At 43.3% G+C, this 72,089-nt stretch overlaps 1 protein-coding gene across 2 annotated transcripts; it reads right to left on the bottom strand.

The window, feature by feature from the left end:
• Positions 1-17,806: 17,806 nt before the first annotated feature.
• LOC147900278 (uncharacterized) lies at positions 17,807-55,120 on the bottom strand. 2 transcript variants are annotated; one of them, XM_087376831.1, is made up of 16 exons: positions 53,450-55,120; positions 53,189-53,290; positions 52,786-52,899; positions 52,476-52,563; positions 51,320-52,209; positions 50,998-51,174; positions 37,259-37,378; positions 36,482-36,675; positions 30,806-30,958; positions 30,520-30,703; positions 30,308-30,418; positions 19,651-19,866; positions 19,325-19,517; positions 19,010-19,080; positions 18,567-18,686; positions 17,807-18,389 (listed from the first exon to the last, which is right to left on the bottom strand). In XM_087376831.1, the coding sequence occupies exons 1-16, from the start codon at positions 53,777-53,779 to the stop codon at positions 18,261-18,263; spliced, it is 3,192 nt and encodes a 1,063-aa protein (XP_087232957.1). In that variant the 5' UTR covers positions 53,780-55,120; the 3' UTR covers positions 17,807-18,260. The 2 variants fall into 2 exon arrangements, with proteins under 2 accessions (XP_087232957.1, XP_087232958.1); XM_087376832.1 differs by having other exon boundaries at positions 17,807-18,368.
• Positions 55,121-72,089: the final 16,969 nt, after the last annotated feature.

Here is a 72,089-nt window from a genome sequence, read left to right as displayed (position 1 = left end):
CGAGTTCACATCTAGAGATTTGGGCAACATGCTAGATAGCTTTTTCGAGCATGTTTCAAACAAAACTAAACAAAGCGGGTTTCAAAAATTGATAGCTTCTAGGGAGGTGTTGGATAACAAGCAAAATTACTTTTATGAGCGTGTAGGAAGGTGCAATCATGCAGATTTTTTAAAAAGGCACTTTTTGGAGACTCAACTCAAAATCCGCCCAAAAAAGCGATTTGTTGCTTCCTAGCAAGCCAATCCACACCAAATCGCTTTTTGGAGCATGATTTAAAGACAATCCAAGCTCTATGTCAAGAAATTTCACTCACAAATGTGATGTGATGCTTCCTAGCAAGCCATCTCACACAAACTCGCTTTTTGGAGCATCTTGTATAGACTGTTCTAAATAAAGAAAAATGTGAAGTATGTATTGATGATCCAAAATCTCAATCCGTTAAAAAATGCGATTTCATAATGTCGCACGGTTTTGTCTCATATCAAATCGCTTTTTTAAACTTTTTGGACATTTTGAACATTTTGAACAAGGTTTTGCTCAATAGAAAAACAAAGACTTTGCTATGGAGTCGATAAATAGCAGTTGAAACACTTAATTGCACAAGTGTGAGAACATACATACTTGTTGCTTACTGCTCCATAAAACGTGGCATGAGATTATCCATGAAGTGTTGTGGAAAGGTAGCACTATGCCAAATATGTGGATCTTGGAGTTGTAAAATAAGACCTCTACCAATTATAAAAACGTTGTAGTCGGTGGGCCCCAAGAGAGTGGTTGAGAAGGAGGGTTAAGGGAGGAAGGATGAGGTTGAGAGAGCTAACTAGGAGTTCCAGTGTTCAGAATGGGTTGCAGGGTGTTCAGGAGGAGTCCAAGGTTGAGGAGTGGAGAGTGTGTCTCCTTCGTGACTTCAAGGGGTATAGGTTGAGAAGGAGGGTTAAGGGAGTAAGGATGAGGTGAAGGGAGGAGGAGGAGGGGGGATGAGGGGGAGGATGGGAGATTGCAAGGTCAGAGCATGCTATCACATTGAGGGAGCATGGACCCAAGGAGAAAAAGCATATTAATACTAAAGTGAACTAAATACTAAAACCCTTGTCAAGGTACCTTCAAGGTCCGTTCACATATGAAGGGATCCTAAAAAGGATCCCTTCACATGTGAAGGTACCTTTTTGGAGTCCCTTCACATGTGCAAGGACTGAGAGGGACCTTTTGGGTTCCTTCACTCGTGAATATACCTTTTGGGTCCCTTCGTGAAGGTACCTCAAAAAGTGAAGGCCTTTACTCTTCTCTCTCTAGTTTTAGTATTTCTCTCTCTAGATCCTGGTTTTGCAAATATGACCAGATCTTTTCTAGAGAGGATTTTGGCTATCCTTATCCTACTAGATACCTCAAACCATCTTTCAAGCTCATGATATTACAAGAGGACTACTCCACATGCACACCACTACTCCACACACACAACACTAACCTCATCTTTGTTACTCTAGACTATATTTCTGGCCCTTGTTTTCTTTGAGTGAACACTCTCATTAACATTTTCCATTCACTTTATTCCAAATATTTAACTCATTTTATTCGAAATCTTTCACTCAATCACTTTATTCGAAATCTTTCATCTCACATTACAGTCCTAATAAACCTATAACTTCACACTATCAAGTAGAGTGTTCTCCTATCCTCATCATAGTGAAAGCACATCCTCTCTCATTAGCATTTATAATCACTTTATTTCAAATATTTAACTCACTTTATTCAAAATCTTTCACTTCAATCACTTTTAAATTAGAAATCTTTCATCTCACATTATGGTCCTGCACCTATCACTTCACACTATCGAGTACAGCATTCGCCTACCATCATCATAGTGACATCTCTGCCTCTCTCATTAGCATTATCCAATCACTTGATTTCAAATCTTCAACTCGCTTTATTCAAAATCTTTCACTTCAATCACTTTATTCTAAATCTTTGATCTCATATTACAGGTCTACACGTCTTTATATTCCTCTCTCATTCCTTCTTCCACCTCGCCTTGGAGTTTTGCTCTCATTACCATTCTCTTACCCTCATCCTTACTCTTGCATTTTCTATTCCTTCTTCCATGATCATGCCTTGAAGTTCCACCCTTATTACCATTCTCCTATCCTAATTCTTACTTGTGCACTTTCTGTCATTCCTTCTTCCATCTGGCCCTAGCTTTATACTTCCTTTTCATTATTTCTCATACTTTTTGTGTACCCATGGATCTTTTAAAAATCATATCATTCGTGCTGATTTGAATAAGTAGCAAAAAAGATTGGATTGTGGAAAACAAAGCAAACAGAGAGAGGAGAAAGAAAGAACGCGCTCCACTGACACAAGCTGAAAAAGAGGAGTTTTCTCTTCAGAATCACCTAGAGAGGGAGAAGAGAGAAAAAATAAATAGGTGCACTACCAAAATAAATACTTTAATTTCATATAGGAGAGAACTAGTAGACTTTCTACGTGAGGTTATTGTTCATAGCACTCGTCATGGGCGATGTCCTCCGCATGAAGAGCAAGTCATACGAAACCAAGAAAGAGCTATCCAAGAAAAAATTAATAATTTCTTACTTCTCTTCTGTAGTTGTAATTATATTGACCATGAAGAGATGCAACAAGCACAAGACTAGATTATTTCTTGGATATATAGATATATCTAATGCTAATGGTGACTATAATAGGGAGGCTTATTGCAACCATTTGAAGGTCTTTATTAACACCATTCGTAAATATTATGAGAGTTTACAAGTTCTTTTGATGCAACTATCAATGTTATGGTATTCATAGAGGATATGAAGGTCTATGTAAGATGTCACGTTAAATTTTATTATATTATATTATTTGCTTAAAAAACTCTTAAAATTTGATGGCTTTTATGTTTTAATCTATTTTTTCAATAGTGGCTTTTTTTAAAGATTTTGTCAAAAGTACTGATAAAAATGAATTTGGACATTGCACGGTCCAAAATTAATGAAATACATGTTAGCTGTAGACAATCGAATGTGAACATCCTGAATAGAGATGTTGCATGGTCCTCTTCATTATAGGAATCCAAGATCTCTGCAAGGGCCTCATTCCAGACTTCTTCCCATGGAAGCTTAACAAACTTCAGTAATTGATAACGCTTCAAAATCCCCTTGAAGACTTCATTCATTAACACTATGATAGGATGAGGGGTACACCCGTTGAAGGCACCCTGCACCTCTTTTGGCAGACAGTGTGGGCTTCGCATTCCTCCATCATCAAAAGAAAAGTGTAGACTACAATAGACGAAGGTGGAGATGGGAGTGAGGGCAAGAAATCCTGAAAGGAAGACAAAAGCAACCACGAAAATAGGGCACAAGACAAGAGAATAGAAGACAAAGGAAACTGTAATGACAAAGATGATGAATGACCAGAGTTGAGCATAGATAACGAACGGCTAAAGATGGACGTCTTGTCACTTGAGTGGCTGCATGATTCAATAAAACACCCCCTTCTTGGGTATGATACGCCAAATTTAATGCCCTCATAATCCCCAAATTGCTACTTGGCTACATGTAAGTCGCCCCCCCTTCTGTAACTAAATAGCTTGTTGGCATACTTACTGATACACAAGGCTCAACCAAGGAACTCTCTGAGTGACCTGCATCCAAGCCACATGTTACCGAGGAACTTGCTGCTTGATAGGGTTTTAATTTTCTCCCATTGTACAACTTGGAAAACAGTTTTCCTTGCAAATCCTTGAGCTATACCGTCCCATAAGGAAAAACTTCAGTAAAACTATAGGGCCTAGTTTGAAATTTGTTTTGAGGGGTCCCCATTTGGCATTATACAGTAGCACCAACATACCTTTTTCTAAGTGTTTAGGCATAATACACCTATCATGCCATGCTTTCCTTATCCTTACAATTACCTATATGAAAAAGGCGCTCAGATGCGTAGTTCATCCAGGTCGCTTAGTTAATGCAATCGCGCCTCAAATTCACCTTATTCCTATTCAGCTGCCACTCGGACACTGGGAGCAACAACTTTCATGGTTACCATAGCTTCTAAACCAAAAGCCATCCAAAAAGGAGTCAAATTGGTGGTAGTGACTTTAAATGCAATTCTATAAGCCCATAAAGCAACATGGAGCTTGGTATCCCAATCACTCTTATTAGATTACACTATTTCGGTCAAGATTACTTGAGCATTTTATTTGCATATTTAGCTTCTCCATTAACTCAAGCATATAAGAGGTTGTAAATATTGTGTGCATGATCTTGATTTCATCCTTCAGAAACTACATGACTACGTTCAGAAAGTGTGACCCTTGATCACTGACAAGTTGTAATGGGCATCCAGATGATATTTTCAAACACAAATGTAGGTGAGAGCTCCGAGCCGAGCTATCTTGTGTTGAGAGTCAAGCTCAACTTGTGTGGTTGTGTAGTATTTGGAGTAGTGAATAATGGACCATGGTCGGGGACACAGACCTAATTGTGGTTAGTTAGATTCATCTTGTACTAGTTGTAAGTTGATTCTGTTAGCAATGGAATATTGGAGGAGAGTGTAGCTCCCTCCTAGTTGGCTTCCCTATCTCTTGTTTCCAGTTTTGTGTCATGGAATCAGAGCTTGGATTTCCAGAGTGATCGACTTGCATCCACACTGTGGGCATTGCCATTGTTGGTCACCTGGTGCTCACTTGTGCTCCTCATTGCCATTGCTTAATCCTTCAGCCAGCCTTCTTCTTGCACCTTGGCTAAGCTTTGGAGAGTGTCTCCACTTAGTCTTGAATCTTGCTCTCCTCCTGCCTTTGGAGACCTTGTGAACAATCACCGCTTCTACCTGTGAAGCTGTTTTTACTTTTGACACTTCCAAGGGATAGCATTGCTGCTATAGGAGGAAAAAGAATTTTGCCTTTTTTCTTTCTTTGTTCCCAATGCATCCTTTGCTAGTCGCCCCTCTTCTATAACCCGTTGCCTGCCCAAAGCTCTCGTACAACAAGAAATTTGACCATAAACAGTCAGCAACATTGTTGCCATTGTGCTACAGGTCGTCGTTTTTGGAGAAAGGTCTAATCACTTTTTTTTCTCCTGGAAGGATATAGTGATGGCTGTTAGGAGTAGACACTTAATCAAGGATATGATCATGAATGTGTGCGGAGACGGATTGTATTATTGTAGCAGCCTATCAGAGAGATTGCGGCCCAACCTTGGAGGTGCAACAACAGCAGCATAGCACTCCGTGTTTATTTCTTGAAGCTTATAGTAGAGCCTACGAAGCTGAATCAAGGAGAGGGGGTTGTTTTTGCCCTTATTCAAGACAAGAGATGAAGAATTGATGCTGCTACCCTTTAAATCAAAGGAAGAGAAGGTTGATCCTCACTCTATGTGAAACCCAATAAGGGACTGTTATGTCCTTCTCCCATTTATTTTCTCTTTTTGCTGTAAATTGAAGTTGGCATAGCCCACCACAAGTAGAGGTGGTAGATTTATGCCTGGGTGTAGGCAGTTTGTAGGTGCAATAAAAGAAAATCAATTTATAGAGGTTGTGGTCAGTGGATGCTTATTGCCGCCCGCGGGAGCTGTGATTTGTTCATGAATGGTTGGTGCCACAAACAGGAAACTCCCTCATTGCCTACACTTGGTTTTGATTCAAGTGTAAATGCCCAAGGTTGGAAGCACATTGATGCTATAAGTTGAATGCATAATGGTCATGATGATGCCTATTGTTCATCTTGTTATGATGTTGCCTTGAGGTACTTCTACTGATTGGCATTGTGAACTGGATATTGTGGTACCTTTTTTTGGGCACAGTGCTTGTCATTATTGCCTGCATATTGTGGTAGCTTTTTTGAGTACAGTGATTGCCATTGTTGGCTAGTGGTTATCCTGTAGGTTACTATTGTTGCCTGCATTGTCAATGGACTGTTTATGCCAGTATGGCAAATTCTAGTGGCATACATAATATCACCTAGATTGTTGGTGAGAAGTTATATAACAATAACTATCCCATTTGGAAGTTTAGGATGGAAATCTTCATGATTGGAAACGGATATTGAGACTTGGTTACAAGTGATGCCAGAAAAAAATGCAACTGCAAAACACGTTAAGAAAAATAAAGCTTGAATAGAAAAAGAATGAAAAGTCCTTCATTGGTTTTCAATATGTATTTCATATGCAATGGCTATGCAAACCGTGAACTACCAATCACCTAAGGATGCTTGGGATACCTTGACTAGATATTATGGCACAACTACAAGTACTAGAAAGATTTAGCTGAAGCAAAAGTTCAACAATATGTCAAGAGAGAGAAGAAAACCTGATAGTTAAAATAGTGACTGTCCTAAACCAACCCAGTGGTTGAAATTGTAACTGTGTCCTAAACCAACGCAGTGATTGAAATTGTGACTATCCTAAACCAATGCGGTGGTTAAAATTGTTTTGTTTTGCTAGTACCTTATTATATTAAACCAGCCCGAGGGTTGAAATTGTTTTGTTTTCCCATAGGTTGATTAGTTTAATTAGACCGCATTTCTGCAAATACAGTATTTTGTTTTGTTTTCCTTATAGTAGTGCAAAAAGGGAGCCTGCATGTTTGGTCAGCAGAAGGAGAATATAGGAATATGTAATTGAAATTAAAACCATTGCAGATTAGTTGGCATCTATTGATGCTTCGATGGATGATGAGGACATGATTGTAGTGACTCTTCATGGTCTTGGACCCAAATATAAGTCCTTTGATACTTCTATTTTAGTGAGATAGGATATGCCAAATTTTAATGATCTGGTTGCTTTGTTGATTCATGAAGAAGCTAAGCTCTGGATCAAGTGGTTCAAAGAATAGAGATGTTGTATTTTACTGTAGATCATGTAAACTAGTTCTGATTTTGCAGATTAGATGTCTTTTTAACATTGATAAGTCTTTCCTGTGCACATATGAGAGAGAGAGACCCCTATTTTTGGGTTCTTTCTTCTTCCTACGGTCTTCACACCAACATCTACCTATTCTGGCTACTTCTACAAGGTCATATCACGACAATCAAGTGGTGGCAACCAAAAAACAATCATAATGACCGAGGGTCTAAAAATATTTGTGCACTTGAAGATGTTATTAATGATCAAAGAACATATTACACATCTCAAAGAGCACTATTAGTGTGCTAAACTAGTACATAGTTTGACTTCGACATTTGGTATATTGATTTAAGAGCATCTATGCACATAGACCATAGAAAATTTTGGTCATAAACCTCAAAATTTCTCTCAATGATCACAATGAGTTACCGATTTTGAAGGCATTGGAAATATTGCAATTAACTTGATGAATCATAGAGAGTCATTGAGTCGATCTTGTCATGACTTGCTCATTGTCCTTTGAGTTTTAGGTGGCTCTTGTTATGAGTTCTAGTTGGCTCTTGCTATCACCACCTCAATTATCATGAGGGACCCTTGCTTGGCTTTGATAGTCCTTTGGGACTAATACCAATAATCATAAATGGTGTGTTAAAACTGTTACAAAGCTCCAATACCTTGTGCGCAACTATTAGAATGTGGCACACCATTTCTCCTCTGGATTAGGATTTCCTCAAATGCCACTCTCCTTCAACACCATTTCTCCTCTGCATTAGGATTTCCTCAAATGCCACTCTCCTTCAATACCTTCCATAGACTTATTCAAGATTTATTTCCTCATCTTTGTGCTCCTTTTTATTCTTACATAGCACACTTCCTCTTTCCATTGCAATTTCTCTCTATGAAAGCTCATTGATCTATTGTAGATGTAAATGTGACCCACTTAATACCCATGTCCTCATAGTGGTATAATAATGTTCAACGCTTAGTTGATCGATTAAAGCCCCCCTAGAATTTGTAAGGTTTTGTGGAATTTTGAGCTTTTGCTACTCCATATTGTTTGATTGAGTCCTCATGTATTCTTCATTTATTTCTTTTCTATGTTGGAGCATGATGGAGGCACAAGATGATGGGAAAAATATATAGGCATCAAGATACACCCAAATGATCTCATAGATGATGTCAACCAGAAGCCACCAGCTCCTTGATTCTCTCAATCAGATCCTAGAATCTATCAATCACAACCTTCTATCGCCTAATCTAGTCAACCCCCCCCCCCGGCCCCCCCACACACACACGCACACAATGTGGTCACGCATACTAACTCACATGATCACACTCTACAATAGCTATCCTTGACTTTGTAATCCATACAATGATAAATGGCATGAAACATATGTTGTCCCAACATTCTGAACTCTTTAGGAAGGCATCTATCTCACATCTATTCTCACTTTCAAAGATATCCATGGAATTATCTAACTTGTTCTTGAATTTTCATGACATGGCCATGGTTGATTATCCAATACCATGTGCCTGTATGGAAGGTGGTTTTTCTACCTTCCCTCTATCCTTGGGCCAATATTTCCTTTTGATGTCATGAGCTCTCCTTAGTCTTCAATAGTCGTCTTGGACCCCTTACCCTTGCCTTGGGGTCATAGTATCAACCTTAATCTTGAGACATAATCATCCCAATCTTCCTATATTGTTTTCTTCTAAATTCCAATGCATCAAGATGGGATTTTCTGGCATGCTCTCTTTGGATAAACCCTCAACCCAAATCAAGGGAGTTGTGATGGCATCTATCCCAGCAGCTCCCATATACTGTTTCTGCCTTATTTAGGGGATGGACCGTGCCCTTAGCCTTTGGCTCTTGATTGATTCCTATAAGTCATGACCCATTTTGTTCATCTAACAACATTCCAAGAGAATCCTTTTGGCAGTTTTTCCAACTAGGTCACTCATCAACCATTGGATAGTCTCTCTTAAGCTTTCTTACACATCCTCATCATTCTGATATATGCAAGTACTTGATAAAATCCACTAAGAACTACATAGCATCAACAATACTTTGAGCAATAAAAGATCATTCCCCAGCATAGGTATACTTCATGTTCTAAGACCATGATTTTGATGCATGCATGCCTTCATTTACTATGAAAATATCTCACGAATGCTCATTTGGTTATCTTGTATTCCTAGCAGTTGGATGCTTCCTTCCCTTGTTTTAGCTCATGGCTAACTGAGGTGTGTGTCAATCCCGCTAGATTGATGTCGAACAGTTGGAGTTGCCAAGGCTTGGCCCAAAACTCCGGGATTACATTCCCAATTTCAATTGAATGAGCTGGTGAAAGAAAGAGACTTAGAATCAGTAGCATCTTGAACCATAATTTAGTGAGGGATGGAGTGAACTCTTAAAAACCTCTCATTTAGAACCTAGTCTCCAATCTTACATTTCAAGCTCATCACAATACTTAGAGACAATGCTACTTTCATTAACAAACTAGTCTCAACTCCAACACATGAGGACAATGCTTCTTAGGACACTTGGATTAATACTTCCTTTGCATTAAGGCCGAATAGATCAAGCATATATTAGTAACTAAATTTTCTTCAGGTTTGCATAATGTAGTTGACTTGGTGTTTATGTTGCAAAGAGCTCTCAATCATGATTCTCCTTAGGAACTACGTATTTATGCCACTCCTAGGATTCAATAGCTTCAAGTCATTCACAATACTTTCCTAAAAATTTGTCAACCACCATATAGATTCATGATTGCATATGGAGTGTTGAAGTCACATTCTCTACAATACCTTTTTTTTTTTTGGGGGGGGGGGGGGGGCAAAAAAATATTTGTATTATACATATTGTTCGAAAGATACACACTCATGCCAAGTGAACAATTTCAGTAAGACTTTTCAGGATCATGACAAAAAGCCGGGTAGCAACACATCATTCTGTGAACTTTAAGATGTTCTTGCTCATGATCACGAATCTCTGAGAAGACCCAATCTAGATCACGGTCATAGTTCCAAGATGCCTACTCTAACAAGTTGGCAAAGAGATGATCTGCATTAGTGACATTCTGATTGAATTGAAAATCATTTCTGGAAATCCAAATAGACCATAAGGCATGTGCTCGAACAATTGCCCAATGAGAGTGTTTTAACTTTTGTTGCATCTCCAAAAATGAATGGCTTTCCAATTCACTGGCTCTCCTAGTTGCATCTGAACAATTTTCCAGACCCTTCTGGCGGAAGGGCAAGACACGAAGAGATGGAAGATATCTTCTTGTACCCCTGGGCAGCGCATACATTTACCATTCCCTTTCTCAATCCTTAGCCCCCTCAAATTGGTCCAAACCGCTTTGTGCAAGTTAAGCCAGAGTAGTGTAGACATCTTCTCAGGTATTAAGTTTGTCCAAGTGTAGGAGAATCTCCTCTTCCAGCACTGAGAGGAGTCAGGAGTATTCCATCTAGCATTGAGGATAGGAATCATGTCTCCTATGTCCTCAAAAGGAGTAGGAACGAGTAGCAAATGAGTTATGAGAATCCAACTAAACTCTAAGGAGTAATTTAAAACTGACCCCCCCTTCCACTGGATATCCCCATCCCAAAGACATATTCTGTCAGTGACAAAATGAACTTCCTGCTTTGTAAGTCTGAATTCCCTCCTCATTTCAGGCAAAGTCATCCATCTGCAGTGTTCATTGAGCCACAGCTGCCCCCACGATTGCAGACCCTTTTTAGAAAGCTGGCATGCCCTGATGAAATCTTCATCGTGAAGTATAGCATTCCTATGTGTTGAAAAGGATCAGATGGAGTCAAGTCACATAAACTATCCTTTCCTAGAGAACTTCAGTTGGGTCTTAATTGACTCAAGAGCAGCCCATAGGGATTTCCACAAGGGACTTCCTTTGTAGAACAAGGTTCAAAACTAAAAATTGCAGACAAAACTGGGTACCTCTTCCATCCCTTGGCTCTGACAATCCTGACATGTTTAAATTTTTTTGATAAATTTTTTGCCCAGTCAAGATCAGGATTTAGAAGGACTTTTATTATCCAATTTGCTGCAAGTTTAGCTGCAGATTGTTTGATGTCCACTACCTCAAGGCCCCCTTCACTCTTCGGTCTAGAGCAGAAGTTTCATCTGACTTTTGCAATCTTGTTTGAACCTCCCCAAAGGAAGGACGTGCATTTGGAAATAAACTTTTCAAGACCAGCTTGGCTCGGGTGCCAACAGGACAGGTAAAAAATAATGATCGGATAAAGGAAATCGTTGAGCACGATTTGTCTTCCTGCTAGGTTGGACTGAAAGCCTCTCTACTTCTGTAGTTTGGAGCTAAACCTGTTTAGGACCCATTCCCACGGATCCTTCATGGAGACGTCTAAGCCCACGGGGATGCCTAACGATCTGAAATCAATTCCTTTAGGGATCAACTGACATCCCAGGTGTTGTAGGTCCTCTTGCAACTTCCCACTGAGCGTGCAATACCCAGTTTTGCTATGATTGATCTGGGAACTTGTATCTGTACAGAAAATATCCAGACACTCCAAAACTTCGCAAACATCTTGGGGTGAGTTCCTAGGCACGAGATTAGTGTCGTCTGCAAATTGTTGCATAACAAGCTGTATTCCAGACGACATTTCTATACCCTTCAGTGAACCAGCTTGCGTTTTGTCAATGGGTAACCACCCTAGAGCATCCACAGCTATAGCATAAAATAAGGGGCAATGGGACAGCCTTGTTTGATAGATCTTTTCAAAAGGAAGGGTGAGGACATATCACCATTGATACAAACTTTAACTGACACATTTGAGAGTAAGATTTGAACATATGAGATATGGTTTGGGCCCAAACCCATGTCTCTCATGGATTGAATAAGATTTGAACATATGAGATATGGTTTGGGCCCAAACCCATGTCTCTCATGGATTGAATTAAGAAATCCCAATCAAGCCTGTCATAGGCTTTATCAAAATCAACCTTAATAAAACAAATATCCTGACTAGACTCTCTAGCATATTCACTGCCCTCCCAGATGTTGACAATAGCCTCCAGAAGGTGTCTTCCCTTTATGAACCCCTTTTATTCCTACAGGATCCACCTGTCCATCTTGTGTTGGATCCTGACGCCAATGCTTTGGCAAATTCTTAATAACTGCAGCTAAGCATGGTGAGAGGTCTCCAATTTTTTATGACGTCTTTCCTGCCTTCTTTGGGAATAAGCTTGATAATACCACTGTTTACATGCTCAGGAAGAGAGCAACCTACTAGGCTTTCCTGCCGTACCTCAAGGAATCTAGGACCAACCCAATCCCAAAAACTCAATAGGAAGACCCCCGGGGTCTTTCCATCCTTCATAACATGAACAGCTTCCTTGAGTTCCTTCAGAGTAACGGGGGCCTCCAAACTCTGCAGATCAAGTCCAGTGGTAGTGACTCCCTGTCTGGCTGACTGACACCTGTTTCAACCCTGCACCACAGCATCGTTAATCTACATAGTGCTTGCCAATAACTTCCTAAAATGACTGCAAATAAACTCATTGTTTTCAGCATCTGAGTTGCCCCACCTGTTTTCACCAATTTCAAGCATAGGAATTTCCTCAACTGCTCTTTTCCTGCAAATGCTCTTTGGTTGGTCTATCTAGCTTGCTTGCCCACCATCTTCTGGTATGCAATCTAGTTACCGTATACTTGATGTGTTCAAGCCTGACTAGCTCACTCTTGACAAGCCATAGCTCTGAACATCTCCTTGACGCGCCTGTGCCTCCAGGTTATCTAGTCGCTCTTTGACAGCATCCATTCTCTTGCTTCGAATCTTTTCTCTGAGTTTTCTGGCATGTTTTAAAACTTTCCGAGTTTCTAAAACATTCCTTATCCAAAAGTCTGCAGCAGCAGTTGATTCGTCCGTGCCTCTGGGGCATTCTAAAGCTCTTTAAAGGCTTGTGATCAGAAATTGAGAGAGTAGAGAACTCTGTACCTCTAGATTTAGAGGTGCTCTGAAGAAGACTCTGAGAGCCTGGCATCTCTTCTTAAATCTCCTATCTATCTCTATTAGACCATGTTAGGTCTCTTGCAAGGTCCAGATCTACCAATTGTAGAGAATGTTTGAGATCGCCCCATTCCTCTGGAGCTTGAAACCTCTTCAAACAATGCCTTTTCCGAGCCATTTGTTTGTTTTTCTTTCGACCATATTAAAATCCCCTAAGATCACTATATCCTCACAGAAACAGGTTAGGTATTGCCATGTTCTACCTCCATCTTGACAACTCGTGGGGGCATATACCAAGACTATCGTAAACCTGATTCCCTTGAGAAGGCATTTCAAAGCAATCCACCTGTTGTCAGTATCTACAACAACATCTACCTTGCTTTGAGCGTAGTGAGAGAGCATTCCAATGGCGCTCCCTCCTCTGCCTTCTTCATGAGAAGTGACAAACCATGTTCTCCACTTAATACACTTTAGTCTTGCTTCTAGTGAAGCTCCGGTAGTTTTTACCTCTTGTAGAGCAAGAAAGTAGGGAAAAGAGGAATTTCCCTCAGCCATGTGGCTAGAATACCTACCTTGTTGGGGCCAGTGAGACCACAAATGTTCAGGGTAAGGAAAGAAAGAGGTTTACTTACAATGTTTCTTCTACCCCTTTTTAGCACTGGGGTTTGGGCTGCTTGCATGCACAGCTAGACCTTTAGCTGTAGATAATCTCCTCTTGCTATGCGCCATAACACTTGGTTTACCTCCCGTTTACCTTTAACGACAATATCCTTATCAGCTTGAGGAGGTAGAGGAAGATCCTCCTCAGAGTCGTCAAAGTCTTCCGTCAACATACCGTCACTCTTGTTGCTTTCCTCTTCGAAGTCCTTGGACCACTTATCTCCCGGTTCTTGCTTGGGAATGAGTTGAAGGTTTTCTTCAGGAATCGGCTCTGTCAAGGCCTCATAGGCATTCTTCATGGGAATATCAACTATTAGCATCAGCTCAAACTAAGTCCCCTTGTCTGCTTTCATTTTTAGCGGGCTAGCTCGGCGCTCAAGAAACTCGGGCTACTTAGGAACCCATTTCTCTCTCGGAACCTGAGGGAGCTCAATACTCGCTTTGGGCTTGTTTTTCTTCCAAGGGTAGTTTTTTACAATGTGATCCGACAGACCACACAAAAAACAAGAATTGGATAAATTCTTGTATAGAACTTTTTGCTCCCTAATGTATAGAACTTTTTGCTCCCTAATCACACCACCTCTGTGGTTGAGAATTACAATATCTCTGGAAGGTCTTCGGCTATATCTAATTGAGCAGATACCTGAGGATTCCCCCTAGGATTAATAAAGTGTTCACGCTCAATGCTCACCACCTCTCCTAAACTATTGCCTAGCGAAGCGGCTTGATTGCAAAGAGAGAACGTTAAGTCAGGCAGCTCCACCCAGACCAGCAAAATAGTCGATCTAGGATTATCAGGGCTGAAGGAAGGGGACCATCTATCCAGATATAACGGTTGGTTTCGGACTGTCCATAGCCCATGATGAAGAACTCTAGACGCAAAGTTAGCTCTTTCAAAAAGAAATATAAAATAATCTCGTTTGTAAGGAAACGGACATTGGTAACGTTAAGTCCTCTGCGACTCTAGTTGGTGCGAAACCAGTTCTCAAGGAAAGGAGGAGGACGAGGACCATGTAAGAATCCGACTAGTGCATGTGACTCTAGCCATTCAATAGATTCTTCCAGAAGGCCTTCATCTATTTGAGCAAAAAACGGTTTTGCCTGGTCCAGAAGGGGGCCTCTCTCCTGAACGCTGCGCTTAGATTTTGAAACTCTCGCGGAGCTTCAAGTGCTCGTTCTCCATCCTTTGGGCTATCGACCATCTGGAAGTCTGGGTTTCCTCTGTAGGTAGACTTGGGTGGCGATGTGCCATTCTCTTAGGCCGGCTTCGCAGGCTGGGTCTGTGATCCATGTTCCTCCTCTTGTATTCCCGTTTGTGATCCGTATTCCTCCTCTTGTATTCCCGTTTGTCCAGAAGCTGCTAGAAGGTTGTGTCTTTGCCGGAAAGGTACTAAGAAGAAGCCCCCTCTACTCTACTGTAGAGCTCCCTCGTACAAGGCGCCCGATGCTGAAGTTTGTCGAGTGTGGCTAGTAGTCGTCGCTGTTCCGGAGTGGAGAGCACCACGACCTGTTGAGGGCTTGCCCAAACTGTTCCCTCCACGGCCTGAGACGGCAAAAGAGCCTCCTCGTTCGACAGCTCTTCCTTGGGAGTCAGAAGGACCTGTCCAGCTTTCTCTACTTCGCAAGTCTCTGACATGTTGCTGAGGTGGTGCTGGGTTGTCCACTAGCAAGGGAAAGGAAGGAGGATCTGAGAGGTCATGGCCCTTGTGTTCCTTACTGAAGGTAGCGCGAAGAGCAATGAGAGGCGAGGATGATGTCACATCATGCACAAGAAAAGATGGATTCTCTCTGAGTGTCGCATGCGCCGCAGTGGAAGTTGAGTGAGACAAAAAGCTAAGTGGGAGTGCTTCGTGCTCGGGTCTGAGAGGTAGATTGGAAGGGACAAGTCACACATCCCCATCCCCATCACCATCACTGTCCTCCATCCTTTCAAATTTAGTAAATTCTTTATAATATGTCTTATATTTTAGTATTGAAAAACTCTCTTATAGAACAGGGACATTTTTAGGTCAATTCTAATTTAAGTATTTATTAGCTATTCTAACTACCCAAAGCTTATTACCGACTCTCTAATTTCTTACTATTTATCAAGAAGATCTATGGCATGTCCCCTAAAACTATAGCATTAATTCCATCTATGTACCAACCCTCGTCTTTTGTTACATCATAGCTCTATGGGAGTCTATTTAATCCATCTTAGCCATTGTGTAAGGTAGTGAATGTGTTGCAAGCAATGGTGCTTCCCCCTCCACAAGTATCATCCCTACCTTTGCCAACATGATGGAACAAAAAATTTAGTACCTTGATTCCGAACTCCCATATGAGAAACCCCCTTTGTATTGCCTCGTATTCCCTAGAGAATCAAAGTGCCCAAGATTGACACATGTAGAGGACCGTCGTTTGCAATAACATCGTGCATAGTTCCACAAGTGAGACTTTTTGCATTTATTTTGGAAGTTGTGTTGTGCCTTCAAGCATTCCATCACTCTTTTCTCTATGCATGTGTTCCATTTAAAATTGTTTTCAAATTCTAGACCCAAGTATTTTTATGATGAGACCAATTCCAATCCTTTCCCTTCAAAAAAGGTATTTGCTTGTCTCATATCCCAATCATCATGAATTTTGTCATCACAATCCCTATCTGCATTCTCAAGTACTAACAAGGTTGACTCCATGCATCCTAGTGTCTTTGTATCTTTTGCAAATGGGACTACATCATCTACATATAATAGTATTAAGTAGAGAGAAATTAGAAATTTGTAAACCCTCTCCATTGTGGATCTCATTCATTCTTCTAATTCATTAATTAATAAACTAAAGAGGGATGGAGGGGTTTTTCTTTAGCTCCTTTAATTGTTCAAGCCATTTGTCCTTAATAAACCTTCTTTTCTTTCTTTTGATAAATATTCTTTTTATTTTAAGAAAACTACCACTGATTTCCATGCTTCACTGGCCTGTTTGCATTCTTCATTGTACCAATTCTTGCATGGCATTCATTTGCTTTTGTTTTACCTTTTTCGACACATTATGGGCTCTTTTTTGTATGACATCTTCCACTGCATCATTTCCAATTCATGCTTGTATATGTGAGATCCTATAGTTCATCTTCAAATAGGGAGTTGTATTCCAGAGATTTATTCCACAGTGGTCGGATTGCTGGGTCTCGTCTTCAATTTGCCCCATATTTTCAGAGTTTGGCTCTTCATGAGATCTTCGTTTGCCCCTTAAGATGTTGTCTATGTTTTCAGATATTTTGTCTTGTTTCAGTGTCTTGAAACTCCAATGTGAGATGTCCGGACTCTTTCCCACCCTGAAGTCATTTTGCCAGTGGGGTTCAAAGATGTATATGGTGTTATGAAAAAAACACTAGGCGTCTCATCTCTGTTTTCCTTTTCTTTTTCTCCTAGGCCCACAATCCTAAGATTGAGCGCTTTTTGTCTTTGTGTTGATCCACTTTCATTGATGATGCTATCTCTTCAATCTTCAAGTTCATTAGTTCATCCAAGGTTAAGAGAATCTCCTGATTGGCCCATTCCTCATTGTCGTTCAGCTCATTGTCTTCGTCTTGGCATCTTCTGGTGTCTTCCTGAAATTTTTGCTCTAGTGTCTTCAATCTTGCATATCCCATGCTGTTTTTCCCCATACATGTATTTTCTTGCACATTGGTACATTGCATCCTGACATCTCTGAAAACTTTAACTTGCCCTTTATGCCCCCTAAAGTCCATGCTCTCTTGTCAGAGATTCATGATAATATCTTTCTTATGATAATTTCCTCCCTGGTGGTTTTGTAGGTCTTCGCAAAAGTGGAAAATCCTTTTGTTTCCCATACTCAATGGTGTAAACATATTTATGTGTCTTGTCTCACCCTGCAACTTTCAGTCTCTTCGAAAGCTTTCATCCCCTGGAAACAGATCACCCCTGCAAAGTAGCAAACACAAGGGAAGAGCCCTTTGAGCAAAAGGAGGCCAGCAGCAGCACTCAAGCAGAAGTGGTAACTTTGGAAAGAAACTTCTGGAGGGGATCAATAGTGGGCGTGGAGGAGAAAGACAGCCAACTGCAGTCTCGTCTTCCTGCCAGGCTGGAAGACCCTGTGTATCGAGATGATTGACCTCAGAGACAGCCATCAGCCATTGGCAGAAAAAGAAAACAAAGTACGGGGGCATTAAATCCATTTTTGCAGAGAGATTGCAAAGTCATTTTCATTGTGCTCTGACAGAACAAGGTTCTACACCAGTTATAAAAAATAAAAGGGATAAAGATGTCAATGAATTCACCGAGTTAAACTATTAAATTCAAGGAATGACCATCAAAATTCAGCGAGCTTATTACTCTTTTATTTCATTACTCCCAGAAAAATGGGCTGAATAGACCTGAGTATGCAAATTTTGATCATATACAGGCCTCATCATGCCTTTGCACCTCCAGATAAATCATTAGCCTGAATATACTGCTTATTGCTATAGCCCTAGATTGTGGACTATAAACATAGTAGGTGGTGTCCTGGATACCCTTCTCAAACAAATCAATGTATACCCCTGAAAAGAATAACTTGACTTGCTGAAACAGCAACCAAGTTCATAAAGGGCACTTTGTACTGCACTGTGCTTAAAGAATAAATATATTTACATCCTGGAAGTAGATTCAGATTACTCACACATGCCCCAAGCAATGGATTGAAATGACAACATTTCTGGCTATTGCAGTATGTCCCCGTGTGGCATGCCTTTTAATAAGGTTCCTGTGTTTCCCAATAACTTCATTGTGAGATTACATAATCTCTGGGCAGCTTTGCCAAGCCTTTCTTTCACGTGCATCCCAATATTGTCCATTAAAAATCCATGTTGGCTCTGCATCACCATCTGCTAGGTCCTTGACCTGAGATGCTCCAAGAATTCTCTGAATCATGTCAGAATATTATTGCTCAGATGCATTTGCAAAGCAAAATAAATTATCCAACAAGGATTGAAGCATGAACTAGTGCTGGCATAACAAGAACACACTGCCTGTTTCTGTATAAGCAGCATCTTGGGCATAAAGAAACACACTAAATGAAAATGAACTATTGTCACTCACTTGCTGAAACCACATGCACTTCCACTCTTGTCCCTGTTCTTTCCGCTTCTTGCGAGCTTCACGCTGCTTTTCTTCAAGGCGCAGCTTCTCTGGTGTAGCCTTTTCCAGGTCCCCATCCTCCTGATTTGTTGGAATACCCTCCACATGTTAGTTTTGAACTTGAGAACCCTTTAAATTTACAAAAGACCGAAGGTAATGCTTAAAATTTGTGTAGCAAAACTAAGCCTTGTGTCATGCACGAGGTAGTAAAGCATCGACTGCTTAGAATGTACTAACAAGCATATAGCCTGTAAACCATTTCTTCGGAATTCACCAAATGAGCACAAATATAATCAGAAAATTTCTTCAAATCAGCTAAACGGAAAGATTCAAATCCACGTGATAGGCCAAAATAACCACATATAACATGGCCATCAAACAAAGGGATGCTAACATGTACATACCAGGGCACGCTGATCTGGTCTAAATCGTGAGTCGGTAGGGGGTAGCGCATCCCTCATCTTTGGTGTCAGCTCTGTTCAATATACAAGAGGCAAGCAGAATATCAGCACCTATGGCACAATGATTTGAATTTTTTCTTTTGGAACTCTTTGTAGTTTCTAGTAGAGGGTAATCAACAATCAGATCTGAGTTCCCAATTGAACGCTATAATCAAACCTTAAATTTTCTAATAAATCAGCCCACCAATAAAACAGATCCACGAGTTACTTATCATAATGCCTCTAGAAACAAGAGATTATTTCGAGTTAAGTATGCACCATTTAGGCCAATTGTGAAGTAGGAGAAGCAGTACTGTTGCTCATAGTCCTCAGGACGTTCTGGGCATTTCCATAAACATTTTGTATCACCGTATATGTCCTTGCCAATCCAAGATGGATCTGGACTTATTGAAATCTCCTTCATGTAATTCCCATGAATGGAACATTTTGGAGCCCCTTTGCTATCAAAAATCTGCATGCCAGAATCAGGGACACTCAACAGACATTATCTTATATGGGCCAAAATTTGGCATTTTGTAACTTACTGAATGATAATGAACATCCCATAGTGAGAAGTCAATCCGTGTAAACATCAACTCTCATACCTTTCCAGTAAGACGACCCTGCTCCCTACTTGTAGCTTTATGAAAGCGAATACGACTAACATCTCCAGTAGAATGATTTCTGATAACTAATTCACCATAATTATCGATCCATAACTTTCCAACCACAATGTTATGGATGCACGTGGTTATCTTGCTCCATGTGAAGTGATCTCCAAACCTCGGTATGCGCAAATGTACACCACCTGCTGGGAGGACCTGTTGCACACAAAAAATGGGAACTTCAAAATAATCTCAATTGCTATAACTTTGCTCTTTAATGTTCTTGATTGCTCCTTAATGTTCTTTTTCTCAAGATAACTATTGGCTTCTTGCTAGCATCTTGCTAATGTACAAAAAGTTATTAGATGCTCTCTCTCTCTCTCTCTCTCTCTCTCTCTCTCTCTCTCTGCCTCCGGCTTGGGTACAAGAGCCCATTTTAGTGGCCCCACCCTTAGGTTTCATTGTATCTGGTTTCTTTTTAGTCTCATAGACCCTTTGGTCATTCGAAGACATTCATAAACTGTCTTTCTTTCTTTCTTTCTTTCTTTCTCTTTCAAAATGAAGGAAAAAATCCCCAACCAAGATGTTGCGAACCATAAGGAGTAGTTGGTGCCATCCAACCTATCCTCCTGTGTGAGGACTCCAAACTCACCTTGGGTCGTTCTATGCCACCTCTGCATGCTTCTTGATGCATAGAGGTGATTTGGACAGCCATATTTTATCCTAAATATGCAGCTCCTCTCATAGTTTTTTCCATACATGTATGGTATCCATATCTAACGTATGCAAACGTATGAAAAAAATACATATTAAATGGAATTTTATACTTGACCTGAGGGATTTTTTTTCCTGGTCAAATGCCTTTGTTTTGACTTCTCTTATCTCCTGCATTTTTCGTGGAGCCTCTTGCACATGAAGAGCCATGAACTAGTCCGCATCTGGATCCTTTCACACTTGCAGAGCCTTTTGCAGCTACCGACCTAGAGACTAGAATTTTGCACAAGCTTCTAGTGCTGTGCCTCCCCCCTGGATTTTCGTCAATCCCCTGATTTGACCCTGTTGGCATTAGATTGACGATTCTCTAATCTGTTTATGGTTTAAGATATATTTTTGGAATGCTTAAGTAGTTGAAACATGGAACCTGAACTTGTTAATAAAATTTCCTATACCTTATGTTTTGAAAGTATGAAAACTTTAAGGGTCACGTATGGTTCAGCCAGGGGCATTTTTCCATACTTATTCCATGCCGTATGGAAACGTATGGAAAAAACTATGGCTCATCTCATCAAGATGATGGATGCTTATGCATGGCATCTTCACCTACACTGCATGCTCATGATATCTCTTGATTTGGGGACCTCGTAGGTGAGCAACTAAGCTACGGTACAAGGGTAACAAAGGGTCAATCATTGACCTCCAACACCCCCCCTCAATGTCCATACTCCGGACTTTTGCTTTCGTCTAAGCTAAGAAGCTCCAACATATGGTCATAACTCGTGAGTCTGCGAACACTAAGTGCCTTTGTAAAGATATTTAAAGCATTCTCCTTGTTCAAGCAATATAGAAGATTCATCTCTTTGCTGATGATCTATTTCCAAGTAAAATGATACCGTACTTCAACATGCTTTGTTTGAGCATGGAACAGTAGATTCTTTGCAACTCTAATTGTCTTAGTGTAGAAAAGCCAAAGCATTTTGCCTGGCACCCATGTTCTCTAGAATCCACCTAAGCCATATTGCTTTGCAACTCTGATTGTCATTGTAGAAAAGTCTAAGCATCCTGCTTGAAACCCATGTTGTCTAGAATCCACCTGAGCCATATTGCTTATAATGTCACAATGCAAGTAACTCCGTACTTCGCCTACATCTAAGAGAGTACAATTGTAGGTTGCTTCTTGCTCAACCATGAGACATGGATACCGGCCAACATAAAACAACACCCAGATGTAGACCTCCAAGTGTCAAGCCCACAATCTGAGTTACAGAACATCTTAGTATATCCTCTGAGCTGTATCTACCATGCTCCCGGCTTCCTTTGATGTAGCTAAGAACTCATATGGAAGCAAGCTAGTGATTCTCCCTTGGTTCTAAGGAGAAATGACTCAGTAACCCACTTACATAGCTGATATCAGGTTTTGTATTGGAAAGATAAATGAGGTAATCAACCTCTGATACTCATACCATGCCCACCAATGGCGAAAAGCCTTCCTTTGCCATCTTTGTGCTCACCTCCATTGGCACTGCTGCTACTGTCTGCACTCCATTCATTTGATTAATCTCTAGAATCTCTCTGGTGTACTTCTTCTCTAAGATGAAAATGTCATCTTGTCTTGAAGCTCCTAAATCCCAAGAAAGTAATGTAAAATTCCAATGTCCATCATCTCAAGCTCTTTCTTCAAAAGTCCCTGGATCTCCTTATCTTCTTGTGATCACCTATAATGATTAGCTCGTTAACATGCAAAATGTGTATGACTCTCTTACATCCTCCCCAAAAGAGATATAGTTTCGCATCTGAAGGACAGCTTAACAATCACATCCATTTAACGTACTCATCAATGCATATGCACCATGCCCTTCATGCATGTTTAGCCCCTAGAGCGCCTTCAAGAGTTTGCACAAATTACCACTAAAAGCTAAAACCCTAGAGATTGTTCCACATAAACCTCTTCCTTAAGGACACATTTAGAAAGGCTGACTTCACGTCCATCTGAAGTACCAATCAACTCAATCTAGCGAGTGATCTCTGATAACTTAAACCAAATGCTTATGAATTCATAAGTATTCTCCTACAGACCGTTGAGCATTTTGCAATTGATGAATTGCATATATATTTCCAAAGTACCAATAGGCATCTTGATGGTGGTACAAAGACACCCCCTTCGACCATATGCTTCTCATAAAGGGTCCACTGAGATTTTGCTTGTCTTGTAAAATACAAAGTGGCACAAGCTACCTTAATGACTATCAAGAGTATTTGGTTGCTTGAAAGAAAAATCTCCCATGTTTGAAGTCAACCCTTTGAGTGCCTGAGCACCCAGGTTTTCACCCAAAACTCCATTGCGAACATGTGATGTTCAAGGTCAAGAACACGCTCTATATCTCTTCTTGTACGTTGGGTCTTGCCATTGGGTCTTGCCATTTCTTGATCTGCCCCAACTTTAATTAATTCAGGCTCGACTTTTATACAAGGGTGAGGAAGAATCTGAATGTCCTATGATCTGTTTTCATCTTAATTTTACTCCCCTACAGATAGTGGTGCCATTTCTTGAAAGCATGCAAGATAGCCAACATTTCCTAATCATAAACATGGTAATTGAGTGCTTTGGCATCAAACTTCCAGCTTTCAAAGGCTATTGCCCCGTGTTCCTGCCTCAAAACAGCCTCCAATCCTTTGCCACTGGGATCTACCTCCACAGTAAAAGGACGCGAAAAATCAAGGCATGCCAAGACAGGTGCATGAGTGAGAGCGAATTTCAAGTCTTTAAAGCTGCGTTGTGCTTCCTTTGACCAAGAGGTCAGTAAGAGGAGCTTCCCTCTCGGCAAATTTGCGAATAAAGCACCTGTCAAAGGAAGCAAGACCTAAAAATACTCTCAACTGGGTGGGATTTTGTGGCTGTGGCCAATCTTTGATGCATTTCATCTTCGCGGGATCCACCCGAATGCCACGTCTACTCACAAAATGCCCTAGGTACTCAACGTCCTTTACCATAAAAGTGCATTTGCTAGCATTTGCATAAAGCTGATGCATCCTCAAAATTTCCAGCACTTGCTTCACATGCTTAATGTGCTCCTGTCTATTCTTGCTGTAAATGAGGATATCATCAAAGAAAACCAGCACACATCTGAAAAGACGTGGCTGCAACATCTTGTTCATCGACGCCTAAAAGGTGGCTGATGCATTAGTCAATCCAAAAGGCTTCACCTTGAATTCATACAAGCCCCGTTCTGTGCGGAAGGCCTCTGCTCATCTCCTTCTTTCACCCTGATTTGATGGTAACCAGACCTCAAATCTATCTTTGTGAAAAACTGAGCACCCTTGAGTTCATCTAACAGGTCATCTATCCTGGGGATTGGAAACCTGTTCTTGATAGTGGCCTTATTTAGATCCCTGTAATCAATGCACATGCGATACGATCCATCTTTCTTCTTCACCAGAAGCACCAGGAGGCAAAAGGAGACGTGCTATGAGAGATGAAGTCCTTCTCAAGCAATTCTCGCACCTGTATTGCCACTTCCTCATGCTCAACCTTAGAGAGATGGTATGGGGCTTACTGCCAGGCTCTAGGACAATGGCATGATCCCACATCCCTCTTGGGAGGCAATTGGGATGGCATACTAGCAAATACATCAGCAAACTCCGAGAACAACTGCTACATATCACAATCCTCAACATGGGGAATGCTACCCCTTGAGATATTGACACATTCAATGCATAGAGGGCAGGTTATTGGGCCCATGTCCAGTGCCAAGAGATGCCCAGCAAATTCATTATCCTCAAAGAGCTTGGTCCTTGCATCTACTGATCAAATGCTGTCCATTTGCCACATCTACTCTGAGCCCATGATCAATCTCAGTAGCAATCAGTCCCACCTTCTGTAAGGTCTTTGAATTGATGAAACTATGAGTGCTACCGCTGTCCACAAGCATGTGAACAGTCCTGCCATTAATTTTCCCTTTCAATCTAATAGTTTCAGCACTTTTGACACCCATCAAGGCATAAAAAGAGATATCATAATTGTTAACTGCGCATCCCAATAGATCTCCTCCTCGCCCACAGGAGCATTTCCACTTGCATCTTCTCGCGCATGAAAAGGTAGCAACCTGATGCTCCACATGAAAGGCTGTCTGACGGCCTTGCATGCCACAGGTGGGCTTAGTGTCATTGGATTGTATACCATGCATATTATGTTCAGTAGCACCATCCGGATCGAAGGGGAAATCAGCCCCCTTCGTGGCTCCAGTATCTAGAGCCTCCTCCACGTCCTCTGCACCCTCTGAATCATCATGAGTGGCATCCAAGGTCTCAGAAGCATCCATTAAATCCTCATCATCCCGATATCTCAATAATCATGCTAAGTTTTGCAGTACCACTATTACGCATTTTGCAAACTTCCCAATGTCCACTTCTCACCACATTTAAAGCATAAGTCTTCCCGCTTTTCTGTTGTCCATAATAGCCCTAGTGTGTTGTTTAAATTCTGATTTTTCATTTCTAGCACTTGGCTTAGCGCCCGACTTAGCATCAAATGACCTGTATGGCTTAGCATATGGCATCTTGCTGCCTGTAACAGTGGGAAATCTCGGAAATGGTAGTGCTGCTGATTTCCTATCATACCAATCAGTCACCTTAGGCTCCTTCTTAGCCTCATTTGCGTTCCCATATGCACTGCCCGCTGCCATCTTATACTTGCTGGCATATTTGGGCTCAAACACCTCTGCCAATTGGGCTGCGCGCTCAATTGTTTAAGGGTTATGTGCCTTCACATCTGCAACCAGAGAAGGACTCAATCCCTTGATGAAACGCAGCAACTTCCCTTTCTCAGATACGTCATGTACAAACAAGGAAAGTCTCCAAAAGCGCTGCAAGTACTCTCGGATTGTACCAGTCTGCGACAATGTATAGAATTCAGCCAAGTACCAATCCAAGATGAGTGGGGATACGAAGGTAGTAACCATCATTTCTTTGAAACCCCTCCATGTGGCTTGCTTTGGGTAGAAGCGGAAATAATCTTCCAGCTTTGTAAGCCACTCCTCCGGCTCATTAGGTGTGTGAGTGTCCCCTTTGAACTTATGCACTGTGAGTTTGTCCTTGACATCCTTGGCTAAATAATTCCTGTGTGTGTAACCTCCAGAAGTGCGGGCATCATCACGCTTGAGGTTCACATAATCAGAGAAAGCCATCTCAAGTTTGATGGCCTTCGGTAAGTCCTTACATGAACACAAGGAATCTGCCAACATCTCATCAAAGTGGCATGCTGCCCACCACTAACCCCCTGTTGTGTGGTAGCTACTGCCATCTGATGCACTAGCTGCATTTGGCTATATGTGCTCACTGGCGGAGCGATAGGTGCATGCACCCCTAGCTGGGTCTCTCTGCCAAATGCATCTCTCCGAAATGATGGTATGCCAAAGGGCTGAGAAGAGGACTGGCCTCTCTCCCAGGGGTGTGGGCTGCCATATAACCCGAAACCAGCTCCAGGCATACTCGTTGGTGCAATGACACGAGCACTAATCAGATGCATGCCAACAGGTCGGCCCAAAAGAGACGACTCAACCTACATAGATGCAGAAAACTGTGAGCCAAAAGATGGCCTAACATCCTGCAAGAAGTTGCTTTGCGGCATAGAAAATGCATCATCTAAGTCCAAATAATCCCCATGCTGGGGTACAACGGTCCAGAAGACTGATGCTCATAGGCGCAGCGGGCATCTTCCATAAAACCCCGACGTGGAGCAAAAAAAACATCTTGACTGTCTGAGTGATCCCCTTGCTAGGGAGCGGGCTGCTTGCTCTTATCCTGCATAGCCTGGACTAACCTAGGAAGACAGGACTAAGGTTTACAAGGGGAGCGTGGCGACGGAGGCAGCGGCCGGCATGGCGGAGGCGAGGGCGTGGCGACGGCACCAACAGCATTGGAGACACATGGTCTGACAACGTGAACGTGGGCGTGGTGCATGGGTCCGAGTAGTGCCTGATGGGCATGGGCGTGGGTGTGGCTACGATGGGAGTGCTGGAACATTGAAATCAAATGACGATTGCACAGGCGTCACAGAATTGACGAACGGCGACGACTCGACGGAAGGAGGCACATGGCAATGGAGTCACAGGGCGAATGGTCGTCGCCCCGCGAATGAGGGACAGGTAATGAATCACACGTCAATCGTTGGTTAGCGTGAGCAATGATTCATTGCGTGGAGGCCGTGGTATAGCATCTGAGTTTGGTGGCCTTGCTGCTGCTGTTGTCTACCGTTTGTGAGTAGCAACTCGTCGTCAAATCTTTTTAGTGGAAGCTGGTTCAGTTGGCTCGATGACACTCCGCATGTGCATTAGGCACTTGCCCTGTCGTTGGGCTTGCACCTCCTCAAGGCTTGTGTTGGCGATGGTAAAGGGAAAATCAATGGTGCCAGGGTCGGTGCTTTGATACCAATGTAGAAAAAGGGGTAAGGGCAGATTTAGAGGAAGGGAGATAGAATAGCGGAGGGGAGTGAGAGAGAGGAAGAAGGGAGCAGAAGGGGAGGAGAGACACAGAGAGAGAGAGAGAGAGAGAGAGAGAGAGAGAGAGAGAGTAGGCAATAGGTAGCAAGAAGGAGGAGGGGAAGTAGATAGCAAGAAGGAGGAGGGGAAGTAGATAGGATTAGATGTCCTCAAAATTGTCCCTTTTTCCCCTTCATTACAATACGCATCCACACCCAACACTGATTTCTAAGATGAGAAAATAAATAGAGGGGTACACCACGCTATTGCTATGGGAGAGTACACAAATGCAAAGGACAAAAGGGAGGGAGATCCTTGTCAGTTGGCCGCCCAATCAGTTGCCAGTCAGCCTATGAGTTGATTGTTTGTCACATGTACCCCTGCACTTGGGTGCGAGGTGACATCTAACTACATGGACAAGTGCTAATAGATCCCTAATCTAGGTGATTTTGTCATATGCCGTGGCCCCATTGTGAGCCCTAGTCCAGGGACAGTCAAGAACAAGCTACGTAGGTCAATCTTTTAAGCCTTAGATCAGACCATATTCACAGATACCCACTGGAGAACTCTCTAGTTTAGTATGTTCCATCTTAGGGTTTAGTTAGGTAGCCTATGGTAGAAGCCCAGAAGAGCCCCAAGGACTGGCCTACGGAAGAAGGTAGGAGCAGCCAATAAGGAGCCGTAGAAGGGCCTCTTGAGGAAACTCCAAGCAAAGGGAAAAGGGCTAGGGAAGGGGACCTAATATAGGTTGTCCCTTTACCCCTCTTTAGGGCTGGAATTTATGGCCAACCAGCCAGCCAATCAGTCAATTGGCTGATCGGCTGATTTGGGCTGGTTAGGTCTAGAGCGCTACTTTTACTGGAGCATTGGAGAAAATACAGCTCTACTTTACTAGCCAAAAATGCAAAAGAATGTACACAGTTATGTGTAGAGATGTCAAATCTGCAAAAAAGTTAGTGTCCCATCAGAAGACAGTAGGTTTGCTTAGCCCTTACTAATCCCAGAAGGTCCGTTTCAATTGATTGCCATGGATTTCGTGGGACCCCTTCCGGCATCTGCAAGTACGCGAAACACTAAGTGTCTAACCCTTGTTTATCGCTTTAGCAAATTCTGTATGCTTATTCCTTGCAAGCAAACAGCTAGCACAGAAGACATAGCCCGCTTATTTATCAAGTATTGGTATCCGATTGGAGGATTACCACGGACCATTACCATAGACGGGGATTCCAAATTCACCTCGCATCTTTGGAGGGCCATGTTTGAAAACTCCAGCACCAAGCTTCAGATGTCCAGCACATTCCATCCGCAAACAGATGGGAAACCAGAGGTATATAATCAATTTGCATTTGATGTACTAAAATCTTATTGTCATGATGCGCAATCAAAGTGGGATCAGTATCTTCCGCTCGTACAGGCCATACTGAATAATACATAATCAGCGAGCATTGGTCGTACACCGTATGAAATAGGTTTCTGCAACAGATTTCTTCACTGCTCACCAGGATGGCCACTCCAAACCATCTAAGGCTGACTCATCCTCGCCGCCTCTCTCTATCTTAGCATGCAAGAAGCCTCCTCATCCCACCCTGTAGAAACTACGGTGGAAGGACCCAAGAGACTCCCAAAAGAAACGAATCCTAAGAGGCACCCTTGTCCATGAGAACTTCCCCGACCAGCAGTGTGATGTCCAAGGACTGCGTAACCCCTCCCACCACCAAGCGGTGATCTCAATGCGTCAATCTCCACCATCTAGAGGCATGATCCTCAATAGTGGGGATCCCTTGCTTGATAAGGGAGACTCCAAGAAAATCCATCTGTAGGACTACTGCCACTGGCCTCCTATGCGAGGGGTGTTCCCAAGAAGCCCCCGCTCGGGGAGGAGCTTCCAGGGTTCCACGTGACACCTCGTACCACTAGCTTGCTTAGGAGGGATCTGCTCTGCATCTCTGGATCAATGATGCCCAATCTGCCTCGTGCCTGTGGCATGATCACTATCTGTCATGCTACTCTAGCTCTGGTGTTACACGTGCCATCAGATCCTACCCACAGAAAGTTACGCACCAAGTGTCTGAACTGTCCCATACACCCCCGGTGGAAGCACCGGCAAGAGGCAATGTAGCTAGCTGTGGCAAGGAGGACTTGGTTGACTGCCAACAATCTACTTGGTAGGGAGAGTTTGGCCGAGCTCCAATACGATAGCTTGCACCAAATGCTCTCTAGAACTGGGACAATTTGTTGCTCTGCCGAGATACCAATGCCAACCTGGCAGTCCATATACCTCGTTGTCTACCCTCACAGGATTCATCAAAAGCCAAAATCAGCCCCCCAGTCTTGGACCTCTTGGACATCCTCTGTTCCCGTAAAGAAGCCAATAGATTTAGTCCAGTAATCCTAGCCCCGGAAGCCTCACAATAGATAGTCAAGGCTCCTCTGACCATCTTGAAGCTCCTTGTTGAACCCTCAACAATACTGCCTTGTATCATCTGCAAAATCTAAGTCAAGCAGTTGCTCCTCCTGTCGAATCAGGAGCCTCATCCCTATGAGGCCTAGCGCTCAGAGCGCAAAAAATAGCCTAGCGCCTCTGCTACCAAAGGAGGGAAGTCAATATAACCCGGATTGCCTTGGATATCCACATCAATAAGGGTTTCTTCTTGTTGAGGATCATGTAATAGTTGTATACATAAATTGTGTTTCATTATTTCAGCTCTTTTTTTATTGAGTACTGCATGCTCTTCAAAGGGTACTTCTACTTTATCATGACTTTCTTTTTACGTGTGCCCGAATCATTTGCACTGAATGACTCCTACTTTGCAAATTTGAAAAAATGGAATGAGCCATCCTTTTACGCACACTGAATGCCTTGTAAGCAAAATAGACGCTCGTGGATTATGTAAGCTCCTATTCGATGCTTGTGGACATTACAAGGAATTATAGTTGATTGTAAGATTATTATTGGAAGTTTATGACTAGAGCTGATAGCCCAAAGAGGTGCTCCTTTATGAAGGGGTCCTCTACATTCAAACTAAAACTGCTTGTGCAATGAGCACATACCATAAATCTTTAATCCCAAAGTAAAAAAGCAATATTCATGAACTCCCAATACCCTTTCCCCAAGTCCCTTTATTTAAGAGCAAAGCTACTTCTCAGGCTTAAGTACTTTTTGCTCATACATGGTGCTTATCAACAATGTTAATTTTTCAAACACGATCTCAGTCACAAAAGTACTCTCTCCATACTATAATCTGGCCATTCAACCCATTGTCTTCCAACTAATGGTGTCTCCATGGAGAGGAATGGCCACAGATACTGCATATGGAGTGATGCATGTGCCTTTTTCACTTATAGATGTGAAAAAAAAAAAAACTGCTGTTTAGCATTCACAGAAACATATGTCTGAACTCATAGAAGAACTTGTTTGAAAAAGTATAAAAACATGTGTATTCATTTGTAATTACGAGCATCACCTCAACACTCTTCCCCCAAAACTTATTCTTCACCTCCACTTCTCCATATATGGAATAATCCCCAGCTGTGCTCTCACAGTGAAAGGCCAGGACAGGTGGATGATGGCTCACCTGCATAGTTTCACTCAATCACGACAAGGTACCGAATGAAGGGAAAAACTTTTAAAAAAACATAAGTGATTATTTAAATCCATATTTGATGACATACACACCTGCTCTGCAATAAAACGGGATTTACCATCCAGTGCCTGCCATTCATATGTTTCTCCTAGCAATGGATTAAAAGGTTTGGCATCTCTACGAGGGGTGCCATGATAGGTTGCACATGCAAATACAGAGACCCAAGCCAGTCGCTCTATCGAATCATCAAGCTTTGAGGCTTTTTCAAGTAAGTACCTGCCAAGAAACAGAGAATTTAATCAGCAGAACGAGTTTCCACCACTAGCTATCAAAGAACATCAGTCAAAACTCCAAAAGTGATATAGACCATATTCTCACCCATATTGCAGTTCTTCTGCACATCGTTGAAGAACAGAAAGAGGCTCATTTATAGTAGCAGGCATAGTTATATGGTTGAGATCTTTTCCGATAGCATTCTTCAGGACTGTCCACAAGCTGAACCCTCTTGATAAAGGCTTTGGAGCAGGTAGCCTGCAAGAGAGACCAACACCATAAATTCACTGCTTATGGATTAACTCCAGTGATTCTTTCTTTTAGTTTTTAGGCTTCTCCTTTTCGCTGTAGCCATCAGATATCAAGGAGTAATATACTTTATTCAGCTATTTCATATAATCTAGCAGGCTTCGCCTTTTGGGAATAACCATAGCAATGCAAGACCTGACATTCTTTGTTTAAGTGACTTTAAACTGGGAAGGAACTGCAAATCAAAATGTTTGAGAAAGGTCCGTCATGAGTTTTATTCATTCGATTCCAAACTTTTGTCCCAATGAGAAACCTGAATACTAATGAAGCACAATTCTGCTTTTAAATTCCAAAGATGACGAATTCTGAGTTGCTCTTACAGCCCTAAACTAAACACTTTTAAATAATCGAGACTGTATCTATGACACAAGGCTCTATATGCTCACAATGTCCTCCGTTCCTCACCCTATCTATGTTTGCGCTGTTTCTGCTTCTCCCTCCCTACCTCGGAGGCTCTTCCTTCCATTCCAGGCTTCTTGCTTCTCCTCTTCCTCCTCCTTTGCTGGCACAGAGTCATCCATACCCAGCTCGATGCTTCTAGTCTGTGGCAGTTGCTACGCTTTCTTGACAATCCTGCTATAGCACCTGCCCAAATGCCACTCGGCCAATCGACTGCCACATCAGCAGGAGGCTCAGCAGCAGCAGCAAGTCAGTGTAGGGGGATGTTGGTTGGTCAGCTTGCAGCACCCTGGTCAGTATTTTAGGGCCCAAAGGTGGCCTAAAAAAGCAGCCCCCTTGGTCCCTCATTTCTTGTACCTTCTTCAGGCCTTCTTGCCTTCAGAGCAGCAGTAGCCACGCTTCCCCGCAGCAGACCAGCAGGGTGCCTTAGCCTCTCCAGGGATCTAGCGAGGAGCCACCTCCTCTATCTAGCTTAGTCTTTTCCAGTTTCGCAGTTGAGGGTTTCAGCCCCTCCATACAGTTGTATTCAGCCCTTTGAAGTTTGGGCATTCATACCTTTCAGTTAAATTTCCCCTTCGAACCTTGCAATATATGCTTGGTGGCCTGGCTGCATCTGTCTCTACGAGTAGGCAGGTGGAACAACCTACAGCACGCTTGCCAAATCTCGCCTCTATGTTGACAATGGCATCTCCTACCATTGGTGTTCCTCTCCCACTCCCTTGTATCAGGCACGTTGAACGGCCAAGCAAAGTTTGAAGGCCAACCAGCCTACTGCAAGCCCGTGCATTACAGGGCATCACATGGTCCTACCTTTTACACTGCCTCTCGTACATCTCCTCCAGCATTGATAGGACAGTATAAATTGCCTTGCATGACATGGCAATGTATTCTTCTTCTTAATGCCCCCTAAGCTGGCCATTATATTTCTCCAATTTGAAGTAGAATATAATAGTCTTCCTTGCCACAAGAGTTGCAGTTTGGGGGTCTTGTTCTAGTTTTGTAATAATCTAGCACTTAGTCCTCCAGCTGAAGTTTACCTCTTGCCTTGCAAGCTCCTCTTTATTCTTTTGCTGGGTCTACCAATGTAGGCTAATTGCTCTGTCCATAACTAGCTAGAATATACCAGAATATAATAGTCTTCCTTGCCACAAGAGTTGCAGTTTGGGGGTCTTGTTCTAGTTTTGTAATAATCTAGCACTTAGTCCTCCAGCTGAAGTTTACCTCTTGCCTTGGAAGCTCCTCTTTATTCTTTTGCTGGGTCTACCAATGTAGGCTAATTGCTCTGTCCATAACTAGCTAGCTCTCTCTTTAATGCCACAGTAGGCTACTGCATCTTGTAATGCCTGTTTTACCAGGTTGTATGTCCTTGCTTTATGATAAAACTATTATCTTTTTAGAACACATGACTACAAGTTGTAATGGTATCTATATGTGAACCTACATTCTTATTAAATCTAAACAATTTGTCACAGACCACCTAAGAAAATGTGCACTTCTAAATTCTACAATCATGATCCTTTATATATATGAGGTTATTCCCATTTTAACACTTCTAATGTGCACTTTTAACATTTTAAGGTATTACATTGATTGCAAGGCATGAGGAGGAGGGTGAGACTCTAGATTCTTGGTGACACCATCATGGAGCCGACAATATATTCCCTGGAAACCAGGGAACATGGCCAGCCGAATCCTTGTCCTCCACAGTAAATCCGTGATACCAAGGACTAGAAGATGCACCAAATGTGGGCCCAAGAGAATAGGGCTCCTCTCCACGAGAGCCAGAGCAATATCTGGGCAGCCAAGCTGGAGGAGGAAAACACCACGTCCACAAATAGTGACCTCCTGGAAGTGGTTGCTATCTAGTGCCAAGCTGGCCAGGATCCAGTCCCTAATCTGTCGCCTCGAGGGAGTGAGGCCGAGTATCCTGCCTACCATTGCCCTGTCCTGTAAAAGATTCACTGCCTGTTGTACATGTTGCTTGTCCGCCGGTGAAAAAAGAACTTTGACAGCTGGGGGAGTCGAGGGTGCTGCCATAGAACCCCTCTGGCCAGACCAAAGGTCGCCACCCAAAAGTCCCAATCACCAGAAATGAGCAATAAACTACACCTCCCTCTAGAAAAGGCGGGAAACTAGGAGGAGGAAGGGGAAGAAAGAGAGGGAAAGGAAAGCGCCCGCGAGGGGAAAGTCCATCAAGAACTCATCACAGCGAAGGAGGAAGCTCTATCTGAATCTTGAGAGATAAGTGCAGGCTTGAACGAGATTCAGTAGGGGAAGTCGTGTTGTAAGGAGAAACAGCCCCGGAGTTCTTCCACAAGCAAGCTCTCAATTTTGGAAAAGACAATGGGATGCACAATGGGAAGCTGCCAAGAGAAAGAGCGAGCCACCAATCATCTTTGAAGCGCCATACGAACTCAGGGTTGTCTTCATCGATTCATGATCTTGAGGGGACAGGCTGGACCTTCGAATGAGAGGCTTTGCTGGCTGGTCACTCTTTGCTAGCCCCTGGTACAAGAGTTGGCTTATGTCCAGTGCGGGGAGTGCCTCGTGCTCGATGAAGGACTTTTGCTGGAAATCGCCTAGTGCACAAAGGAAGTCCCTGGCTGATGATCCATGAAGGGATGGCAGCCTTCTTGCACAGGAGTAGCGCCTAGCTACTAGCAGGTGACCGTGGGCTAGAGCTCGCCTTGAATGGTAGGCTGTACGACGACCATAGCCCGTAAGGTGGGTTGTGGTGGCTAAAATTATAGGGGGGTCACGGGATCAGCGCAACCCCATCGTGAGGTCCTGGTGTACGCACGGCTGACTAGCAAGCAGGGCGAGGCGCGGGGGGGGGGGGGGGGGGAACTCGCAGGTAGAGGGTCTGATATCTTTGTTTAGATCAATCAATTAATGAGTTATTAGTATCTTGACTTAGAATCTCCCTCTCTCGTCTCAAAGAGAACAGAACACTCGTCTAAACAAGGGAGGGGCTCAGGTCATTGTTGTCGCCAAAGCTCTCTCAGCCCCTTTTTTTCACTCAGGCCTCTCTAGTCAGAAGCAGCACAAGAGGCGAGTGAAGGGACTCCGGTGGGCTGAAACCCCCCAGCCCATCTCGGGGGCTAACTTGTAGGAGAGGGGTCTTTCTGATTTGCACAAGCCAACACGGAGACTCCCAAGGTACACAAGCCCAAGGCTTTCATCCCCGCCACCCCCGTGAGGCCCTTGAAGCCCCTGTACTCATTTGTTGTAGGTTTTACCCCAACTCCCATCCCATATGCGAAAACCTATCACACAATGAAGACCCCTGATCCACAAGAGCGCATATATCACCTAGAACTTGAAGTCTGCGAACTCAAACTTCAGCTTGCGGCTTTGGAAAGGAAGGTCCACGATATGGAGGGGAATGGAAAGCAAGAGGTCATCAAGGAGGTGCTGCACCAAGTGTAATACATCTCCCCCAACACCAGAGTTAGTTTCTAAGGTGCAGGAAATGGTTAGTACGCACTTGAGATCTATGAAACAAGAGATGATAGCAGACGTAAACAGTAAAGTGAACAAAGCTGATCTATACAGGGAAGTGAAAGAGCAGCAAAACAGAGAATCCAACAAGCAGATCTTACGTGTGGAGGGGCTACCAAAAGGTTGCCTTGACACAAAGGAATTCACAGCAGATAAGATCGATTGCCTAAAAGAGAAGATACCACAAGTGCAATGGGATCCAGATGCTATCTTGAATATTGAGCCGAAGTGAACACAAATACAGATCACTCTCAGTGATAAGGCAGCCAGGACCAAGATTCTCCGACAAACACACAAGCTGAAAGACATGAAGATATGGATATCTGAGGAACTCACTCCGACAGAGCTCAAGCAAAGAACCATTGAACTTGTAAAGGTGAAAGAAGCTAGAAAGCAGGAAAGTGGGTAGTCTACCGAGATGGGATTGCACTAATTAGAGATTACCATTTTTGATACAGTACTAGGACTTAGACGAGAACTAAATAATCTCAAGCTGAGTTGCCATGTGCACTCCTCGAATCTCTGAGTCTCATAGATGTAGTAGTGACGCTTTTTTTTGTAGTACGTTGTCTCGTAGTCCCATGAGGGCTTCTAAAGATGTTAATCTCTCTCTCTCTCTCTCTCTCTCTCTCTCTAGGGGGACTCCCAAAAGATTGGTTCAAAGAGGACACACATAGTGAAATATTGACAAAGATCAAAGCAGGCTTGCCCAACATTGAATGGAAGGATGATGATGAGCAAGATGACGACGACTCCAAAAGTGATGGTACATGTCCCCTCCCTATGGAATTTCTAGCATGCATGTCCCCTTTCTGTGGAAGCCAATCCATTTCTTTCTGTCCTGTGGCCCACCCACTCTAAACTTTCACTCTGTTTGTCTTTATATCTTGAAGCTCACCTGCCAATCTATGCTCAAGCATTTAATCATCTTTATGGACATAGATCACAAACTTCTACATCCCAAAACGCCCCAACTAAACTATCATTGTCTCAGCCATGAGAATGGAATAATGTCATATCTCTTTAACACTCAGTACAACTTTGTAAGCTCTTTGAATATTTTCTGTTTCATCCCACATATCTGCTGGAATACTAACTCTTAAAACCTCTAGCCCCTATAATATAACTAGAGGAGAACATTCAACCAGTAGCATTTTAGTACCCAACTCCATATGTAACTCCTCAATTTGGTGCGTCAATCCCAAGATGTATATTGCCTTTCTCCACTCAGGTTCTCCTGGTATAAAACCATTAACTGCTATATTTGTCTTCACATACATAATTTTGCTTTCCCCTTCAAAAGTTTCATTGACCCCACAGTCGCAATCTTTTCAAAGAAAATGCTTGCTCACAATACCTTCCTTTTCCTTTCTTTGTTGCTAAATTCAATAAGACAAGAGAAAGACTTTCTAATGTTCTTTAGCCCCAATGCACCTGTTAAGTCTATATCTATATGGAGAGAGCCTTTAAATTCAATGTTGCAAATGACCCCTGTTAAAAAGTACTTTCAATAAGAAGACTCAAGTGCTTGAACAAATGTTAACATCATAAGAAATGGCACGGAAGCTCAACCTAGTCCTAGGAGGATGCTCATACTCCTCTCCTTCAACTTCAGATAAGTTATCTGCATCAACTGACAAGTCACCTTCCTCTGGAGGCTCCTGGGTACTTTCGGCTCTTTCAGCAAGAATTTCTAGCTCCTCTGGTGATGTTGCTTTGGCAATAAACTCATGCTGGTTCAATACTTCTAAAGCCTCATAATAGTCCTTCGAGATATGAAGATTTTACATGCAAAAATAGACAACAGTTCAGTGATTTGGACAAAGTTTTGAGCCAATAAAGTCTGCATAAAAAATTGATACTTACGATCACAGAATTAGGGTGCAAGTAGGGTTTTCCTAAATCATCCAAGAACATGCCCACACCCAACGTGTCAATGCCAACCAATACATTGTAAACTTATGAAGGACATGCAAGATTACAAACTATCAACAACTCCCTTATGTATAGAAGGCTGGATATTATAACTCCACTGACTTCATCATTCACAATGTTGGTGTAGATTATTGTATACAGATACATAAATGCATGCATATCCCTGAATTCATAAATGAGCTTGTATCTGTTAAAAGCCCTTTGTACTAGGCTTATAGCAAGGCCCCAGAGATCAATCGCAGACTCAAGTCGATGTGTTTGTGCTTCAATGTTACATTCATTCACACATTGATAGCAACTAATCAATGATCGAACAGGTCACTGCTCAGCATGACCTTATCACGGCCCAAGCAATGCCATAACAATAGCAGAGCCAATCCAGTGCTTCTAGAGTTTAGATAGTTAGAGCCACACCTCATTTGTAACTTCAGAATGAACTACAGAAATTTCATCATCAGTATTTTCATCATCACCATCCTCTCCATCAATATCCTGCTCTCTTTCTGTTGCAGTGGCTGTGCAGTTGTTATCTCTCTGCAGCCAGACAGAAGAAAAAAATGTATGCCAAATACAAATCAATTCAAGATCCTGTAGGAAATTGAGAATGGAAAAGAATGTAATTAATAAACACCATATAACAGTCACAATTTTTTTTGTTTTATAGACAATTATTGCATTGACTTGTGGTTTGGAATGAGCCATTATGACAGTTTAAATTGGTAAGTTTTTGGATCCTCTGGAGAATCTACTGCTGGCGGTGCAGCAGCCTAAACACACTGCCTGTGTCCATGAAACATGGGCTTGCTCTAAAGTGCAGATTGCACGAGGATGAATGTCCCTTATCATATTAACAAATTCAACATTGAGAGAAAAGGAATCTCATCAGAGAAACATACTTGTGTGTCCAAAGCTGAATCCAAGATTGTAGCATTAACAAATACTTAAATTCTGCAAATTGCTTCTTTGTGTCTATGCGTTGGAGTTCTGATCCTTGATCCACTTCTAATTCAACTACAAGGGTGACCTCCTATTCCCGCAATAATAGCTTATCATGTCTGAAAGCCCAGACACAAGCACTACACTAGCTTTCACCCTCAACAAAAGTCAAACTCTTCAAGGAAAAATGTTTTGATCAAGTAAGATTCTAACACATCTTAAGGCTCATGCTGATACCAATGTTAAGGCCTTGAATACTAACCTTGAGTAAAAAATCTGCTGACCTATAGAATGAAATCCACAACAAAGCCTTTAGGGTTGGCCTAGCAAGCTCACCAACTAGGCATAGGTTCCAAACCCTAAGCCACCCCCAAGCTTGAGGTCTAGACATGTGTCTTATACCACACGCCCCTATTAGATATAACTATTTTGGTGGTCCATCTGAACACATATCTAAATATTTACAAGTCATTTTTGTAGTTCTAAAATGTTCTAGAAAGTTCTAGAAGTTCCCGGAATATTCTAGAAGCTTCCAAAAAGTTTCTAGAACTTTACAAAGATATCTAGATACTTTGTATGTAGTCTAGGAGTGGCGCGTGTGCGCGGGGGGTCGGGGGTCGGGATGGTGCGGGTGCCCGAGGCGCTGAGGGTGCGACGGGGATCAGGACCGACACAGGAGATTGGGGGGCCGAGGGGAACGAGGGGGGTCAGGACAGGGTTCGGATGCGCAAGGCATCAGGATGACGGCGGTGCTTGGGGGCACGATGGGGTTCGTGAGGACACACCAACTCGAGGGGTCGGGCACGCGACAAGGTCTCGACCTGATGTGGGAGCCCGAGGCGCCAACGCTGGCGGGGGCGCGGCGGGGGTCGAGGGCGACGCAGCTACACAATGGGGGTCGGGCTTTTGTAGAACATAGATCTATCTATGAAAATATCTTGTAACATAAATAAGGGAGATGTCACATCAAGTAATAACTCAGACTTGTACATGTACGCGTGCCTCTACCATTGTACCTTAGTTTGCTGCAATACAATCTTCATTCTTGTACCTCCCTTCCATCTCCTTTCCATCTCCCTCTCCTACCTTGCTTCTTACGGTTCCTTCCTTTCTCTACCTACTCCTTCAACCCTAATATTGGTATCAGAGCCTTATCATGTCCGCCATAGCTTAGTTCATTACTGGACTTCATCAAACTTCCTGCTCTTCACCCTACACCATGCAACTGCAGTGCTATAACCAGCTACATCCGCTCATCACCATCTGTTGGCTGCCCTGTTGTGCTAGATACCTTGCATGCATGTCAGTCGCTAGCAAATTGCCGTCAATAGAGGTGTTATTGTACCTATCGCACCTACTTGCTGCCACTTCGTGCAGCCCACCAGTAGCCCGAGACCAACACACGCAACTCCACTAGCACCAGACTAGCCACTCACCTGGTCGTCATTTACTGCATATACATGTGTATCTTCTCCCGGTTTGTTTTTCAACATATGGGCGCAAACAGCAAGGGGTTTGTTATCAATGCAGTTTTTCGAAGGTTGATCCTTCCAAAGGAGCTTGTTATACTAAGAAGTATGCTATTAAGGAAGTCTTTCGAGGGAGTTTGCCACTTAAGGAGTCTGCCTCCAAGGGAGTTCTATCTCTACTAAGGTACCCCTTCCATATTTTCTGGAACAATCTGAGTCTTTGAATTTCATCAACAAGGAGGATAAACTAGAAGGGCCAAATTATTCCATTTAGAGTTTTTCGGTTTAAAATATCGTTGTAGCTAAAAGACTTTGGGATATTGTTAAGGGCCGTGATCGTGCCCCTAATCTTCTTCAAGACCCCTCTGCTAGAGAGCATCTGGAATATTTCCAGTGGAAAGCTAGAGATGCTCAAGCCATGGCCATTATCTCCTTGACCATTAAAAGGACAATTATCCCTCATATTTGGTCCTGTAAGACAGCCAGGTGATGGAAATATCATAGCCAAAGAGCGTGTTGATGTGATGTTTGGTGTGTAGTACTAGGAGATCTAGTACTAGTGTGAGTCATGTGTGAGTGCCACATGTCACTAAGGGACTTATCCCATATGCACTTGGTGCAAGTGTGTGAGCGTGTAGCCTATAAGGCTTTACTTCACTTGTCTCATTTAGTGATGATGAATGAATGAAAGCCTTCATGGATTCTACATTTGCGTACCACTTCTTCACTCCCTAGCCTCTCTCTCTCTCTCTCTCACTCACACCATGTTTCTAACATGGTATCAGAGCCAGGTTAATCTGCCATAGCAGTCCTGCCATGTCATCTCTGCCCTAATTCTTTACAAGCTCCTCCCTCTTGTAGCCGCCTCAGTTTTCCCTCATTCTACCTCCTCCTTTCAGCCTTCTCTACCCATTTAGGTCTTCTACCTCAGCCGCCTCATTTTGCCTCTTTCTCCATATCCTACTGTACTCTTTTCCGCCTCTCCTTGCAACCCTTTTGTGTTCATTTCTACAGCCAGCCGCCTCCATTTCTTGCTGGTCGGTACCCTGCAGCCACGTGCGCTTGCACATGAACTGATTTGAAGCCTTTCCATCACCGATTTTAGGGTTTCCACGCTGCTACAGCAGAACCGACCACTTGTGGGCATTTGTTGCAGACTTCGAGGCTTTTGGAGGCTGTTTCGACCTAGTTTGGAGCTGCACTTGCATTTTTGGGTCATCTTAGGGTTGTTGTAGAACAGCCTCTTCCAAAAGCAGCATCACGGACTATGTGGCTGAGATAAATCATAAGTCAAATTATGGAAGACTTAGCCACCATAAATTACAATGTGGAAGATGACAATTTGGTGTCAATCATCTTGAATTGTTTAGGCCCTCAATATAAATCATTGGATACTTCTATTTCTGTGCATGGCCCTATGCCTGATTTTGAGGAGCTAGTTGCATTATTCATGATGGAAGAGGTGAAGCTTGGGGGCTCAAAGCCTCCACAGATAGTGGAAGAGACAATTTATTTTATCATCGGGGTGGAAGAGGTAATTTTAGAGGGCAAGTGGACCCCCAAGAGGCCGTGGAAAAGCCTCATATGCCCACCAAAACACTATGGATAAAAATGAGTTTCCTCAAAGAGGACGTGGTTAGATGTCAAGAGGAAGGGGAAGAGCAACACCCCGTGGTAGAGGAATGGCTCATACTTCACCCTTCCGAGGTCATGTTATCTCAATTGGAGTATAACACTTAGGACTTAGTTAAGCTGCCACATACCAAAAGGGCCATTGGTACTAAATGGATATTTAATATTAAGGCTAAAGCTGATGGAAATATTGACAAATACAAGGCCTGTTTAGTTGCAAAGGGATTCGCACAACAGAAAGGCATTGACTATAATGAGACCTTTGCTCCCACTTCATGGATGACTTGATAGCAAAAGTGAGAGGGGGAGAGAGAGAGGAGTGCACATGATATAGCTACCTGTACACACTGTTTTGACAATGAACATGAAGATATACATGTGAATCCCTTAGGGTTAGGGTTAGGGTTAGGGTTTGCCCCTATGCCCTATGTGGATAGTGCAATTTACACTATCTTTAACACTCCCTCTTAAATTACACTGGATAAGTAGAGGGTGCATGTACAAGACCTGTTTGTGGATTTCGTTTGGTGCATATGCTGGCATCCAAAACTAAAAAGAAATCAGAGTAGTATGTACATATGTGAGCATAGTGACTATGTAGCAGAAGCATGTACAATGAGTACAACTTATGTGGTCATGTACATATCGTGGATTTCCCCCTCTTAAGTTGTGGGTCATCCTTCGCCTTTGGGAATAAAACCCAAAATATAGGTTGAAAGAAAGAGGAAGGAAATATGCAAAAAGTCAAGTCCACCTGGATCGAAGACTGGTCGATCGAATGATGATTGTGTGAAACATAGCAATTGGAAGCCACTGTTGATGTGGTAGCACAAAGAGACTGATGACATGGCTGCAAAGTCCACATGGCAAATAAGTGGGTGTGTCTTAAGAATTTGCATCCAGCTTGATATATAGATAATGAGATACAATCAAGAATCAATAGGATGCTTGCAATGGAGTATGTAGTAACCCGAGTGTGTAGTCCATTAGATATAATGTTAAACCAATAGGAAAGTGAAGAGGAGATTGTGGAGTTTGAGATGCGTTACACTATCAAAATCAAACTAGACATAGAGACAGTTGGAATTGCTGGTAAAATCAAGGTTTGGTCATATCATATTTGGAGCTAGTGTAGCATGCCTTGACGGAACAAGGGCTTTCACTCTCTCTGACGAAAATCTCTCACAGAGGATGCCTCGCAAGGAGGGCTTGACACTCATGAAGGGAGTAGGAGCACCATCGGCTCTAATACCATGATGATAGTGGAAGTGAGAGAGGGAGAGCGAGAGGAGTGCACACGATATAGCTACCTGTACACTAGGTGTATTGACAATGAACATGAAGATATGCATGTGAATCCCTTAGGGTTAGGGTTAGGGTTTGCCCCTATGCCCTATGTGGATAGTGCAATTTACACTATCTTTAACATGACTATTATTCCATATGTGGCTGCCTTAGCCGCTCATAATGTCTGGGGAGATCTCACTGAGAAGGTTTATGTCAAATAGCCACCCGGATTTGAAGTTCCAGGTAAGGAACATTTGGTATGTCGTCTCCAGAAGGCATTATATGGTCTCAAGCAAGCTCCCCGTGCTTCGTATTATAATATCCATTAGTACTTTATGTCAAAGGGATTTCCAAATAGCCATACTGAATCCACACTCAAACACAAGGACTCAACCATCATTGTAGTTCTTTATGTGGATGACATTCTCATCACGATTCATAGGTAATGACCAAAAGATCAATGCTGATTTTAGCACGATCTCCAACATACTTTTGAAATCTCTGATCTTGGACAGCTCCATTACTATCTTCGTATTCAGTTCATTCAAACGGATGGAGGTCTATATCTTGTTCAAGCTAAGCATATTCAAAATATTCTCAACAAGTTTATATGGATAATGTCAAGCCGTTGGCCACTCCTCTTGAAGTTAATTCTAGGCTTTCCCATTGGTTCACTACTTTATCTATGTCACACTTGTCCTCACATTCTGCATGTTGTCTCAATCTGTAGCAGGTTCATGCAAACTCCGGGAACACATTATTGGAAGGCCGTCGAGAGAATATTCCGCTATCTCAAATGGCACCATCAACTATGGACTCTTCTATCCGCAGGGTAGTCCCCCTTGAGTTACGTGCCTACAGTGATTCTGATTGGGCAGGACATGTTGATACACATTAGTCTACTAGTGGCAATTGTTTCTTTCTTGGCCACTACTGCATTTCTTGGCTAAGTAAGAAACAACCCACCATTGCCACTTCTACATGTGAAACAGAATACAAGGCCATTTTTACAACTACTATGGAGGCAATCTGGCTTTGCCAACTATTGCAAGATCTCCATCTATCTGCATCAGCACCTACTACAATATATAGTGATAATCAGAGTGCCATCGCCATTGGAAAGAATCATGTCTTCCATGATCGAACCAAGCATATTGAAATTCATTATCACTCTGTTCGAGAATGAGTACAAGCACAGGATATACATCTACAATATTGCTCTACTTATGACAATGTTGCAGATATCTTTACTAAGGCACTCTCCCGGGAACATTTTCAAATCCTTTGTTCAGCATTGGGATTACTTCCTCATTCCCCATGTAACACATCAAGGGGGGAAAATATTTAGATGATGTGTCACATGTAAACCCAAAGGGGGGAATGTTAGATATAACTATTTGGGTGTTCCATGTGAACACTTATCTAAATATTTAGAAGTCATTGTAGAATGTTCTAGAAGCTCTAGAAGTTCACGGAATATTCTAGAAGCTTGCAGAAAGTTTCCAGAAACTTCAAAGAGATATTTTCAATGTAATATCTAGATACTTTGTATGTAGAATCTACTAGCACTTGTAAAGATGATTTGTAGCATATAGATCTATCTAAATCTATCTATGAAAATATCTTGTAACATCTCTCCCTATAAATAAGGGAGATGTCACATCAGATCTAATAACTCAAACTTGTACATGTGCTTGGAAGTCGTGCTTCTGCCATTGTACCTTAGTTTGCTGCAATATAATCTTCATTCTTGTACCTCCCTTCCATCTCCTTCTCTTACCTTGCTTCTTACACTTTCTTCCTTTCTCGACTTCCTTCTCCTTCAACCCTATCAACCCCTTCCACCAGCCTACTGTTCCTTGGGCCAACAGTCCTATGGTATATCGGAACTCCTCCTCCCAAGACACCCATGAACTAAAGCCCCTGCTTGTATTTATAAGCCTAGCTCTAGGTATTCTTAGCATCCAGCCCCTATTCCAGACGTAATCCCTTTAAAAACCTGCTCACATAAACCAAATCTGCCCCGAGCGGCTTTCCTAGGCCTGCAGGAACCAAACTCTTCTGAAAGCATGCCTGCCAAACATTGACAAGAGAACGCTTCCATGTCCACAGTTTAAAGCTTGATGTTCAAAGTTTCCATCCTGCTGCTCATTGCTGAACTAAATTGCAGTTGCTATTTTCAATTGATTTTAATGTGTTCTCTCGATATACTTAAAGGCAAGAATCTGAGGTGAAACAAAAGCTGAAAACTACAGAAAATCTACCAAACTAGTACAGAAGTATTGTCTCATACATCACCTCTAAGTCCTTCAATCTGACATCTCTTTGGGGCAGAGGGTTTTGTGCTTTTGCTCTCAAGAAGGTGGACATGCCTTCTTCATGCAGCAGCATTACGGGCATGGCCCTACAGATCTTAGCACCATGGAGAGGATTTGTTCTTAGTTCCCATTCCAGCTCAGCACCCACTACCTTCTTCACAAGTGGGCTCGGTTTGGTAGGCAGTTTCCAACATAAGTTTATGGCAGATTAGTGGACACACATCCATAGTTGTTTATACACTGGCTTCCACATTTGGTCTGATCTCATTTTTACTATCCAGAGTCAGTAGGATAGATGTACTAGGACCTTTGCAGCTGCTCAAGAGAATGATAGCATTCGACCTCAGATTGTTCCTTGTCTTTCTATTTTACTCCACTTAAGATGATGTGGCATTATAGACCACCCTGTGTTTGTTTATTCATATTGTAGAGGCCAGGGTTAGAGTTCTCACTCTCCCACCTCTGTTATAATTTGTTTTGCATGGAATAAATTACTTATTATGCTCATGCTTGCATTTTCTTAAAAATGCAAAGAAACCTGAGCTATCAGCATATGACATGCAACTCTAGATTATAGACAGCTAAAACTGGTCTGGCAAATAATAGCCAAATTGCAGTCCATAGGAGGGGGAGAGAGAGAGAGAGAGAGAGAGAAAGTCTATTAACGTCCACTGGAGACCAAAAGGTCTATGGGAGGCATAACCTCTACTCAGACGTGCCTGCATCGCCGATCTCATCGTGAAGATAGGTCCTAAAAACAGAACCAAATATGTGTATGATTAAACGATCTCAACTGGTGCCCCGTCAAAAGTAAACTACTCTTTGTGCGCAACTGCTCTCGAGGTGTTGAAAATCATAACCTTGGTTTTACCCAGCTTGACCTTCAAGTCATGAGACTCGTAAAAAGTCAGTAGTGCATCTAGATGTCTCTGGAGCCCCTCAGTGGATGAGGATAGGAGCACCACATCATCAGCGTACAAAAGGATCTAGATCAAATAACCGGCAAGAGAGCAACCATCACCTCCTAGTGTCCTCATAAAAGACTCAAGCTCGTCTATGTAGAGGTCAAACAAGGTCAATGAGGGTGGACCACCTTGTTTGACCCCAATGGTGCTCAGGATCTCATCTGTCCATCCTCCCCCCATTTGAACCCTGCCAAAAACCCTCTCATAAAGTGCCATGACAAGCCTGGCCCATGCCCAGCTCTTGTAACTGCCTGATGAGGTGTGCTTGAGACACTGTATCGAAGGCTTTGCAGAAATCCACAAAGCGGCAATATACCCTCCGTCCCCGTTCCTGGCCCCTCTATGACACTCCTAAGTGATAGGATATGATCCATGGTCTCGTGGTCACATCGAAATCATGCATGTCCATCTTCTCTAAGTCCCTGCATCTCTGCATAGCGACGGACCTCCATATCTAGCACCGAAGCATATATCTTGGACATGACATGCCCGATCATAATGGTCCTGTAGTTGCTTGCATCCATGGAATCCCCTGCCTTGTGCATAGGTGTGATAGTGTTGAGGGTCCAAGTGCGTGGGAAGCCGAGACTGCCTCATTAAATAGCTTTGCAAGGATAGGGGCAAGGATATTAATCCCATATGCAACAAACTCGGTGCATAATCCCTCACGAACCTTCGCTCAACCATTATGAAGCTTCATGACCGCATCTTTGATGCCTTCCTTAGTGAAGAGAGTGCAATAGGTAGGTCGAGGTGTGTGCGAGAGATCAGGTGTGGACTGGTCAGGGATATCATAAAGTGTGCAGGCGTAGTTGTGCCAAACTTGAGTGTCTGTGAGTGGTGACGGGGACTATCGTTCATCGCTAGAAGGCTTTGGAATTATTACTGAAAAGAATGTTCAGTAATTCATCCTCGTTTTGGCGGACAAAGTTTCGTTTCTTTTGGCGAACTAGATGGCAACACCCGCATAACGTGTCTAGTTCACATGGACCCTAAAGGCGGTGGACGGTTAGAAAGTGTGGCATACGGGAAGGCATGAAGGGCAGCTTCGTGCAGTGATCGGCTAATCAACGCATCCCTGTCCTCTAGGAGGGGTATATGGTCAATATAGGTGAGTAGAGTGTAGAGCCGTATAGAGTATATGGGTGAGAGGCCGTGGTCAACGTGTATGTCATGATATGTAGTGTAGGTGGGTGGTGTGGTGAGTGGTAGAGCAAGGCAGGAAGTGGTGATATTGAAGAAGAGATATGTGTGATCAGCCCCAAGTGGTGGTGGTGAATGTTAGAAATGACCCAATAGAGGGTACGCATAGCGGAAAACTGATAGTAATGCCCAGGAGCTCACACAGTGTGGTGTAGGTGTGGAATCACAAACTTCTTAGTGTGCATCACATAGATGTACAGACTCATCAATAGACAATGAACCAGCTAGATATAGAAGACACCAAAACTTATATATTTCCGTCCAAAACTATGGACACAATACAAAAGAGATAGATCCAGAGTCCCACCAATGGTGTGGTCCTCTGATCTAACCACAAGGTCCTTCTCCTATTTGCCGGCTATCTCTAGACTCGAGTCCGGTGTCTTCTTCTCCACCTTACTGCTTGTGAATCAGCCTAGGTGGGCAGCCCCTGCCAAGCTTTGACTGCAGCACACATGTCCCCTTGGTCCTCCTGAATGTAGGCTCCAAGATAACTGTTCCACTGCTCCAACCTGCTTGTGAATGGCTGCTCCAGAAGATGATGATCTCAGCACCTTGCTGCCCTAGAAGACAGCCAAGGTCCAGCCTCTTCCTGGCTAAGTCTGCAGCACTTGTTGCACTCTCTCACCTCCTGTAGATAGGCCTAGAGAGTAGGCTCCCTGCTGCTCCTTTCTGTCCTGGAACTGCTGGCTATGCTGCATAATGAATGAGGCCAAGAGCCTCTCCTTATAGAGGCCCTAAGGCCTGCTGAGAAAACCGACCAGTCTGTCCCAATCTGGGCCGACTGGACAGACCAGGTTGGCTGGCCCAGCCGACCTGGTTGGCTCAGCCCAACCAGCCCCAATAGGGCCCTTTACTGGCCCCACAAAATCGCCCTCCTGGGCTCTCTTTTCCAGGGCTTGCTGGCCCACGATTCTATACAGGGGCTGAGCCCTTGGTCAGCCCTAGATAGGGCCTGGTTGGCTGGCTTTGCCCAGCCCAACCAGCCCTCCATATGGGCTGCCATGTGCTGCCCCATCCCCTGCCATGTCAGCGCCTGTTCTCCCTGCTGGTTCTGCCCTCTGCCAGGCTCTCTCCAGCCACGTATGCAGTGCCGTACTGTTCCGTACATTGCTGATGTCATCACGCCTTTTACCTGGGACACCCCGCCAACCATGAATGCTCCAGATCCACACATCCAGGTAATCTCTCTTTGGGCACATCCTGCCCTAGGTCTCCCTCCCCTACGCTCTCCTCATTTGGGGGCTTACAGATGGGGAGGTGACCTTTCCAACACCCCCTCTCACCGACACATCTCGGCCCAATGCCAACACGTCGATGAAGATGCTCCAGTAACTCCTTGGTCGTAGTCCTCTGGAACCTTTCGGTCTCAAAATATTTTCCTGGCTTTTCATCCAGTGGCTCCTGCTCCACTAGGTCCGGTTCCGCTTCCGTACACCATCCTGGTACACAAATCCATCTCTGGTAGCACCTCCTGGCACCACCATCTTCCGTCACATTCCTGCCTTCGAACTCGAGCAATCCAGCCGTCACGATCTTCCAGTTGTCCCCCTCATAATGAGTGGAACAACCTGGAGTCTTCCAAGGACCATGCTCTGAGGATCTGTTTCAACCCGTCCTTCCTTTGGCAAGGTCTGCAACAAAAGTACATCTCCAGATAACCTGGACCGCAAACTTTAAACGCACCTGACTGAACCTGAGTTACCCTCCTTCTCGCAAGGGCACAATCCTCCAATCGTGAAAGTCGATTCCCAAGAGCTTCTCAATCAGGGTCGTCCTTCAGCAAGGTCCCTGCCTTCAGGCACCCACACCTGTGAGCCTCCTACTTGGGCTCTGATACCATGTTAGAAATGACCCAACAGAGGGTACGCACAACGGAAGATGGATAGTAATGCCCAGGAGCTCACACAGTGTGGTGTAGGTGTGGAATCACAAACTTCTTTCCTTAATGTGCATCACATAGATGTGCAGACTCATCAATAGACAATGAACCAGCTAGATATAGAAGACACCAAAACTTATATATTTCCGTCCAAAACTATGGACACAATACAAAAGAGATAGATCCAGAGTCCCACCAATGGTGTGGTCCTCTGATCTAACCACAAGGTCCTTCTCCTATCTGCCAGCTATCTCTAGACTCGAGTCGGGTGTGTTCTTCTCCACCTTACTGCCTGTGAATCAGCCTAGGTGGGCAGCCCCTGCCAAGCTTTGTCTGCAGCACACAGGTCCCCTTGGTCCTCTTGAATGTAGGCTCCAAGATAACTGTTCCACTGCTCCAACCTGCTTGTGAATGGATGCTCCAGAAGATGATGATCTCAGCACCTTGCTGCCCTAGAAGACAGCCAAGGTCCAGCCTCTTCCTGGCTAAGTCTGCAGCACTTGTTGCACTCTCTCACCTCCTGTAGATAGGCCTAGAGAGTAGGCTCCCTGCTGCTCCTTTCTGCCCTGGAACTGCTGGCTATGCTGGATAATGAATGAGGCCAAGAGCCTCTCCTTATATAGGCCCTAAGGCCTGCTGAGAAAACCGACCAGTCTGTCCCAATCTGGGCCGACTGGACAGACCAGGTTGGCTGGCCCAACCGACCTGGTTGGCTCAGCCCAACCAGCCCCAATAGGGCCCTTTACTGGCCCCACAAAATCGCCCTCTTGGGCTCCCTTTTCCAGGGCTTGCTGGCCCATGATTCTATGCAGGGGCTGAGCCCTTGGCCAGCCCTAGATAGGGCCTGGTTTGCTGGCTTTGCCCAGCCCAACCAGCCCTCCATATGGGCTGCCATGTGCTGCCCCATCCCCTGCCATGTCAGCGCCTGTTCTCCCTGCTGGTTCTGCCCTCTGCCAGGCTCTCTCCAGCCACGTATGCAGCGCCGTACTGTTCCGTACATTGCTGATGTCATCACGCCTTTTACCTGGGACACCCCACCAAGCATGAATGCTCCAGATCTGTCGCAGATCCACACATCCAGGTAATCTCTCTTTGGGCACATCCTGCCCTAGGTCTCCCTCCCCCACGCTCTCCTCATTTGGGGGCTTACAGATGGGGAGGTGACCTCTCCAACAGTGAAATGGAGAAGTCTGTGATGTGTGATGTGAAGGCAGGGGATCCCAAGATATAATCAACTATGCTAGACCCCCCTCCATGCGAAAAGCAAGTAAAGCCGCTGGAGGAGGGCCATCGCTCAAGACCATTATAGATAACGAGATCGTGTGCCATACCTAGATCCAATAGTGCATGTCCCTAAGAAGTGATAGGGGCCCGTCTATCAGCAGACACTCGTGACATGTCAGCATCAGCAAGATCTATGTCGAAACAGCATCCTCTCAAAAATGCAGTAGTGGCACCTAGCGTGCTCCTGTCACAGAGAGAGAGAGAGAGAGAGAGAGAGATGCACCAAAGAGTGCACTCAAACAGAGAATCCACATGTGCACAGTAGTATATTGACAAATGCATCCACGGGCTATATAATGAAACATGTGCAATTGTGGGAGGAATGCTTATAAATACATGCAAGGTGAGAGGAACTTGTTAGATTGCACAGTGGGAGATAGCGTGAGAGATTGCAAACAAAACGTCTAGAGAGAGAGAACAGTGTTTAGAGAGAGAATATTACTGCGCAGCAAACTGCAATTGATCGCAAGGACAAGTGCTGGAAAAAACTCTGCTCTTTACTACTGTGAAAAACCAAACTGGAAGATCAACTCCAAGGCTGAAATCTGCACCTCAGAAGACTCCAAACCACAAGCGTGCCTGTGAACTGTACAGACAGTGGCTGAACTGCACCACCAAATGTTAAAATACAAGAGCACATTGGCTCTATTTATAGGGGGAAGGAGGCTGCTGAACTGGTCAACCTGACCTGACTGGGTCTGGTTGGCTGGACTGCTTAACCCGACCGTATCTGGTAGGGTTAACCAATCCTGGTCAAGTCAGCTGACCCAACCCTGGTTGGGAGGTTGGCTTGGCCTGACTGGCCCCAACCCAGCTGGCAAAAGCCAGCCTAAACATCCTATTTTGCCCTGGAACTAACCGCAACTAACATCGTATTTTACAGGAAGAACCTACTTAACCCTCATTCCCTACAGTACAGACAAGACATGCCTAAGTTAAAGAACTGAGGTCCGTGAGCCTCTGATGAGAGTCTAGCCAGCCTTTATGCAAAATGAAGGCAGAGTCACATCAAGAAGGCCTTGTTGCCATGCAAATGACTGGCTGACTGGCAGTTAGGTTAGAATGTAACATATGAAATAAAATGCATAATACAAGTGTTCAAATAATATCCATAGACATGTTGAGAGAGTTTTTTAAACAAAGATTCCAGTACGTTAAGGGCATCCAAAATGCTTACTTTATTAGCAATAACAGCGGAAGAACTGTACTGCCCATTAGAATTCACCGATCTTTCCCTTATGTCCAACAGCTCTCTACTGTCCTGCTGTAGTTGCGGCAATCTAGCCAAAGATTGCTGCAAAACAGCATTTTCAGCCTCCAACTCAATTACTCTATAAATTTCTTCCTTCAACATCTGAAATACAAAGGATCAACGTTAGGACAACTGTCGGAATATAAATCTCTGTTTTGAAAGGAGTTAAACCTTGTCAGCAGTAAAAAAGGCTGTAAATGCCTACTTCGTTAAATTTTTTTTAAGGAGACAAGGTGATTTTGCTTACCTCAGCAAATGCATCCTGCATGGAGTTCCAAGCTGCATGAAGCGGTCCCTGGATAGGGTGGACAGTAGATGGAATAGAACCCATTTCACCTTGTGAGATTCCTTTCAAGAAACTAGAGCTCCGATCCCCCTGATTAATCGAGTTCTGAGCACCAGTTCTTCCTAAGCCATTCATATTTCCATGAGCCGTCTTCTTATCAAGGAGGTGATCAGTAACTTCTGAGGGAAACCTGTCTACATTGTGAGACAGCTGTAGTTCACCTTGTTGGCATTTTATTTTCCCATCCATGTCCTTGTTAGCTGGAGATAGCCTCTTTGGATAACTTGAACTCCAGATTTCAGTATCAGAGGAATGTCCCTTTTCAAAAGGACTTGTTCCATTTATGTCTCTACGTCGCCGTCGGAATAACTCTCTGCCTATGCAACTCCCTTGTTCATGCAGAAAATCATAGTCTGGACTGCTGAAAGTATCCTCGATGGAAGATTGTTGGTACTTGGACTTCTGACCATGCATCGTGTTTATCCTCTTCTCTGTGCAGGAACCAGGTATTGGCTCTGAGAGTGAGGAAACTAGAGTCACTTGATTGTCAGATTCGGCATTCTTCCTCTTGATAGGTATTGTTGCATTGCTTTGAGAGGGGAAGCTCCCTTCAGATTTCACTACAGGAAACCCTGTCCCATCCAAGTTTTGCGAGGATGATCCTGAATCTGTAGGGGGCGAGCAACTTGGCTGTAAAGCTTCCCTCACCCCCACTACAGGACTTTCTTCAACTCGATGGACTGGATTTATAACTGATGCCAATCTGCTGGTACAGACCGGCTTTGTAAATCCCAGGGCTCCAGATATAACAGAAAGGGACTGCTGTAAAGTTTGGAGCTGCTGCAAAAATGCTGTGAGGGAAACCTCAGCATTAATAGTTGATTCTGTGCTCAAGGCGACTAACTCACAATGACCTTATCTCCAGTAATGAAGGAAAACAACAGTAACCCTGATTCTTGCTTATTGTTCAGTAACTTGATAGAAACAGGGTCTGTATCGTGCGATTTGATAATACATACAGAAAGCATACGTATAATAACTCCGGAGACATAAATATAAACATTGTTCCAACACATCTATCCTGGAAGATTAACACAAATTTGCTATCCACTCTTACCCTGTCGCATAGGCTCAAGTTCCTGTATGCGTTCAGCAAGCCTACGATTAAGCTCTCTCTCCTGTTCTTTCCACTCTTCCACTAGATGCTGCAAAGTTGAACTCAATTTAGAGCCCCAGAAACCTTTCCCGTTTATGGTAAAGAGCATACAAAGGTACACACAATTAGATGGCACCATGCAACAAGTGTCGTCTTTTAAATAACAATAACAAAAGATGGCACCATGCACCAAGTGCCATCTTTTAAATAACAAACGAGCACAATAAGTCTATTGTAGGCAGGGCTTGTCACGTCTACAACACTGACTTACTGATGGCATGGATTGCTGCAATGACAGGGATGCTCCGGGTTTTGCCCCCACGGCAGCTTTTTGCAAAGATTTCTCATAAGTGCGAATAGATTTGTTAATGGTGTCCAACCATCCCTGCAGTGTGGAATTACAAGAACGAAAACTACTCTTGGTTAGAACAGAAAAACTGTGTAATGTCTCCGAAAGGTATCTCGTTGATCTTCAAGACGCACTTTACGCGCTCCGCTTTTGCATTAAAAACCTACGCAATATTTTACACGCGCCTCTGATCGTACAATATGGGAGGGTAAGAGCCTGATCTAATCATTACTTGTCCAAGAAAACAGATGACATGTACTCTAGTCAACGTACAAACATCTGAGGACTGGGTTTTTTGAACACGAAGAACCGAACTGACGGATACCTGTCTATTCTCTTTATTGAGAGTTCTTAGGTAATAGACTCGGGAGCCTTTTCTGATCTTCAATTGCCTCTCCTTCCCTGGAGTTGGCGCTACGTCTGCCCCCTAAAGAACAGAAAAGCATGATCATAACACAGTTCGCGAAACATTTGTTTCTGATACGGAACATTCAAATTTCAATCCTTGTTCGGTGATAGATCACAATTGGATTAAGCCCATGTCTGTAGAAGCAGAGCAAGTAAGGAAACAAGGTCAGATTTATACGAGCAAGCTAATGCAACCAGGTCGCCCAAGTTGGTCAGAATTCTTGTAGTAAAGGAGAAGACCGGGCGGATGAGCCACAAACCAGCGACGCCGCCAACGCTTAAACCGGCCTGCCCATACAAGTACCCATCCTGCTGGAGGTTGGCCTCCATCAGAGGTCCCCATTTTATCACTGGACTTACGTCTATGCCACCGCCGTAGATCGTATATCCGTCTGTTAGACTGAACGAGTGCCTGGTCTGAGACGGAGGACGGGTACTTGGGGGCACGTCCATTCCGGGGCCTTCTTCGGGGAGACTGCTGTGATTGCTGCTGCCCAATCCCAGACATTGCGGTCGGAAATATTGGGCGCAGCGAGTCGAGAGGAGGACCTTAAAGCGCGCTGGTCTGTGTGTGTGGGCGTATGTGGGTGTTTCGGAGGCTAGCCAATAGGCGCTTGGACGGCAGCATCTCAGAATGACGAGGAAATAAATCCTCGAGCAAAAGATTGGAGTGATGCCAATGTGGAAGGGGGCACTCAAGCGAAATTCCTACAGAAGAAAGTGAGAGCAAGCCGTGCGGGAGAGCGCAACAAATTGGAGTCAGTACACCATGAGAGAAGGCAGAAAGAGAGAGCAAGGAAGGGGAATTGTGGAGACAGCGTGTACGAGGGTGGACTATTCGGGGGGGGCGAGGAAGAAACCGCGACGGAGGGCCGGTCGGAGTCAAGAGGAGGACGGGGACAGCGAGGCTGGATATTCAAAGGGCGGGGCGGGTCAAAGACGAAAGGCAGGCTGCAAGAGGGGGGGTGGACGTGTCATAAGTGAGGATGGGAAGGGACGAAGGCTGGGGGATCCAAATCGGTGGCGGGAAAGGGAGACGGAGAGGCGGAAGGGGAGGTTGGAGTGGGGAGGTTCAAAATGTTGCTGGCGATGGAGGATGATGAGAAGTCGACGGTTGAGAGATTGGAGCAAATGATCGATGAGAATTGTGGAGGATTGTGGAGGGGAGGGGAGAGGGGGAGGAGACTGCAATGGCGAGCGAGAAAATTGAAATTGAGGCAATGGAGAGGAGTGAGAAGGAAGGTGTAATTGCTGGTGGCTATGGCGATGGGAAGCTTGGAGTGATAGACGGATCGATCGGGCGGTTGCAAAGATAGACGATAGACGGACGGAAAGGAGACGATGATGAGCGAGGTATGTGGCTATGGCGGGGATGGATTGAAGAAGCTGAAAAGCTCGAGAGCTTACCAGGCTATGGAGATGAAGAAGCTCTTGGACGATATCTGGCTATGGCGGAAGGATTTGCTTTGCTGCAGAAACCGTTGCAAAAAAAAAGAGCAAAAGAGATGATGCATCTGGTTCGCCATCGCCAGAAACACTGAGCTTGGCAGGGAAGAACGGAAGTACTGACGGAAACTGCCTGGCTTGCCAGAAAAAGATAAACGAACATTCGGATCTAAAAAGGCTCTTGTTCCTTCGTCAGAGATTTCGATCGATCGTATCTGCCGGACCTCCTCAACATTCCGTCATCCCAGCTCACCTGCTTCATCGGCTTCTGCTACTATCGCCTTCGCCGCTTGTACCGCCATCGCCAAATCTTGCCTTTTCCGTCCTCCTCCGTTTGAATCCTACCGGTGACAATCTCTCACCTCATCCTTCAGCCTCATTAGCTGAAGATCTATCTCACACAAACTCATCCTTCTATGCTTCAAAATCTTTCCGTCAAACCACCGATCCCACACGTTTCGTCGGCCGACTCCGTTCCGGCTCCGGCAACACCACTGGTTCGCTCTCCCGGCGCATGATCACCAGCAGCACGCAGCACCGTTTCCTCGAATTCCTTGACCACACCCCCGGCAGGTCATTTCGAAGAAGAATTGCCGACGTTCTCTCTCGGATTCTCGCAATCACTCAGCTGACCTCTCTGATCGTCCCGCCGCAATGAGAATTGTGTGAAGTTTCCCGGACAGGCTGTTGGATGTCCTCCCCGGCGACAATAAGTGCGTCTTCCACGATCCCTGGCAATGACTTCCGGACGAGAACGATTTTCTCTGAAAGCTTAAGCAACCCCGCACAGAATTGTGTAATTGATTGATATTGCCAAGGAACGATGTCGGATGAAACTCCTCCGGCAATGAACTCTAAACACGAAGCATTTCTCTGAAACCCCTACGGTTTCTCACAAAGCCTAATTCCGGCGATCGAAGAATCTTCTGTTGCGCTATCTTCCCGCAACGTTGCCGTGTTCTAACGATGACTTGTGCTATGACGAACGGATTATGAAATGAAAAAACGCGGAACTACACTCCGTTTCTGTCAATGCAATTTCATACCGTTCCTGTCGATGCGATATCATGCAAGAAAAGCGAAAGTTCCGTCGGCGGAGGTCCCGAAGCTGGCTCCCCGCATTCCAATGGGGGAAAAAAATTTCGAGGAACTCCTGCGTGCAACTTCGCAGCAGCGATAAATTATACTCTGCATTTGTACCTGGGAAGCATCACACGCAATCTGCTGCGTTTGGAGCTGTTGCTGCTGCTGCAACTCCCGATGATCATCATCGTCAAGGCCGTCTCGGAAATCCAAAACGCACGCTACCAGAAGGACTCAAATCCCGAGAGGATTCAACAATTGCCATTTTTGCCAGCCATTGGCAGTGCACCAAACGCCATCGCCATAGCCCCCTGCACACATCGATACTGTGTACTGTATCAGAACACCCGATCAGCCAATCGCCATAGCCATAGCTCCATGCTCTGTATCAGATCATTCTACTCACCTTTCCAACTTCGAAATCAGAAGACATTTCCTCAGCAGCTTCTCGAAATCAAAGATGCTGTGTGTACACCACATCAGCCAATCGCCATAGCTATAGCTCCATGCTCTGTATCAGATCACTCTACGCAATTCTGCCGCTAACTTCGAATTCAGAAAAGAAAACATTTCCTGATCATGTTCTCGAAATCAAAGATGCTGTGTGTATCAGAAACACCAATGATCGCCATAGCCATAGCTCCAGTGTTCACAGAAAACATTTTTCTCTCAACAAATCACAAAACTTGGGGTTTCAAATTTTGAAGGTTTTTCTTGAGAATTTGCAAAGTTTTTAGCTAAAATATAACTAAACTACCTGAAATTTTGTAGATTTTACAAAATTGAAAAAATAAATTTTTCGGGTGAAAATAAAAATGTTGTAGGTTCATTGTATATAGTTTGCAGGGCTGAACACTGCATAGCTCCATGCTCTGTACCAGATCACTCTGCCACTCGAAAATCACCAATCCTTTGCAATTTCGAAATCACAAGACATTTCATGATCATCTTCCTGAAATCAAAGATGTTGTGTGTATCAGAACACCACCAGATCAGCCAATCGCCATAGCCATAGCTCCATGCTCTGTATCAGATCACTCTCCGCAATTCTACCACTCGAAATCACCAAACTTCGAAATCAGAAAACATCTCTTGATCATTTCTCGAAATTTGTTTTGATCATTTCTCGAAATCAAAACTCCTCTCCCTCCTTATCATCTTCTCGAGATCAGCAATCCGTTTCACATAGATAATCCCTCACCCCTTGCACATGCAGCAAAAGTTGGGGCAAGGATCGCTAACGGATGCAAACAGGTCGGCAAGATGGGATAGCAATAAAGAACGTTGCTTCTCGGATTTCAATTTGAACATATGCTTTTGATTCTGATAAGGTCTGACAAACTTTAGGTTGTCCTGATTTCGAACACATCCAATAGGAAACTCATCATCTTCTAGAAATCAATTTTGAAATTTTGGCTAAGTCTTAACCCATGGCTCTGAGACCTTCCATCTCCTCCTTTCATTCCATTAACCTTCCATCTCCTCCTTCCTCCCAAAGGTAACCTTCCATCTCCTCCTCTGAGACCTTCCATCTTCTCCTTCCTCCCGAAGGTGACCTTCCATCTCCTACATTCCATTGACCTTCTATCTCCTCCTTGCCCCTAAAGCTGCCTCTTGTCTTTCCACCTCCTCCCCAAAGCCTGCCTCTTGTCTTTCCACCTCCTCCCCCCTCCAAGCCTCAATCCAAGAGCTCCTTCTTTGTGACACGTGGCAAGCTCATCTCCTCCAAGCTGCCACGTATCCTCTCTTTTTTTTTGGGATGTCCATGGTTAATAGGTTAAAGATTTGTGTGCATGTTGTTAAGAAATAAAGGGTTGAAATGAACGGCAAGAACACCTTCAAAATAGCGGTAGGAGATGATTCAAATAATTACTTTCATACCTTAATCAATTATTTTCTATCTCAATGCTCGGCATTACAGTTAGGTAGTGTTACGGATGGTTTTGCCTTTGTTTTTTCATACTTATCATGCATTCCCTTTGTACTTCCCCTAGTGTTTCTTTATTTTCCCAATGAAACCAATATACGTATGTAGCCTTTTCTTCAAACAACAAGGAAAACGAGGGAGGTTGACCTTTCAAGGTGGTTGTAAGTAGATTATATACCAAGGGCATCAATCATAATTTTCAATAAGCCAAGACGCCCATGTGCCTATATTTATTCTGTGTCCATCACGAAATGATAATAGCTATACATTTCTTCACTTTACAGGTGGAACATAAGTCATACATTGATTGCGTGTAAATAACTAGACACGATCAAGAAACAAAGGCTTGTCACCAAGTATCCTATTCTTACCTTTATTGAACTTGAACATGAAACACATTTTCTCCACTTAAATAATTATCAACCTTCTACCTTTTGTATCTTGAAAACGCATGTTTTGATTTCAAGTATATGTAGTGTGAAACATAGCATAAGGTGTAAAATAATGCTAGAGCATTAGTAGTTTTCATAGTTGACAAACTCATTTGTCTTGTTCAATGATTGACAAAAATCTAACCTCAAAATGTACCCTTGAAGATGCCTAGTGAGCTCCTGAATGGTTGTTGCTACCCACTCGTTGCCATGTGCATGCATCAAATCAAAAAGTTATTTTCAATGTAGGGACTTTATAAGTGCCACCAAATCACTTTCAAAAGTCCTATCATCTCAAACTACTGAGTCTACGAAACTTTTCTTGCTACGTGCATTTTCACAAACTTTATGCCTGGTTATAGATCCATTGGCTCTCCATAAATTCTTATAATGCTTTTAAAGTGTATGAAACTTCATTTTTATCCCTTGGATGTAATTTGTTGTCTACATCATTCCCAACATCTAGAAACTCCTTCTCTACTTTTTCAAGCCATTGCTTCAAGCTTCATTGTCTTGAGATGTTATGACTTCTTGAGTTTGCAACTTAGTCTTGGACTCATGGCAATGTTGGGCATCATATTATGACTTTGCAACTTGGTCTCACCCTCATGGGAAAGTTAGGTGTCATACCTAAAAAGAAAGTTAGGCGTGATATTTGTCCTTGAATGTAATAAAACATGTGATTATGGAAATGAATATATGTCACCACCATGTTGATAATATAGCAAAACTTCCTTCTCTACCTTCTATAGCAAAATTATCTTGAGTCACGGTTTAAGCTTAGTCATCACATGTGGCATTATAACAATTTTGTTTTTCCTTTATATGAAACAAGGTGATCAAGTAATTGAATCTTATTTGCCACCTCATTTATAGCATTGATTTGTTATAATATCAAACATTGGTAGATATTGACTCAGGGGGGTGACTCATAAATATGTAAGTGTAGCACGATCTCCTTTTTACACATTTTTCACTTATAGAAGGGTGTCATATTAAGGGGGTACTCATAGATTGAATAGAAAATGGTGTATTATATTCATTAGAAATTTACATATAAAGGGTTTTAAAAATAGGCCTTAAACATCCATGATATATAGGGTCATCTGCATTATTTTTGGTTCTATTGTGAACTCACCATTGCAAAAACTCCAAGAGCCACATGTGCCCCACTTGTGTGACACTTGTGGATTGTTTGTGCTTGCATTTCTCTCACAAGGAGTGGCTTGGAATAGGAGACTCCATAGACATTCTTTAAATATCCCCATGACACCTGAGTCACAGAAGAAGACTACACAATGAGCCAAGTCCACCCGAACAAATGAGCAAACCAGAGTGCCTAGAGTCCCTGATAGGTTCCTCCTATGCTACTGTGCCTAACCCTCCTCTTTCTATTTCCAAACCATTGACTTTGCCAGGGGAAGTTTTGCCAACATCCCTATTCATCCCTATGGGTATTTTGTGGGCTATCCCTGGTTGTGAGGATTTTCGGGCCAGGTATCAGACCTTGGATGCAGCCTTGTCAAAACCTATACGTAGCACTCGCCCTGCTCGAGTTTTGTATCAATCGCCAACCTACATCATTCCAATGGAAAATCTACCAATTGAGTTATGACTATACCTTTACCACCAAGTTGCACACGAATTTGACATACAAGTAAATACCAATGCATGTAATCGAATGGCAAGATAAAAGTTTGAGGGACAATGCATTTTGGATAGCATCAAAGGCTTGCCTCCCCCTTCGTAGCAAATTTGCCAGAGTACTTTGGTCCAGTACTCTAACTTGTAGAGAAGCTATTAGAGATCGACACAATGGAGAACACTGGCATGTGTGGAAGCACTCTCAACAAATATGCCATTCACCAATCTCCAAGTGGTATGATCCACCAATGCAACATAAGTGCTATGAATGCAAAAGAAGGGATTGAAGAGGAGAGGGGAAGAGGAAAAGGGGAATGGGAGTTAAGAGGCAAGGGAAGGTGAAGGGGGATGAGTGGCATTTGCAAGAGGCAAGAGCATGGAAGAAGACAAGACACAACTCATGAAGAAAAGGAGAGATTGTATTCCACCAAAACTTGCAATCAATAATTGAAGACCAAAGACAAAATTTTGGCCTTTTATACATGTCACATTTTGAAGTGAGGGCCAACCTACGCTCCTAATCTCTCTATTCTATTGTTCCTAGTTTTAGAATCTTCTTGGGCTCATATGGCTCCAAGGCAACTCCTAGCAAAATACTTAGATGCATAATTACATAGGAAGGCACAAAATGTGGTGGTGTCAACCAAGGTGGTTAACATGCCCCCCTTCCTAAAGTTGATCCATCCTTGGATCAAGTGCGGGCAAGCCATCCAAAAGATTGTGTGGCTAGGTAGTGGTGGCCAAGTAGCCTTTGCAAGATGTGGCAAAATGGATGATGTGGCTCCAAAAAATGTGTATTGTGCATGTCCTAAGTCCTCAAAGGTCTAGATATAATGCATGTGAAGATTTTGAACCAAAAGGTATATGCATATCATTTGGCAATAAGTCAGACCCGTGTCAAGATAAAAAACCAGTTCATGACGTATGTTGAGTTCATGACCTAGCCTTGTGGGATCATTGGTGGAACCTATGTGTGCATGTGGAAGTAGTGGTTTGTGAAGCTAAGGAACGTGTGGAGGTGGAAGAAGGGGGAGGGGTAGAATGGATAGATTGAGTGTGAATACTTAAATAAGTTTTAAGCAATGAAGCGAGAGGGCAATCAGGGTTGGGTAGGGAGGTGGAGGGGGATTGATGGGGTTGGGGTGTTCATTTGAATTAAAAATAGGTATGGAGGTATTGGATTCCTCTTTGCTTAGATTTGTGGGGTAGGTCACATGCTCAGTTTCAAATCAACTGAAAACTTCCTCGAGCATGCCCTCCAACACTTTATTATACAAAATGAGGATACCGGAGGCATGAATTGTGAAGATAGTGGGAGAGAGGGAAGGAGTCTCACTTGTGGCTTTCTCACATGCACAATGGGGGAATACACACAAAGGTGGAGGCTGAAAACAGTTTTCCTCTTCTTAGTTGTGTAAGCCAAAAGAACTCTAGTACAAAGAAATAGAAGAACCCTATATGTGGGTCTCAAACCAAACTCAACTAACTAGGGTGGCATACTAACTGAGCCACGAACTAGTGTAGATAAGGATAGCTGTCATCCAGCTATTATTCGTGGGCGGTGTACCAACCACATCTCCAGCTAACAAGTCGGTGACATAAATGCACAATAGTCACCCTGGCATATCGCGAGTGGAGCTCGATATCTCAACACTCCCCCTCGAGCTCAATCCCAAATCCTGCACACCAAGCAGGTCTCTGAACTTGCGCAGCTTCTCTGCGCCCAATGCTTTCGTGAATATGTCAGCTACCTGATTCTCTGTGCTGACATAAACTAGATCAATAAGACCTAGTAAAACCTTCTCCCGCACATAGTGATAATGCACCTCAATGTGCTTTGTTCTAGCATGAAAGACTGGGTTCTTTGCCAAATGTATACTACTCATGTTGTCACAATAAATGACAACCGGCCCATCTGTAGACTGATGCATATCATAAAGTAGCTTATGCAACCAAGCTACCTCACATGCAGCCATTGCTGCACCCCTGTACTCAGCCTCTGTGCTCGACAAGGCAACTGTAGGCTGTTTCTTGCTGCTCCAAGTGACTGCAGCACTCCCAAAAGAGAACACATATCCACTGGTAGATCGTCTATCTGAAATGCTACCAGCCCAATCAGCATCAGTGTATCCATGCAACTGTATCTGAATCCCAGCCTCATAAAATAGTCCATACTGCAATGTGGACTTTACATACCTGAGTATGCGTCTAGCCGCATCCAAATGCGGTTTCCTTGGAGCCTGCATAAACTGACTTACCAACCCAACAGCATAGCTCAAATCTAGCGTGGTAATAGTCATGTAAATCAAACTTCCTACTATGCGTCTGTACATAGTAGGGTCCTCCAGAAGCTCACCTGCATCTACGCTCAGCTTCACATTCTGCTCCAAAGCAACTGAAATAGGCTTACAGCCTGTCATCCCATATTTGGACAGCATGTCCAATCCATACTGCCTCTGTAAGAGCTGTATCCCACTTGGTGATCTAATCACCTCAATGCCCAAGAAATAACGCAGCTCTCCCAAATCCTTCATCTCCAACTTCTGCCTCAATAGCATTTTCACATGAAGGATATCTTCATCACTATCACCTGTGATGATCAAATCATCAACATAAATGACCAGCAGCATAATCCCTTTCTCTGTTTTTCTCACATAGAGTGAGAAATCTGCCTTGGAAATCTGAAAGCCAATAGTGACAAGATACTGTCCTATCTTGTCAGACCATGCTCTAGGTGCTTGCTTCAAGCCATACAAGGCTTTCTTCAACCTGCAAACAAACTCGGGATGAATAGCATGAACATAACCTGCTGGCTGCTCCATAAAGACCTCTTCTTGCAAATCACCAATGCAAAAAGGCATTCTTTACATCCATCCGATGTAAAGACCATCCCTTTGATGCAGCCATAGCAATTGCTGCTCTTACGGTTGCCATCCTTGCAACCGGGCTGAAAGTTTCTTCATAATCAATGCCATATGTCTGTGCATACCCCTTGACAACTAATCTTGCCTTGTATCTATTCACAGAACCATCTGCATTGTGCTTGATCTTATAAACCCACTTACAGCCAATTGCATTCTTGCCTTTAGGCAAAGGCACCAATTCCCATGTAGCATTAGCATCCAAGGCATCCATTTCTTCATCCATGGCTTTCTCCCATTTTTCATTTCCCATGGCTTGCTCAAAAGAAGTGGGTTCTGGTTCCTGTATCACTTTGACCATATAGGCATAGTGAATGGCTGTAAATCCATCATATTTTAGCCTATCCATAGGATACCTGACCCTAGTAGACCTGCGCAAAATAGGCTCACTTCCAGGTGCTCTCAAAACATCCCTGGTCTTCCTTACTCCAGGTGTAACAACAGAAGGGATACCCAACTCATCATCAATGCTCTGTTCTGAGCCACTGGATTCAGCATCCACACAAGAGTGACCTGCATTCACATCAAACATGGGCTGATCTACCTTCTCTTTTCCTTTTCGTGATACCTGCGTACCACTCTCTACATTGCTTTGAGGAGATTCTCCTGATCTCAATCTACCTGTCCATGGCGAAGTATGTGAACCACTGCTAGACGACACTGTAGGTCCACTGATATTTTGTGATTGCTGCTGTGCATTCTGTGCAGCATTACCATTTTGTGCATCTACATCAATCATCACATTTACTGGTTTATACCAGCTGCTCATCTCATCAAAAACAACATCTCTGCTCACTGTGAACTTACGTGTAGAAGGGTTATAGCATCTATACCCTTTCTGCTGCAGAGAATAACCAATAAAGATGCACTTCTCAGCTTTTGGATCCAACTTGGACCTCAACTCATCTGGCACATGGACATAGGCAATGCAACCAAAAATCTTCAAATGAGAAATATCTGGTTTCCTACCATCTCCTCTGGCGTCATGCCATGTATTGCTGCAGTGGGAGTCCTGTTCATTATATAGACTGCTGTTGCAACTGCTTCAGCCCAATAATAATCTGGTAGATCTTTTTCATTTAGCATAGCCCGAGATACCTCTCCAATATGCCTGTTTTTTCTTTTTGCAATTCCATTTTGCTGTGGGGTATGACTGCATGAATATTGCTGCTTTATACCATGCTCCTGCAAGAACCTTGCAAACTCATTTGAGAGGTACTCTCCCCCTCCATCTGACCTTAGGCATTTTATTTGCAGGCCTGTTTCTTTTTCAACCATAGCTTTGAAAGCTTTGAAGTGCCCAAACACTTCACTTTTCTTTTTCATAAAATACACCCACAGTTTTGTGCTGAAGTCATCAATAAATGTGACAAAATAGTGACAGCCTCCAATAGATGCAGCTTTTGTAGTCCACACATCAGAGTGGATTAATTCCAATGGCTTTTTACTCTCTTGAACATGCCTAGGAAAAGGTTTCCTTGCCTGTTTCCCAAATTGACAGGCTTCAAAAACCTTGTGCATTTCTGCAACCTTGAATTTAGGCAATCCTGCAACAATATTTTGGGCTTGCATTGATTTAAGTCGCTATATATTAACATGACCAATGCGTTTGTGCCAGATATCAATATCTGCAACTACACCGGTCCCATGTGCAAACATTGCTGCACTCAATTCAGGCATGTCTGCATCCAACGTAAACATCCTGCCCTTCTTCTTTCCTTTTGCTATCAAGCGACCATTATTTTTCATATCCTCAACAAAGCATCCATGAGGATTAAATCTAACCTGCAAGCCCTGCTCAACCATCTGACCAACAGAAACCAGGTTCTTGGTGATGTTCGGGACATGAAATACATCAGAAAAGTATTTCTTTTTCCCATCCTACATAGACAAAGGAATTTTGCCAATCTGCACAATAGGATGTGCAGTATCATTACCAGTCTCCACAAATCCTGGCTTTTCCATTTTCCTTGCATCTTGCATCCATTCTGCATGACCTGTCATGTGGTTTGACGCACCTGAGTCAACATACCACACATCATTTTGTTCTTCTGCACTTGTCACAGAATTGGTCATATGTTGCACCATAAATAGATGCTCATTTCTGTCATCACCTTGCCTGCTAGAAGATGCATAATTGCCTTGCTGCAATTTTCCATTCATAATGTCATTCTGCTTTTTGTAGCAGTCCTTAGCCATATGACCCATTTTGCCACAATAGTAGCATTCAACATTGCTGTTTGCATTTTGGCTTCTCTGCCATCCACCACGGCGTCTTTGGCTCCCCCTGCCTCTAGAGTTACCACATCCTCCTGCATAGGACTGGTTTTCTTGCATTTGCTGCATATTTTGATTTCTACCACGGCCTGTAGATCGGCCTCCTCTACCTCTGCCTCTACCTCTGCCAGCATTTGAGTAGAAGACAGTTTCTTTTGAAGTTCCTGCTGAAGAAGATGCACCACCATTTCTCTGCTCTTCAGAAATTAGAAGAGCAATCAGCTCCTCAAAATCAGGAAATTTTTCACGGACGGCAATGGATGTTCGGAACTGTGCATAATCCTTTCCTAGATCATTCAAGGTCACAGAAACCAAATCATCATCATCCACTGGCGACCCAATGGAAGCAAGTGCATCTGCAATTTTCTTCACTTTCATGTGGTAGTCATTTATGCTCAAATTTTCTCTCTGCACATTGTGCAACTCCTGTTTGAGTTGCATTTTCCTGGCTTGCGTATTTGTGCTATACATTTTTGCCAAAGTATCCCATGCCTCCTTTGGCGTATTTGCATCCTGAATATGCACAATCATGGAGTCCAAAATACTGATAGACAGCCAGTACATAACTTTCCTGGCTCTCTCATGCCATCCTTTGAATGCCTACATTTCCTGTTGACTGGGAACATTAGGAAGAATAGGTTCTTCTTCATTTCCTGTAATGAATTGCCAATAGCCTTTTCCCATCAAGAAATTCGTCATTCTAAACTTCCATGCCTGGAAGTTGTTCTTGTCAAGCTTTTCAGTGACAATCTGTGAAAGAGAATCAGATGCCATTACAGAACACTGCAAAATATTCAGTCACTGCAAAAAACACAGCTTTTTGCCTCACACGGGCAGATCTGCAAAACTGACGAAAGTGGTATTTCACCACACAGTCACTTCCTAGTGACGATTTTGCATCAACAGGCAACATGCATGAATCTGCAACTCCCAATATCTCTGCACATAGGCATACAATGCAATTTCTGTGGCACCTTTCCACCGACTAGCCGCGCAGTGGTCGCAGTGGTCGCACAACAAAAAACAGGGCCTTTTTCTGAGTGCCTGCGAAGAACTTCCACCTTCAAAACGGGCCCCAAAACGGGCCCCACAGCATATACTGCGCTCTCACCACACCGCGAAGGGCGTCTCAATCTGAAACAGTGCACTCCTGCACTTCTGGCTGTGCTACCTGCAGAGATTTGCTCCCAAACTCGAAATAGGAAAGCAACACTGGTCCTCTTACCAGGACACCACGAACTTGGCTTGCTTTCTTGAGCTCCTTACCACGAACAAGGCTCTGATACCATGTGAAGATAGTGGGAGAGAGGGAAGGAGTCTCACTTGTGGCTTTCTCACATGCACAATGGGGGAATACACACAAAGGTGGAGGCTGAAAACAGTTTTCCTCTTCTTAGTTGTGTAAGCCAAAAGAACTCTAGTACAAAGAAATAGAAGAACCCTATATGTGGGTCTCTAACCAAACTCAACTAACTAGGGTGGCATACTAACTGAGCCACGAACTAGTGTAGATAAGGATAGTTGTCATCCAGCTATTATTCGTGGGCGGTGTACCAACCGCATCTCCAGCTAACAAGTCGGTGACATAAATGCACAACGGTCACCCTGGCATATCGCGAGTGGAGCTCGATATCTCAACATGAATTGGGTAGCATACTTTTGGATGAGCTAATTCATTGTCCACTTAGCTTCCATGCTTTCGCATTCTCAAAATCACCCTAGGCTTGTGGCCATAGAATGTGGTCTACATGTCCACATTGGCAGGTTAGCTAGTTTTACTAGCTTCTCTGGTAGGAAAAATTGAAGACCCTTGGATTATGTGACACTAGCTCCTAAAATTGAGGATAATTGGGTGTAAGGAGAGGAGCTTGATGGCAGCATCATTTTTGAACTAGAGGTCTCCACTAAAAAAGGCCATGGGTATAGCTAGCATGGTGGCGAAGAACATCCAAAATAGAGCTAGGGGGGAGGGTGTTAGTAAGGTCTAGATGATACTGAGTTGGGGTATTCTAAGAACATTTATGTGAAACTGGAGGGTGTCTTCTATCATGCGTGGTTCTAGATCATGAGTGCGTATGTCGAATGACGCCCAGAAGACCCACTCATACTCCTCTTCTTGTTGTCTTTCAATCTTTGGCTCATCTTGAGGCTGATAACAGGCCTCCTTGACCTGATGTTGTAATTGTAGTCAGCATCGCTCATGTTGTGCATGTACATGTTGGAACTAGATGGGAGGCAAGGTAGTCTATGCTAAGACATGAAAGACTAGTCTAGATAGCAAACATAATGGAAATGGAAATGGAAATGAAATGCTAGAAAGAAATGAACGACCAAAGGAAAGTACTTACATAACGAAAAGAGGCTTGAGGCTTGATTGATTTGACAAGTGAAAGTACAATGCCTTTATAGGATAGACACACACACACTAAGTACCAAATGTATATGGGATAACTCCCAATATAACACGTGGCACTCCTAGACAACTAGTACTATAAAACTTAGACTAGGACCCACCAAAACCGACTCGACTTGACTCCATTTCCTAACACCCCGAAAGGTGAGTGACTACTCGAATGGAACCAAAAATAGAACATGACAATGGAAACAGTCCACAACTCGTGGTCTAGAACTCAACATGGCTCCCATGCTAACTCAGAGGCTAGTGAGCATGGTATAGACTCAGAGGCTCACTTGGCATGGCTCAGAGGTTCATCATGCATGGATGCATGACCAACTTAGAGGTCTAGGAGACCAATGCACCAATATCTTGGAACTCGCATGCCAGTCCTGATAAATAGACCTATCAAAGCGAATACATGTCTCCCACAGTACATCCCCCTCTTGGCTCCAGGGACTAATGAGATACATGGAGCCACACACCATAGAAAACCCATACATCATTTTAGGAGGACTATCCAAGGCAAATAACCTTTATTGACTCAACACACATGATTTATTGCACTCATTTTTGGGAAACACCCCAAGGGCAGAGTACCCAAATACAACATGCTTAGAAAAAAAAAGGATCATCATCTTCATCGTCCTTTGGAGGGAGAGAGGTATTGGATTTGAGCAGTGAGAGCATGAACTTGTGTCGAAGCGTCATCATATTCATCGTCACTAGTGGTGGCTACAACCCAACTGGCATGGTCCTAACTCCTTAGTTTGCTATTTGGCCTAGCTTCTGGTAGCATTTGTCCTCCACATGACCAATCTTGTTACAATAGGTAATAGATTTGAGATTCTTTGTTCTAATGATCTTTTTTGAGAAGAAGAGTCACCATATCATCAAAGGTATTCGTAGCAAGCCTAAGTACTTCAAGAGTGTGCTCAAAACTAGTGACTCCTTCCATACTCTTCATGAGGATAGCCATTTTGTCCTCATTGTCAAGGGGACACTTCAAGCTGGAAAGTTGTTGAACAAGAGATTTCATCTTTACTAAATTTGCACTCAAGGTATCACTATCCTCCATTTTCAACTTATAAAATTGCAACTTCAAGAAAACCTTGGAGTTTGTGATTTTCTTGCCAAAAAGATTCTTGAGACGCGCCCCAATTGCCTTGGCCATCAATTTGAAGTCGATATGCTGAATCAAAGTATCATCGAGGCAAGGTCTGATAATAGCAATAGCTTTTGAGTTGTGTTGCTTCCATATCTTGAGTTGTTGAGGATCCATTGTTGTAGTGTAGTCCTGATTATCCTCAATGACATACCATACATTTTCTTTCATGAGGAGTAGCTACACCTTAGTTTGCCAAGTAGGGAATCATGCCTCCATGAACTTCTCCATGAGCAATGAGGTTGAAGAGAGAGAACTCATTGTGTACCTCAGGAAATGGTGAGCTAAAATGGCAAAGGGAAAAAAAATGGACAGAAAGAGGGCAGTTTGATGTAGAATGGTAAACAGGTGCAGGTAGCTTGTTGCTATAAATGGCGAGCAGGTAGAGCAGAAATGCCGGGCATAAAAATCAAGCATAAATGGCTCAAAAAATGGCGGACAGAGATGCAACAGAAATGACAAGGTAAATTAGAGTAGAAAGCAGGCAGGATGTTGGGCAAAATGGCGACTAGGAAGAGAATGACAGGCATAAAAATGGCATCAGTTGAAGTGGATAAAAATCGGGGCTGTAGTTGAAATGTCTAATGTTTGTTGAGGTCGACCTTGAATAATCCATTGTTGGAGAAGCCACAATGTCATTGGAGAAGCTCATTGTTGGAGAAGCCAATTATCGGGGAAGATGGAGCCACACTCTTTCAAGATCTTCATCCACAATGTTGTTGGTGCAATGGGTTGAAGGGGAAGGGAGCTCTATCTTGGAGGAAAGGATAGCTTCCATTTGCAAAGCTCCATGGATCCGTTAGCATGTATTTGATATTTTAAGTGCACTTGTTCACACTATTCATTACATGCACCAACACAATGTCCTACATAATGATTTGCATGCAAAAGACATTATGCTACACTTCTCTGAGTCATCCGAGGAAGTGTATCTGGGCATTTATGATTGGGGAAAGATGACACCGATAAGCACTAGCAAGCACTATCCAGCATTACCCAGTGACAAACCCAACATTGTGCGGAGTTCCATTGCAAGATTTGCCACATTGCTCCAGAGTGCCTATGCACCAACCCCCCACCTTTCGACATTGCATAAGATGTGTGAGCTATGTCTCATCACATCTTGAATATCATAGAAATTTGTGCACCATCGACCAATACTAGACCCACAGAAGCTCTAATTGGGCATCTACGATGATTTTCGGTTCAGGGAAAGTCAACACAACCGAATAGGGAAAGGGCTAGACACATGGCTCTGATACCATATGTTGGAACTAGACGGGAGGCAAGGTAGTCTAGGCTAAGACATGAAATACTAGCCTAGATAGCAAACATAATGGAAATGGAAATGGAAATGGAAATGAAATGCTAGATAGAAATAAACAACCAAAGGAAAGTACTTACATAGCCAAATGAGGCTTGAGGCTTGAGGCTTGATTGATTTGACAAGTGAAAGTACAATGCCTTTATAGGATAGGCACATTGCCACACACAAAGTACCAAATGTATATGGGATAACTCCTAATATGACATGTGGCACTCTTAGACACCTAATACTATAAAACTCACACTAGGACTCACCAAAACTGACTTAGCTTGACTCCATTTCATAACAGTAGATCAGCATACAGGACTATGGTCTCTTGTTGTTGTTTTGCTCAGTGGCATGGACGTCTAAGTATCAAAGTTTTCTTCGATCTCCATGCAACATCTTTCAAGCCCATTTGCACAAGCTGCCACTAGCTCACCTTCAAAGAGAGTGAGTTGCTACTTGAGCACAATGGCAGCCATTGGCTTGTGCCCTTGCTTTTAGTCCTTCACTAATGGCTTGGAGAGCCTTTTTGCTCTCGTTCTATAATTCTTGTGCCATCATTAGCCTTGAGTTTGGTGAGAGCAAAGTTGGTAGAAGTGGCCAATAGAGTTTTGGGTGTTGCTTGTACATATTCAAAGCAATATGTGTGCTATGCACCAAGAAATTCATGAAGCGATCTTACATGATGTTGAACTTCTCGGGGGACTTGTCTTGGAGCTCTCAGTACTCATTTGGAGAGCTATAGCTAGAAGAAGAACAACGTCCCAAGGCTTCTGTTATATCAATCCAATCAAGTCTAATTGGAGCATATTGTTTTTCATGGGTGATTTTCCTTTGATGCTTGTAAGCAAGGCCTCCATTTTTGTGTTATGTCCTAGGGCTTCCCTTGAGATGGGGACGAGCATTTTCTGAGCGAAATCTTCCGAGCGTCCGAGCGAAGGAAAAAAAAAGCTTCCAACTATGCATAAATATGGCAAAAATCGATCAGAAGAAAACATAGTTTCACTTAGAAATATGCAAAGTATTATAGCAATGCCTATTTTATACAAAAATCTTTAGGTGAATCTGTAGGAATGGTGAGAGCATAATGGGATGGCTTTTGAAGAAACCCACATGTAGAGTAGACTTCTCTATGAAAATTCCCTTATGATCCTTCTTACAACTTTTACTTAATAGGGGGTGACATTGAAAACCCTCTCTCAACCTATCTTCATGAAAGAGTTTCTTCAAAGAAAACTCATTGAAGCAAGCCCTCCAGGTAGTTTCGCCAGCGAAACCCCTTTGAAGCAAGTCTCCCAAGGTAGTTTCGCTGGCGAAACTACCTTGGACAGCACTTTTAAAAGTGACATAACTTTCATATCCAATGTCCAAATATAGTCATTCAACCACTCAAATTGATCGGAACACCCCATTTGAGCACATCTATGAAGTTATATTTTGGAAAATCTTTCATATATAGTATTAAATATTACATGTATTTTATGAGAGTGATATATAAGCCCAAGTTAATACTTATTTATAGTAATTTAAACTTCTTTAGAAACATGTCCATAAATACGCTATAAAAACACTAAAAAGATATTGCCATATGATATAAATGTGTTAATAAGTAATTATATATGCATAGTATTATTACATTGAGAGTGATTATGAGGAATGTTTCTTAAAGGAATCAACACTTTTTTAAGGTAATAATAGGGGTACAAAGGGATGTCTCTAAATAAGAAAATTATGTTGTGTAAAAATGAATGAGTGACTAGTCTGTATATTTTTATGATAAAGGGATCTAGTTCTAGTGAAAATAAAAGTGTAAAAACCATGTTTCCTAAAGAAAAACATTTTTAAAAATCTCTTGAAAAACACGCTCGGATAAACCTGCTCATAGGTTTTTGCTCGTAAAATTGACGCATCCCCTTGAGATCTAGAGCCAGTAGATTCATCAAAACTGAACAATTGACCCTGATAGAGATGATCATTGATGGGGTTGTCCAACCTGATTATTGTGCCAAAATTTTTGTGGTCACGATCGAGGTGTTAATGGCTACCACTATCTACTTGAGAGGTTGAAAGGCAAACCAAGGGTGGAGGCTACCACTTTATCCTTGATGCACTCTGTCACGATGTCAACCCACTTGGTTGTAGCTTTGAATCTTTCTTGCTCTTTCCTAGATTCATCTTGGCCTTCTATAGTCTTGGCTTGGGCCTGAGTGGTTACTC

The sequence above is a fragment of the Dipteris shenzhenensis genome, chromosome 7, assembly GCF_047967505.1.
Source record: "Dipteris shenzhenensis isolate YYH24624 ecotype China chromosome 7, Dip_SZ_1.0, whole genome shotgun sequence".
Taxonomy (NCBI): Eukaryota; Viridiplantae; Streptophyta; class Polypodiopsida; order Gleicheniales; family Dipteridaceae; genus Dipteris; species Dipteris shenzhenensis.
This window is presented reverse-complemented; position numbering and strand designations above follow the sequence as displayed.

What these genes read in the sequence shown, in the direction of transcription:
- LOC147900278 (XM_087376831.1), bottom strand. Translation starts at nt 53,779, where the DNA reads ATGTCTGGGATTGGGCAGCAGCAATCACAGCAGTCTCCCCGAAGAAGG. An exon ending in TCAATAAAGAGAATAGACAG is followed by an intron (nt 52,900 to 53,188) that starts GTATCCGTCAGT and finishes TCCACACTGCAG; the next exon opens with GGATGGTTGGACACCATTAA. An exon ending in GCAGAAGAACTGCAATATGG is followed by an intron (nt 30,704 to 30,805) that starts GTGAGAATATGG and finishes GTTTCTTGGCAG; the next exon opens with GTACTTACTTGAAAAAGCCT.